Source organism: Vicia villosa, linkage group LG1 (assembly GCF_029867415.1).
Source record: "Vicia villosa cultivar HV-30 ecotype Madison, WI linkage group LG1, Vvil1.0, whole genome shotgun sequence".
Lineage (NCBI taxonomy): Eukaryota > Viridiplantae > Streptophyta > Magnoliopsida > Fabales > Fabaceae > Vicia > Vicia villosa.
In genome coordinates, this window is record NC_081180.1 from 110,732,312 (window position 1) to 110,804,265 (window position 71,954).

The following is a 71,954-nucleotide window of genomic DNA, read 5'->3' on the forward strand; positions in this document are numbered from 1 at the left end:
GGCTAAGGTCATTGTGGATGGGTTGAAGAATAACACTAAGATGAAGTTGAATGAGGTGGTAACAGATGTTAGGCTTAGATATGCCACCGAAATCTCAGGTTGTAGGGAATTCAAGGCAAGGCAGATAGCTAGAAAACTTATGGAAGGTGATTCAAGCAAGCAATTCAGTCTGTTGTAGGAAGATATCCAAATGACCAATACTTACCTATTGCATTTGGTGTTATAGAAAATGAAACAAAAGACACATGGAGATGGTTCATGAATTTGCTGTTGGAAAACATTGGTGATGGAAGATGGTGTTTCATATCTGACTAGCAAAAGGTACACTCTAATTTTGTTTTTTATTTGGCTATTGTTTATATTAAACTAGCTTGTGTTTTGTTACATTAGGGTCTGGTAAATGTGTTTGAAGAGGAGTATCCATCTTTTGAGCACAAATTTTTGTTTAAGGCATGTGTATGCTAACTTCAAAAAAAAGTTTGGTGGAGGAACCTTGTTTAGGGATCTAATGATGGTAGTTGCAAATACAACTTATTATGAGTCATGTGAGGTAAAGATGATCACGATCAAGGAGGCAAGTGTGGATGCTTATGAGTGGTTGGAGGCCATTCCCAAATACAATGGATATAAGCATGCTTTTCCTTTTTATTCAAAATGTGACGTGTTAATGAATAACCTAAGTGAGTCCTTTAATGCTACAATTCTTTTGCAAATAGACAAACCAATTATTACAATATTTAAGTGGATTAGAAACTATCTGATGGGTAGGTTTGAAACACTTAGAGAAAATGTAGATGGATATAAGGGGCAAATCCAGACCAAACCATTGAGGAAACTAGATAGAGAAATTGAGAAACGTGTTAGCTGGACAGTAACATATGCTGGTAGGTTAAATTTTCAAGTAACACATGTTCTTTTTATTGATAGCTTTGTAGTGGACATAGAAAAACATAGCTTTGAGGGTTGGTGTCATACCCCAAAATTTGCCCATGCTATTCAAAATACAAAGCTCCAAAATACAGTCTCCTATACAGAAACTCTAAACTAGGGTTTGACTAATTCAAGGGAAAAACACTGAATCAATGGCTCAAGGCGGTTCAATAAGTTCCCTAATATCCCAAAGTATCTCCATATGAAATTTCAAGTCAAACAGAACAAGTTTGGTCCTTCAAATCATGTTTAGGTCAACAGTCGACCCTCAAGGACAAAACTGTCATTTCAAGTCAAAGATACAGTCAAAGTTCAAGATATTTGGTCAACAACATCCCCATAACCCTAAAATCATCATTTGATCAAGGGTTGATCATGATGATGCAAGGAAAGATCAGAAAAGTCAAAAGTCAAAAGTTACTATTTTTGGCATGAACTGAAAAAGTCAACCAAACTTTGAAAATTCACCAAAAATTCATACTTCATCAGAAAAATTCCCACCAAAGCTCATTTTGAAGGGAATTCACTCCTCTATCCAATGGTACAAGAATCAAAGCTCATAGGTCAATGGTTTAAGAATTATGGCCTCATACATTACAGGTCCTTTTCAAAAGTCAACAAAAAGACATGTTTTTCAAAAGGTCATGAAATGAACATGGAAAAAGATTTTGATATGAGACCAAAGACACTGGTTAGAGGACTCTCTAAGGTTTCCAAAATGTCTTAGAACACTCCTATACCTCAAAAATTGAGGGAGATAGGCCTTGTCAAAGTTGGGTCATTTTGGGAAGGAAAATGTGAAGAAAATTGAAAATTTTTGCAAATGGGCCCAAGAGATTTTGATTCAATCTTGATCCACAAGTCATCCAAAGCCTAGAAGCCAATCCCCACGAATTTATCTGATTTAATTAATTTATTTTTGATTTTTATTCAATTTAAAAAGAGTTAAAATCAATTAAATTGAAACAAAATCAAATATTTGATATAAAAATATGTGGGATACAATTTCAATCTCCATTTAATACATATATTCAATACAAATTCGTGGCCGGCAAGATTGGTGTGATTAAAACAAATTTGGACAACTTTAGAAAGATTGAAAAAATCAAATTTCCAAAGAGTGCAAAAATTGATTCATAAGGATTCTCTTCACAATTAGCAACCCTAATTCTTCTAATATATATACATAACAAGTCCAAATAGCAAGAAGAAAAAAATCGGCAGCCAGAGAGAGCAAAACCCGAGTTCAAAGTTCACAAAAATTTCAAACTACCAATCTGCATTATAAGTCAATTCAAAGTTTCTAATCGATCTCAACACGTTCCCAAGGCATCCAGGAAGCGTTTCCGATCCTAATCACACGTTGAAACGGCCAGAATCATCCTCAAATCCCCCACGGTTTGCATTTTCTTTTTTAGTCTCGATTGCAATGCATCACGCATCATTTGCATAAATTGAATGGATTTGTGTGTTTATTATTATGTTCTGGTTGATTCTGGAGTTGTAATTGAGTTTCTATGCCAACATGAAGGATATACCATGTTAGGGTTTAAACCTCTTAAATTGGGGCTTCCTGATTCATGTAAAATCAGGCAAAATTAATGCCATAATCGTACTCAGGGATCTTAGACGAATCAATTGGTGCAGTCGCGCCAAATTTTTGTGTGGTTTTGCATTCGTTTGGATTTTCGCAGGTGTAGAATGTTTGCCCTTTTACAGCGCTCCTAAAAAAGGGGTGTAAAAGAAGCTGTTGCAGGTTTTTGGGGGAGAAGACGACGACGTGTCGTCGCGTGGGTGGCTGCCGAAAAATTCTGCTGCAAGTAAAAAAAAAAATCGTGAAACAAAATTACAAGAGCAGACATATTCACAGGCCGATTCAAGTCGCTCCAGGCATCAAGACCAATCCCTCGACATTCTCTGAAGCGTGCTGGACCGCCACAAGTCGTCGAACGCTCACTGAACCGCTCCATCGCTAATCACGGTTTGAACAAATGTTTCACTTTCGATTTTTATCATACACACGTTATCGATTGAATTTTCCCACATATTTGCGTTTGGATTGATGTTTGCAAGCTGTTGATAATGTTCAATTGAAGCAAAGGTGTGCATATGAGGGTACGCCATTGTTAGGGATCACGATCTCAAATTGGGGATTTTCTGATTTATGCGAAATTGGATGAAACCGATGTTACCTTTGAATTCAGGGATCAATTTCGAGTTGATTCGTGATTTTGTTTTGAGTTTATTTGCAGTATTTTATGGTTCTGATGTATACAGGGCTATGGTGGTAATACGTTCTACAGCCAGAAACCAAACGACAGAGATGAAGAAGCCTGAGCGCTATTTCTTTTTATTTTTAATTAACGATTGTGTTTGTTATATTATGAATATCGTTACAACATTAACAGCATAACAATGGTGTCCTAGCGGAGGAGCGTTCAAAAATCTCATAAGTGCGAGGAGGCGTGGGTTCGATTCCATCCTCGCACATCATATTTTGGTTATTTTTCTATGGTAAGTCTTCCGTACAGATTGTGCATGCGCAGCCTCATCACGACCATGATACACCCCCCATCATCACGGCCGTCCAATCACTAAGCAATCAGATCCAACGTACGCCATGACGAGGGCTCACCGTGGACCTTCACCAAGGCACCATACCAGATCTAAGCTGAGTCCTTGTATTTGTTTTTACTTACTTTTAATTATAACTTTTATTTATTTATCTCATATTGTTTGATAAGTGCTTTTTATATAATTTCTTTTAAAATGTTCTTTTAAAAACAAAATTTCTTCTTTTTATGTATAAATATGAAGATAAATTTTAATTACTAATTTTATTTGATTTAAGGAATTAATTAATTTAGTCGTTTAACAGTCTAAATTGTGTTATTATCTTTACTAACTAATTATAATATAAATTAGGATTAGGTACTTTAATTGAGATGTTATTTTCACCCATTTAATCAATTAGGTTAAAGACCAATAATTAATTAATTTGATTTTATTTATTCTATTAACCATGATTAACTCGTACCCTAATCAGGGTTTACGAAGACCATGCCCTACACTGAATGTTTTATTTATGCCTTTTCAGGGTTACTCTTCAAATACCTTCCGACTACGCATCCGATCAAGACTCAAAGTTAAGTATTTAATTTATCTTAAAGTTTATTTTATTTCCTTTTGATTTTAGGGTTTGCCCTTATATTTTCTGAACTGTGCATACACTCACTCCTTTCTATGCCTTTTCTATGCCTTGCCTTTTTGCCTTTTCAGGGTTAGTCTCAAGACATCCTCCGTCCGCCAACCATATCAGATCAAATTCGAAGCTAAGTGTCCTTTCTCTATTTTACTTTTAATTTCATTATTTTTTTTTATACTTTTTATGGTTAATGAAGTTCGCCTCCGAACCGATAATGCACTCACCCTATTTCTGTTTGCCATTTTTCCGCCTTTTCAGGTTTGCCAAATGTCAAAGCCTCGCATAGTCGGTAACTCTAAACCCTAATTATTACTTATGTCAGACTTATTTATTTATTATCCCGCTGGTTTCAATTCCCCTTTCCTCCGCTGGTTTCAATTTCCCCCTTCCCTTTATTATTATTATTATCACTCTATAACTGCGTGGTTAGTAATTTAGGGAGTGCAACTTTAAATCGAATTAGCCTCACTAATTATAAGATAATTTAATCGAATTAATCACGTGATTGTTGCACACACGCACACCTTTTGGGTAACCCTCTCTGTTGCCTTGTTGCCTGTTGCCTGTTGCCTGTTGCCTTCATTTTTCTGCAGAATAAGCCATGTCCCTCGAATTCGAGGATACCTCAGCCGTGTTGCCTCGATAAAAAGGTCACGACCCTAATGATGCTGCCTTCGATACACAAATGACCTCGACCCTCGGATGTTGCCTACGAAAAAGGCTGAGGTATCTTCTGGCTGCCTACGAAAAGGCTTATTCTGATCCTTGCCTTAGACTACCTGCCCTTCTATGGCATGGGATAGTCTTATGGTAAAGGATATTTCGATGACCCTTAAACCTCCAAATGAAAGGCTTCCTGCCCTCTTATGGCAAGGATAGATCCTTTTGCTCTGAAAGGCTGAAAGAACAGATTTCTCAAATATAAGGTAAATTGCTCTTAAATTGTTTTGCCTTGCTCTAAACTATTTTTCAAATATTCTTTCTCAAAATTCTTCAATATGGCTACGCTCATTTACGAGCTAAAGTTCATATCTTCTTCTTCTACATTTCTGAAACAAAAAGAGCAAAGCAAATTAAGAGCCCATGGAAAACCATGGATGCAAAGGGTGCCTTACACCTTCCCTTTGCATAATTACCCCCCGAACTCAGTTTTTTCTTTAAAAGGGTTTTTGTCTGTTCTTTTGGCCTTTCCGAATATTATTTGGATAAAATAAAAGTCGGTGGCGACTCTTGCTTACCGTACATTCCGATTATTAAAAAGTCAGTTCACCGTATTACAGAACTGGCGACTCTGCTGGGGAAATTTCGATAAAAGAGGGGTTACCTTAAAAGTTTAGGATTCATTTAAATGTCTTCTATTGTTTGCTTTGCTTGCTTTATTTTTCAGGGCTGTTTTGGGAATTAACTGAAGGACGAATCCTACACCCGGATTCAAGTACATCTAAGATAGGAAGTGGCATAGTCATGGCGACCTCCTTCATGTATGTGGAGGATTGGTCAATATGAGAGTTCACGCTTAAGCTAGGCCTCTATGGGTGTTTGCATGCTTCTCTTGTATGAGGGAGGTTCGTGCGGATGTCCGTGGGTGAGTCGGAGCTTAAGGACCTTTAGTTACCTTTAACCGATCTTGACTTTTAGGAACGTAGTGGGGGGGACTACTCTTGATGTATGTTGAGAGCATAGTCGCTACCCGATACTACAACTCAGATAGGTTCTTTCTCAAAGTATCATTGCATGGTATGTATGTATCATGTTCGAGGGTGCTTTAGGAGGGCTGACAATTCTGGGTAACTCGGTAGAACCCGTTGCTGATATCATCCTTATCCATAGAAATACCCTTGGGAAGGACACCTGATCAAACTCCATGCAAGCCTTAAGCCAAAAATTGTGTGACTTGTGTGACTTGCGTGACTTGTGTGACTTATTTGTGTTTACTACTAACCTCCGTTTCCTCGCAGGTTTTGTTGAAAGGACTTGTTTGTCCTTACTATCTCACACTGTGCCTAATGAACTGCATTCGCATAACATTCATGACATCATGACATCATAGGCATAACATGATTTAACTAACCCTTTCAAGGATCTTAGGTATTTAGGGCGCACAATTTCAGGTGCTCTTATCAAGGACTGAATTCCTATCTAGGGGCAAGAGGATTTATTTTCCTCTGGCCACGTACCTCCCAATTCAGAGACTCTGTACCTATCAAGGGGAAAGAGGATTTATTTTCCTCTAGCCATGTACCTTTGAATTCAGAAGTATCACGAATCAGAGGCGATGACCCACTCGATATGGTGAGCTTGATTCTCAAAGCAGGACGTCCAAAGACGAAAGCCAGAATTCTCTAGACACAACTGTGTTTGATTCAATGTCTAAACGTTGCAAACTAAATTTCCTATAGATCCTTGAAAGCATTGCATTTACATTAATAACATCGCATAACAGGTTTCTTACAATAGGTCTCTCATCCTTCCTCGCTGTTTATTTCAGCATCATGAATCTCGAACAATCAGTTAAGGATCTCCAAGCTCAAAACACCGAGTTCCAAGCCTTGATTCTGAATTTGTCCAAGGGGCAAGATGAGCTGAAATCCCTTCTGACTAAGAAGAAAAAGAAGACCAAGAAACCTAAAGGTGTTCTCAATCTGGGAGGAAGGTTCAAAGGCCCTCTCAAAAAGGTTGAAGAAGCTGAAGCTCCCAAAGAGGGTAAGAAGACTCGAGTGAAAAAGATTAGACCAATCTTGCAACTCAGGGACGCTGAAACCTCTGAAGACAGTGATGAGGATGAGCAAGATGATGATGCTAGTATCAAAACCGATGCAAAAAGTAACCACGATTCTGCCAAAATCTCTGAAGAAGAAGAGGACTATTACCATGAGGACGAACATCCCGATGACAAATACAAGATGTTAGAAGAGCGTCTGAGAAGTGTGGAAATTCAGAAGGTACCTGGGCTGGATTTTGAAGAGCTTGGACTTGTGCCTGGGGTCGTTATTCCTCCAAAATTCAAAACTCCCGCCTTTGCTAAGTATGATGGAGTCTCTTGTCCTAAACTACACTTGAGGTCTTATGTAAGGAAGATTCAGCCTCACACTGCTGATAAGAGGCTCTGGATCCATTTCTTTCAGGAAAGCTTATCTGGAACTCAACTCGAATGGTACTATCAACTGGAAAGTACCAACATCCATACTTGGGAAGATTTAGTTGTTGCCTTCTATAAGCAATACCAATATAATTCTGATCTTGCACCAACTCGCATGCAACTACAAAGCATGTCTATGGGACCCAAGGAAAGTTTCAAGGAATATGCTCAAAAATGGAGAGATCTAGCTGGAAGAGTCAAACCTTCCTTGGCTGACAGAGAGATGGTAGATATGTTCATGAATACACTGACTGGCCCTTTCTATAGTCATTTGCTGGGAAGTTCATCATCTGGATTCACTGAGCTTATACTGACTGGAGAACGTGTTGAAAGTGGTATCCGAAGCGGAAAAATTCAGGTGGCTACTTCTTCTGGTACTATAAAAAAGTCATACAATGGGAGGAATGAATCTGACACTGTTGGGGCAATTTTGGTCTCTAATCAAGCATCGATACAACAACAAAACAACCAACGTAAACAAAGCGCATCCAAAAGACAATTCACAAAGATCAACATGTCTTTGACTCAAGCGCTGCAACACTTGTTGAAAGCAGAGTTACTTATACAGATAGCTCCTCATCCAAATCCCAACACTTCCTCCCCTCGCTATAATCCCAACGCGAGGTGTGCATATCACTCCAATAGTCCTGGACATGACACTGACAACTGCTGGACATTGAAGAATAAGATCCAAGACATGATCGATGCCGGGGAAATCAAGTTCGATCCTCCTGCTACTCCTAACGTGATCACTGCTCTCACGCCTAATCACAACAAGAGTGCTAATACTGTGGATGGCTAGAAGGATGGACTTTAAGATCATTAGTTTTACTTTCAGTTGCAATTTCTTTTTTTTGCTTGTCTAAACATTCAACTTATGATGGACATTATCTGTTTTAATAATCATCATCAGTGCATTGCATATGTTTGTCTTGAGTAATTTATTTCGCTATCACTCATTTTAAATTATGTATTTACTTTGCATATGTTTTGTGTTTATTCAACTCCTGCTAAGTTGTAAGCCTTTTGAGGGAGGATGACGAAAATGATACCGCAACCTCATACAATATGCTTTTGAACGGACTATGCTGACGATGTACAGGCATTGTTTCAATTCCTAAACAGTGGAGATATAAGGATGATAATCCCTCGTCAACCCTTTTGAGCCTAAGAAGTAGAAGTTTCTTTCTTGTACTAATTAAAACCCTTGATCATAACCTGGGGCAGGGTAGTTCTCAGTTAATTTGGCTGTGCATTCTATTTTAAGAGAATCATTCAGTATACCTTTCAACAAAGGTTTCAATTACAAGCGTTCAACCGCACACATCAAAGAAGTGTTGGAGACATCAATCAAAATCCAATGAGGGTTCACCAATCATTAAGCAAGGCAGTCAATATCGTTCAAAAAGAAAAAATGAAAATACATACGTACAAAGAAAAGCCTGCTAAGTCACAAAATCAAAAGATGACTTAGGCAAAAATCAAGGCATCCCGCTGACTGTAAGCTCAAAATAGACAGTTCAGGCAAAAGTTAGGGATATCAAAAGGATGAAAAAAAGAGAACTCAATAAGTTCTTGAACAACTCAAAGGGAAGAAGTGACTTCCATCTCAAAAGTGCTCTTTGCTTGTGAACCATCAAAGGTGCAAATCCAAAAGCCTCTTGGAACCTGAATGCATAAGTTGAATTAACTGAGCTTAGGACTGAAGAACATCACGAAGAGGGGGATGGGTATAAATGAATTTTGAGCCATTATCCTTTGTTTCTTAAACCGTGAACCAAGCCACGTTACAACCCTTGAAAGTCCTAACTGAAGCATGGTTAGTTCGAAAGCATGCTGTCACCAAAAGGGTATCCTGACTCCTTAAGGTTTACCACAAATGCCGAGTTGATATCACGTTTTTACAAACATCACATTGTTACAAATACCATATTTTTACAAATATCACGTTTTTTACATCTTCTGTTTCAATGCTTTCAAAAATAAAGACAAACGTATGCATTGCATCTCATGAATTCATTATTAAACATATTCTGCTACATAATTTCAAATGTTAGCGTCAGAAAGAACTTGCACAGGGTACAACTAATGATTCAAAGTTATCCCGACCAACACATATTACTCCAGGAAGCAATGTCTCCTCCGTATACAAGGGGCATGGCACGCTTTGCCTGGGGCAATCAAGTCAAGATTCGAAGAATCTCTCAAAAGTCCAACAATAAAGGCATGGCTCCCCAACAAAGGTTCATCTCTATTATCTCTGTATCCCCAGTCAGGGTACATCAAGTTACTGATCATCCCCAAGCAAAATCATAAATCCCCAGCTGAGCATCTTCAAGACAAAACCAGATATCCAAATTACAATGAAACAGAGATTTATTTTCTCAATCAAGGCAACATAAATCATATTCACATATCATATATCATAAACATACTCATACATCGCATACATTACCACGTAAAAATTCATACATAACATGCAAAGCGTCTCATTTATTTTGAGAAGCTCATTAGGTAACCCATGCATCATGACATTGCACAGGCTCAACCCTACTTTTTGCAGAATACAGGTACATATAAACGAACGAAAACTCCAACTTTCCAAGATCTAAATCATCTACCACGAACGGTAATGACACGATCATTTCCAAGATCTAATTCGGTCACCACAAACGGTACTGACACGATCATTTCCAAGATCTAATTCATTTACTACGAACGGTAAATGACACGATCATTTCCAAGATCTAATTCAGCTGCCACGAACGGTGCTGACACGATCAAGCCATCGGAGGTCTAATTCTATCATCACGAACGGTGAAGACACGACCGAGAACTTTCCAAGATCTAAATCAGTTACTACGAACAGTACTGACACGGTCAAGGATCCAAGATCTAACTCAGATACTACGAACGGTACTGACACGATCAAATCTCAGAGATCCAACTCCATCATCACGAACGGTGTGGACACGATCAACTGCGTCTACAGTCTAATTCAGTTACTACGAACGGTGCTGACACGACAAGAGAATCTAATTCTATCATCACGAACGATGTAGACACGATTATCTCTCCAAAGATCTAATTCATTTACTACGAACGGTAATGACACGATCAACAAAACTACCGGATGGCATCTTTAAAGCCCATCTCCGACAAAAGTCCCTACTTCAACTAGGGCAAATTTCTTGGTATTCTTATGTTCAATCATCTTCTACCTTCAGATACCGACTGGCATGCAGACCACTCTACATCTTCAGGTTTAAGATAATTGAACAGGGGCAGCTGTCATACCCCAAAATTTGCCCATGCTATTCAAAATACAAAGCTCCAAAATACAGTCTCCTATACAGAAACTCTAAACTAGGGTTTGACTAATTCAAGGGAAAAACACTGAATCAATGGCTCAAGGCGGTTCAATAAGTTCCCTAATATCCCAAAGTATCTCCATATGAAATTTCAAGTCAAACAGAACAAGTTTGGTCCTTCAAATCATGTTTAGGTCAACAGTCGACCCTCAAGGACAAAACTGTCATTTCAAGTCAAAGATACAGTCAAAGTTCAAGATATTTGGTCAACAACATCCCCATAACCCTAAAATCATCATTTGATCAAGGGTTGATCATGATGATGCAAGGAAAGATCAGAAAAGTCAAAAGTCAAAAGTTACTATTTTTGGCATGAACTGAAAAAGTCAACCAAACTTTGAAAATTCACCAAAAATTCATACTTCATCAGAAAAATTCCCACCAAAGCTCATTTTGAAGGGAATTCACTCCTCTATCCAATGGTACAAGAATCAAAGCTCATAGGTCAATGGTTTAAGAATTATGGCCTCATACATTACAGGTCCTTTTCAAAAGTCAACAAAAAGACATGTTTTTCAAAAGGTCATGAAATGAACATGGAAAAAGATTTTGATATGAGACCAAAGACACTGGTTAGAGGACTCTCTAAGGTTTCCAAAATGTCTTAGAACACTCCTATACCTCAAAAATTGAGGGAGATAGGCCTTGTCAAAGTTGGGTCATTTTGGGAAGGAAAATGTGAAGAAAATTGAAAATTTTTGCAAATGGGCCCAAGAGATTTTGATTCAATCTTGATCCACAAGTCATCCAAAGCCTAGAAGCCAATCCCCACGAATTTATCTGATTTAATTAATTTATTTTTGATTTTTATTCAATTTAAAAAGAGTTAAAATCAATTAAATTGAAACAAAATCAAATATTTGATATAAAAATATGTGGGATACAATTTCAATCTCCATTTAATACATATATTCAATACAAATTCGTGGCCGGCAAGATTGGTGTGATTAAAACAAATTTGGACAACTTTAGAAAGATTGAAAAAAATCAAATTTCCAAAGAGTGCAAAAATTGATTCATAAGGATTCTCTTCACAATTAGCAACCCTAATTCTTCTAATATATATACATAACAAGTCCAAATAGCAAGAAGAAAAAAATCGGCAGCCAGAGAGAGCAAAACCCGAGTTCAAAGTTCACAAAAATTTCAAACTACCAATCTGCATTATAAGTCAATTCAAAGTTTCTAATCGATCTCAACACGTTCCCAAGGCATCCAGGAAGCGTTTCCGATCCTAATCACACGTTGAAACGGCCAGAATCATCCTCAAATCCCCCACGGTTTGCATTTTCTTTTTTAGTCTCGATTGCAATGCATCACGCATCATTTGCATAAATTGAATGGATTTGTGTGTTTATTATTATGTTCTGGTTGATTCTGGAGTTGTAATTGAGTTTCTATGCCAACATGAAGGATATACCATGTTAGGGTTTAAACCTCTTAAATTGGGGCTTCCTGATTCATGTAAAATCAGGCAAAATTAATGCCATAATCGTACTCAGGGATCTTAGACGAATCAATTGGTGCAGTCGCGCCAAATTTTTGTGTGGTTTTGCATTCGTTTGGATTTTCGCAGGTGTAGAATGTTTGCCCTTTTACAGCGCTCCTAAAAAAGGGGTGTAAAAGAAGCTGTTGCAGGTTTTTGGGGGAGAAGACGACGACGTGTCGTCGCGTGGGTGGCTGCCGAAAAATTCTGCTGCAAGTAAAAAAAAAAATCGTGAAACAAAATTACAAGAGCAGACATATTCACAGGCCGATTCAAGTCGCTCCAGGCATCAAGACCAATCCCTCGACATTCTCTGAAGCGTGCTGGACCGCCACAAGTCGTCGAACGCTCACTGAACCGCTCCATCGCTAATCACGGTTTGAACAAATGTTTCACTTTCGATTTTTATCATACACACGTTATCGATTGAATTTTCCCACATATTTGCGTTTGGATTGATGTTTGCAAGCTGTTGATAATGTTCAATTGAAGCAAAGGTGTGCATATGAGGGTACGCCATTGTTAGGGATCACGATCTCAAATTGGGGATTTTCTGATTTATGCGAAATTGGATGAAACCGATGTTACCTTTGAATTCAGGGATCAATTTCGAGTTGATTCGTGATTTTGTTTTGAGTTTATTTGCAGTATTTTATGGTTCTGATGTATACAGGGCTATGGTGGTAATACGTTCTACAGCCAGAAACCAAACGACAGAGATGAAGAAGCCTGAGCGCTATTTCTTTTTATTTTTAATTAACGATTGTGTTTGTTATATTATGAATATCGTTACAACATTAACAGCATAACAATGGTGTCCTAGCGGAGGAGCGTTCAAAAATCTCATAAGTGCGAGGAGGCGTGGGTTCGATTCCATCCTCGCACATCATATTTTGGTTATTTTTCTATGGTAAGTCTTCCGTACAGATTGTGCATGCGCAGCCTCATCACGACCATGATACACCCTCCATCATCACGGCCGTCCAATCACTAAGCAATCAGATCCAACGTACGCCATGACGAGGGCTCACCGTGGACCTTCACCAAGGCACCATACCAGATCTAAGCTGAGTCCTTGTATTTGTTTTTACTTACTTTTAATTATAACTTTTATTTATTTATCTCATATTGTTTGATAAGTGCTTTTTATATAATTTCTTTTAAAATGTTCTTTTAAAAACAAAATTTCTTCTTTTTATGTATAAATATGAAGATAAATTTTAATTACTAATTTTATTTGATTTAAGGAATTAATTAATTTAGTCGTTTAACAGTCTAAATTGTGTTATTATCTTTACTAACTAATTATAATATAAATTAGGATTAGGTACTTTAATTGAGATGTTATTTTCACCCATTTAATCAATTAGGTTAAAGACCAATAATTAATTAATTTGATTTTATTTATTCTATTAACCATGATTAACTCGTACCCTAATCAGGGTTTACGAAGACCATGCCCTACACTGAATGTTTTATTTATGCCTTTTCAGGGTTACTCTTCAAATACCTTCCGACTACGCATCCGATCAAGACTCAAAGTTAAGTATTTAATTTATCTTAAAGTTTATTTTATTTCCTTTTGATTTTAGGGTTTGCCCTTATATTTTCTGAACTGTGCATACACTCACTCCTTTCTATGCCTTTTCTATGCCTTGCCTTTTTGCCTTTTCAGGGTTAGTCTCAAGACATCCTCCGTCCGCCAACCATATCAGATCAAATTCGAAGCTAAGTGTCCTTTCTCTATTTTACTTTTAATTTCATTATTTTTTTTTATACTTTTTATGGTTAATGAAGTTCGCCTCCGAACCGATAATGCACTCACCCTATTTCTGTTTGCCATTTTTCCGCCTTTTCAGGTTTGCCAAATGTCAAAGCCTCGCATAGTCGGTAACTCTAAACCCTAATTATTACTTATGTCAGACTTATTTATTTATTATCCCGCTGGTTTCAATTCCCCTTTCCTCCGCTGGTTTCAATTTCCCCCTTCCCTTTATTATTATTATTATCACTCTATAACTGCGTGGTTAGTAATTTAGGGAGTGCAACTTTAAATCGAATTAGCCTCACTAATTATAAGATAATTTAATCGAATTAATCACGTGATTGTTGCACACACGCACACCTTTTGGGTAACCCTCTCTGTTGCCTTGTTGCCTGTTGCCTGTTGCCTGTTGCCTTCATTTTTCTGCAGAATAAGCCATGTCCCTCGAATTCGAGGATACCTCAGCCGTGTTGCCTCGATAAAAAGGTCACGACCCTAATGATGCTGCCTTCGATACACAAATGACCTCGACCCTCGGATGTTGCCTACGAAAAAGGCTGAGGTATCTTCTGGCTGCCTACGAAAAGGCTTATTCTGATCCTTGCCTTAGACTACCTGCCCTTCTATGGCATGGGATAGTCTTATGGTAAAGGATATTTCGATGACCCTTAAACCTCCAAATGAAAGGCTTCCTGCCCTCTTATGGCAAGGATAGATCCTTTTGCTCTGAAAGGCTGAAAGAACAGATTTCTCAAATATAAGGTAAATTGCTCTTAAATTGTTTTGCCTTGCTCTAAACTATTTTTCAAATATTCTTTCTCAAAATTCTTCAATATGGCTACGCTCATTTACGAGCTAAAGTTCATATCTTCTTCTTCTACATTTCTGAAACAAAAAGAGCAAAGCAAATTAAGAGCCCATGGAAAACCATGGATGCAAAGGGTGCCTTACACCTTCCCTTTGCATAATTACCCCCCGAACTCAGTTTTTTCTTTAAAAGGGTTTTTGTCTGTTCTTTTGGCCTTTCCGAATATTATTTGGATAAAATAAAAGTCGGTGGCGACTCTTGCTTACCGTACATTCCGATTATTAAAAAGTCAGTTCACCGTATTACAGTTGGCATATCACCTGCGAAAAGAACTGTGAGGACTTTTATTGGTAAAGCTCCAAAGGTTTACAACAAGACACCTTCCAAAGACCATAATTTAACTTCAACCAGGCCAACTTCTTCAGAACCTGTGACTGTGAGCATTAAATTACCCTAAAAATATGTTTCCTAACTCTTTTTTCATTTATCTTAACTCTTATTGTTTTTGCATAGGTCAACATTTCAAAAGAGAAGCCTCAGCACAAGAAGACTGATGTTATGGGTGTTCCAAAACGGCAAAGTGATAGGCTTATGACCCTTAAAGCAAAGGAAGTTGATGTCCCTAGAAGGAAGTCTGATGCCCCTTTGGTCACTGATGTAAGGGATAACACATCAGACCATACTAGTGGTGGAAAAAAGTCAAAACATTGGGAGGCCATTCGCAAAGGGATGACTGAATGATGAAGACATATTGACCATGCTGTTTATTATGAACTATTTTGTGTGTTTTCTGAACAAATATGAAATGTAATGTTACTGTGGCTAGTTCCACTAACTATTTTGATGTATTGACCAACTATTTTGTGAGTTTGCTGAACAAAGATGTAAAGTTATATGTAAGGATAAGAAAAAGTGTAACTACACTATGCTATGTAGTAGAGTCCTAACATCAATAACATTTAGGATAAAAACCTTGTATTTTAAGCACAAGTGTGGAAGACAATTCTTCAATAAAAGTGCTAAAGCTGGGTGGGTGGCTAAGGTCATTATGGATAGGTTGAAGAATAACACTAAGATGAAGTTGAATGAGGTGGTAACAGATGTTAGGCTTAGATATGCCACCGAAATCTCAGGTTGTAGGGAATTCAAGGCAAGGCAGATAGCTAGAAAACTTATGGAAGGTGATTCAAGCAAGCAATTCAGTTTGTTGTAGGAAGATATCCAAATGACCAATACTTACCTATTGCATTTGGTGTTATAGAAAATGAAACAAAAGACACATGGAGATGGTTCATGAATTTGCTGTTGGAAAACATTGGTGATGGAAGATGGTGTTTCATATCTGACTAGCAAAAGGTACACTCTAATTTTGTTTTTTATTTGGCTATTGTTTATATTAAACTAGCTTGTGTTTTGTTACATTAGGGTCTGGTAAATGTGTTTGAAGAGGAGTATCCATCTTTTGAGCACAAATTTTTGTTTAAGGCATGTGTATGCTAACTTCAAAAAAAAGTTTGGTGGAGGAACCTTGTTTAGGGATCTAATGATGGTAGTTGCAAATACAACTTATTATGAGTCATATGAGGTAAAGATGATCACGATCAAGGAGGCAAGTGTGGATGCTTATGAGTGGTTGGAGGCCATTCCCAAATACAATGGATATAAGCATGTTTTTCCTTTTTATTCAAAATGTGACGTGTTAATGAATAACCTAAGTGAGTCCTTTAATGCTACAATTCTTTTGCAAATAGACAAACCAATTATTACAATATTTAAGTGGATTTGAAACTATCTGATGGGTAGGTTTGAAACACTTAGAGAAAATGTAGATGGATATAAGGGGCAAATCCAGACCAAACCATTGAGGAAACTAGATAGAGAAATTGAGAAACGTGTTAGCTGGACAGTAACATATGCTGGTAGGTTAAATTTTCAAGTAACACATGTTCTTTTTATTGATAGCTTTGTAGTGGACATAGAAAAACATAGCTTTGAGGGTTGGCATATCACCTGCGAAAAGAACTGTGAGGACACCTTTCAAAGACCATAATTTAACTTCAACCAGACACCTTCCAAAGACCATAATTTAACTTCAACCAGGCCAACTTCTTCAGAACCTGTGACTGTGAGCATTAAATTACCCTAAAAATATGTTTCCTAACTCTTTTTTCATTTATCTTAACTCTTATTGTTTTTGCATAGGTCAACATTTCAAAAGAGAAGCCTCAGCACAAGAAGACTGATGTTATGGGTGTTCCAAAACGGCAAAGTGATAGGCTTATGACCCTTAAAGCAAAGGATGTTGATGTCCCTAGAAGGAAGTCTGATGCCCCTTTGGTCACCGATGTAAGGGATAACACATCAGACCATACTAGTGGTGGAAAAAAGTCAAAACATTGGGAGGCCATTCGCAAAGGGATGACTCAATGATGAAGACATATTGACCATGCTATTTATTATGAACTATTTTGTGTGTTTTATGAACAAATATGAAATGTAATGTTACTGTGGCTAGTTCCACTAACTATTTTGATGTATTGACCAACTATTTTGTGTGTTTGCTGAACAAAGATGCAATCTAATATCCTGATCAAGGTTTTAAAAAACGGTCCGCGACCGCGAAAATGGCTGCGACAAAACAGTTTTGGCAGATGCTGATACCGTTATCACTGTTTTCTATATTAAAGAACAAATTATGGTTAATTCACACTACGACAACCGCAATTAGTGTCGCGAAATCCTATACCGACCGAAATCGCGAAAGCCTTTACGCGACCATTATCGTTTTTTAAAACCCTGGACCTGATGAATGAATGACGTTTTGGAGTTTATTCACATTGTATGCAAATTATAGGCTAATTGATGCCAATTTTATAGGTCATACCAACTGATGTTAAAATTATGTCCAAATTATAGTTCATGATTTATAGGCCACTTTAAGTGCAATTTCTAAGTCATTTTATGTGCAATTTATAGGTCAAATGTATGTCATACTTTATAGGCCACCTTTGTATGCAAATTACAAGTCACGATAATACCTGCTGAATGAACATTATCCAACTCATATTATCTCAATTTTAAACACAACCAGGATGAATTTTAACAAAATACCATTGCATTTCATAATTCACTTACATAATCGAACAACTCTAAATAAAACCAACAACATTATAGCCAGAACATAAATTCATACACTAGTTCAATAGTTACATTTCCTTAGAAAATACAGGTTAACCGTTACAAATACAACAATACACCATGACTTCAACTTTCCATACATAGCATCTGACTTCATCTTCAACTGTAATTTCTTGTTCTTCTTCGATGAAATTTCATACAAATCCCTCATAGTTTCAACAGCATGGACCTCCCTAACCCTGCTCTCATTTTTAGTCCATTCTTCATCTAACCTTTCATAAACATCAGTTCCTTGTGCAATATCATCATCTCATATAAACAAGTTACAAGTTTCTTCACTAGGGATTCTTGTCGCCCTATGATGTAGTGATATATTGGACCTTTATTGAAGGATCCTTGTCGTCTTACGGCATAATCACGTGTTAGAACTTCAATGAAGGATCCTCCTTGTCGTTCACGAGAGTAATCATATGTTGAACCTTCGTTAAAGGTTCCTTGCCACTCTACGGGGTAATCATATGTTGGACTTTCACTAAAGGATCTTGTCGTCCTATGAGGTAATTATACGTTGGACTTTCATTGAAGGATCCTTGTCGCGCTGCGGGGTGATTAGACTTTGAACTTTCACTGAAGGGTCCTTGCCGCCATATGAGGCAATTCATTGAAGGATAAGCGGCAAGGAAACTTTACGCTTGAAGGACTCTCTTGAAGGAAACACCTTGTGCAACTAAGGTAGCATAAAACTTCAAGATTAATGGGCACACTGCGACAAATTCGATCAATGTGAAATTGATATGAGTATCAACATCTAAAAAAATACGAAGAACATGATCGTTGTGGGTTTACACGACCGAGAATACGAAAAGGAAAATTGGATATGCGTCCTAAGCAATGCTTGAGGGACTCACGCTCTAAGTATTCTCTGCGGAACTCTCCCTTAACTTTGCTTGAGGGAATCATCCTGAGTACAAGGAAACCTAGAGAATCTTTAAGACGACAATATGTTCAAGTTAAATCACTTTGCTCTTTTTAAAGCCTCGTGCTTGAGGGACAATGGACACAAATAGTTTACTTATTCTAAAGGGATTGATCTGATGGAACTAAAGGGGTGAGCATCTGAATGAAGCTTGGCCGTCCAAAACACTTAAAGTTGGGTGAACACCTTAAAAACATTGCATGCTGCCCAGTTGGGCTTAAGCCCAAAACCAATCGTCTGTCTCGAGTGATAGATGTGGTTTCTTTGGTGTCTTGGGAGAAACGATTGAGGAATGTTAATGGAGGGGGAAAATTGTTTCTCCCCTACCTAGATGTCCGGGAATGGAATGAGGAAACCGTTTTTTAACTTTCTAGCTCTGGCCCAGAAGATCTTCTATAAAATTCTTGATCCCAAATTGGCAAAAGGGTTCGCCAATTTTCCTCAAAAACGCATAAAAAATCCCTCATATAAACCCTACGTAAGCAAACTTCCTACAATTCCATTTACTCTTAGCACACTAGAATCTTTCAATATCAGTGTTGCCACCCTTATGCCACCCTTATTATATTTTCAGTAAATACAAAATAGAACAAGATTACCATCCTTATTGCACTTTTAGCAAGTGTAATCTTAAATCAAAATATACACTTTCTTTCTATATTATGCAAAACATATTGGAGATAATTATAATCTTCTCTCTTGAAAGATAATTGAATTACACACCCCTCCCCCCTTGTGTTGTAAACTTAACTTCAATCACTTGTTAAAATCTACCTTTACATAAACTCAATTATAAGAAGAAAGGTTTAGAGTTAAATTCAATTATGATTTAGACTAACCAAAAAACATCATATACCTTGATTTTGAATCCACTCCTTCAATTTTTCACTCCATTCCTTTCCTTGTCTCTCTAGCTCTCTCTTAATCTCACTCGCTTCATTATAAAATCAATTCTCACTTCTCAACAAAATCAATTTTAACAAAATCAAGTTCAAGCACAATAAAGTTTGCAATTACAACATTTCTCCTTTCTCTCTACCTTCTTTTTGCAGTGAACTCCATTTGCATTTGAAAAACTGGGAACCACGTCAGCACTGTAACTTTAACTTACAATGTGACGAGGAAGGGGGAGGAGACAGACATGAAAAAAAGAACTTTCAGTTGCCCCACAATTCCTCACTCATAACTGTCCCTATTCAGACGCATCATAGTTCCCATATCTAGGTCTCCCATTTTATAGATATTATGGAAGTGGGTCAAATATTATCATATAAAATTGCCTATAATAAAACATCAGTTTCAAATATGCAGAGTCCTAAACAATAAGCTATTCAACAAATCAAAATATTCCCTACCACCATGCACTGTAGAATCAGGGAAGTAGGTCACATCATCAGGCTTTTTGGATTTCCATTTCATTCTTCTCTACAATTGACAACACAGTCAAAACTTAATAGGAAACTGACTCAATTATCTCTACGCATCTTCACATTAATTGGAGCCTCCTTGTAGGAAACAACCTTCAGAGCTGATCGACGCGAAGGCCGGCCAATAGATGATCTTCTTTCATGAGGATCAAGTGGACAGTTTTCTGAAGTGCGGCTTGATACTGTAGGAAGACTTTCAGACAAGTTATCACATAAATTGGAGACTTCAAATTTTGGATCGTCTATATCAAAGAAGTCTTCAGCTGCTTCTGGATTCACATGTTTGAACAGAGCAGATTGCCTTCTCGAACTATGCCTGTACATATTGAGGGAAGACATGTAACTGACTTCTAATTTAGTCACATATTCCAATTTCAGTAATTCAAATCCAGTCAGAATGTGGATGTTTAGAATAACATACCTCTTATTTTCAGTATTCCTTTTGGCAAGAACTTGTTGAGTGTTAGTAGGTCCCAAGGCTGCAAGCAAACAATATATTTAAGGACAGGTCACAAAAGAAAAAGAAGAAGAAAAAATAAGAAAAATAGCAACAATTACATTCAGTATCTTGTCTCACTACATCATTGGATCCTAATGATGTTGATTCATTCTCGTTTGCCAGATTTTCTAGTGGTTGCGAGGCATCATATTTTATTTCATGTAAGTCTTCTGTTGATCCTAATTTTCCAGCTTTCAACCCTGCAGATTTCCGCCTTGCAGAATCCCTGTTTGCATATTTGAGGGAGACACGTAAGTTGCCTTGTTCCTAAGTATCCCAGAGTCCAACATTGGATTTCAGACATTAGTCGTGCATAGAAGGTAAACTTAAACCCATACCTCTGAGTATCAACCTTTTCTATTGATTTGACTTGTTTAACAACATCAGGTGCAGAAGCTGCATGAGAAAAATACCTACTTAAAAGATATCTACATGAAATTTTATATACACAGAATGGGTTCGGTATACTAATTACATTGACATCTGGATACTCTCTTCCTTTTCGCTTTCCCCTTGTTATCTTCTTGAAACTTTAGATCTGACTGCTTACTCAAAGAAAAGGACAAATTGATAAAGTGCCAGTGAGCTGGAAACTGGAAAGAAAGATAACAAGCACAAGAAGCCAATGAAGGAAAATATATATATAAGTACCTCATCTGCATCGATGTCAATATTCAGTTTTGCTTTGTGATCATTTTCCTACGAAAAGAAAGATGCAAGAGTCAAAAACTAAAGTAGGGCTCTCTGAATCGCTCATTTACAATTCATCAGATAAGAGATGAGTTAAACTGACCATCAATTTTAATCTCAATGTATCGAGCGTAACATTTTTCATTACTAATTCCTGTTGAAGTTCTCTCACCTGGAAGACAGCAAATTAAATGTAACTAAACAAAGCAAAAGAATAAGAAACGAAAGCAGCAGGTGTCAATGCACCAAAGGTGTTCAAGACTCACCATCTGTCTACTTGAATTAATCTCCTGCATTGCATATAGATAGATTAAATCAATACAAAACAGCAATTGTAAATTCGAATATCAACAATCAATCAATAATATCAAACAAATCAAAATAACAATAGTCAATACCCGCGTCATTTGAGTATTTGCAAGTGCAAATTCTGAATTTTGCCTCCGAAGTTTCTGAAAATTGGTTTGATACTTTTGATACTCTACTTTATATGATTCTATTAGCTTACTGTCCATAATAGTTAAACAAACCAGAGTAAACAAAAACTATCACCACGGTAATTACATTGATTACAGAGAAAAATACAGAAAAGTAAACACCAAATTAACATAAGAGATTACTTTCTCTGAAGTAGGAGCTTCCTCATCGTCGCGTTTTCCTGGGAAGCAAATTCAAAATATACATGAATGTAGTGATAATCATCAATCAATAACAATAATAATACTGTAACATTGTATATTACCTTGAGAATCAGGTCAATAGAGACATCAGTTGTAGGTTGGTGCTTTGGCTGTAGTTGTTGGTCCATGTTGGTTATGTCAGCCAGAATTTTCTTCGGAGCAGCTCCGACACCGACAGAAACAGAATCTCCCTTAAAAAATAATCCTCTTTTCGTTTTCTGACCTGAAAGCAAATACAACCCATAACCCATTTTTCATATACCACCCCGAACCACAAAAATAACCTAAAAACTTTTGCATATAGAATATGATTTGGATTTTGGAACCTCAGTTAGATCTAAAACTACGCAATCACTTATTTGAAGTTAAACTATCAACTGTCTACCCTCAAACAGTGCTTGATTCATAATTCGCAAATGAAATGGAAAACCCTAATTGTAGTGACAGAAGAGGGGTGAGAAAATTCTAGGGTTTATGGACGAAAATGGAGTGAAAGAAGAATGAAGAAAGAAAGATTGGTACCTCCAGTTTCAGAAATGGCGCCGGGAGGGTGTAAATCGGAGTCGGGGTAGACGGCGGTACTTTCCATTGGGTGTCTGTCGCGATTCAACGGAGGGAGGGAAACTCGAAAGGATCTCGTCAATTTGAATTATGTGCTACTAACGGTGTTCCGAACCTATTTCCGAACCTCTTTTTGAATTCTTATCAATCGTTCGGTCACATTATTTATTTATTTATTTATTATTATTAGAGTTTAATTTTGATAGTTTCAAAAAAAAAAAAAAAATCTTATCCATAACTTGAAACTAATTATACATACCAGAAGATACTAATTTCAATGGATTTTTGTTTGATGAAGGTTTTATGTTGTTAAACAATATAAAATTAGATTTCTTTTTTATGATTTTAGATCTAGGTCTCTGACTAGGATCGATGGTGACAGTTCATAAGAGATAATCGAGGGCGATCACTCAGAAGATTACTAAGCATCTATAGTTATGAGTAGACAAGGTAACTACAAAGACATTAACCGCCATCTATCACCCCTACAATAAAGGTATGCGGACGGGATCCCTTAAGAGACAGCCGCAACTGAAGAGATTCTGAAAAAGAGGAGCGCGCCCGCAACGTCAAGGACATATGTCTCTATAAAGCAAAGTCGGTCGATAGACGCTTCCACTATAACAATCCCCAATTACGGAGCCAGTCGAAGAGTGAGTAAAAGATAAGTAGAATATGCTTATGTGGCTACTTTATCAGCAAGATAAGTATTTTGTAAAGTTTTGTGCAAATTTTATAATTAATTTGCTAACTATGAGTAACATTGCAAACACAAAGGTTCTTGTAATCCTATGCGGGATGGTGTAAGATGTTCTTCCAAGACAGATTCCACCCTTGGTGAACATGCTTCAAGCGTAGTTGGCATAACCCCTATTAGGAACTAGTCACTCCAAGAGCGTAGACGGTGGAGCATGAAGACATCCTCCTCGAAATAGGACAAAATTAGGGGCAAGGATATGAACCTTAACTTTGATCATGGATGGTTCCCAGTGACGCTAGAGGGCGACACTAACTCTTCCCGATTAGAGCTAGTAACGATGAAACTTTTGTGTCTTTATGTCGCCTAGTCGAGACCACATAGTTTGATAGACATTCCAAATGGTAATGGCACATACAAGATGAACAAATTCAAAGGTCCAGAGGCGATGATCAAGTCTTGGAGCAACAAGAACAGGACCTGCCAATCGATTCAAAGCCTAAAGGTCTACAACCCATACAGTAGACTGAAGGACCACAAAGAAGGAATAAAGCATACTATTCACCAGATGGGAAGGTAAAAATATAAATATTGTCATCTTTGAAAAGGCATAATGCCCTGTTAACATTATAGATAATAAAAAAGAAGAAGAAGAAAAAGAGAGAAAAATAAGAAAGTTAAGCCTCTTCGTTCTGAGATGTTGTGCCTTAGTTGACCGCCCAAACCCCATCCCGAACAACTTTGAATGGATTCAATTCCGTTTGGAGAATGAAGACGTTTGTCGAAGCTCTTTCTCCTGGTCGAAAGTCCTGTACATATTTGTCAGAGTTTGCTGAAGGGACTATAGACTCTCTCCTTTAGCTCATTTACCTTGCCATCATGAGCCATCTGATCTTGAGCACGAGACTCCTTCTCTTGTTGAAGGACATTTCAAGCCTCTTCAGCACATCAGTTTACCTCTTCAGCAACATCGGCTGTTTCTTGGCGATACTTATTCTCTTCCTCGAAGGAAGACTCAAGCTCATTGATTAGAATAGCTAAAGTAGAAGGAGAACCATGAATCTTCACATCTTCATAGAGAGCCTTGATACAATGAACCTTTTCCTAGAGAGCTAACGTCTTCTCCTGAAACTTGAAGCACTTCCGCTCCATAGCTTCACACTCCACTCCTTGATACATCTCTCCTTGGATGGATTACCCATGGTCAGTCGTCGTCCAACCAGCAACCGCAAGTGAAAACAAAGAAGGCGCTTGGTAAGCATAGAACGTAGCCTATAAAAAAGAACTTTCATTGCATTCAATTTATTTAATCTAGAGTTCTAGTTAATATTTTTATATTTTAAAAATTTAAATAATTTTACTATAATTAATTAATTAATTATTATTTTGTATTTAATATTAAATTCCTTATTTATTTTTTTAACTGTACTTTATTTTTTTAATTTTTATATTTTTGAGATAAAACCAATAATTTTAGCTTGAGATCAAAATTCTAGCTTGAGACATAGGATCTAATAATTTTAACTTTAAGATTAATTTATCATATATTTTTCATGTAGGAGATTTTTTTGACACTCGAAAATGAATGATTATTGATCGTTCACCATTTCTATTAAGTTATCTCTTTCATCCAGCACAAATTCATCATCTCGGTAACACATTCGGTTGTTTTATTGCTTTTTAAGTTAAGTTTATCATATTTATTAATTTATAGTATTGTATTGCATTTGGTTTAAAGTTTATGTCAAAAGATCTTCTTTATGCTTCGATTTTGTAGTGTTAGTGTTGCAGGTTGATGCATAGGTTCAAAAGGACTAAAAGCTGAATGTTGGACGCTCCGGAAAGCCAAAAGTTGAAAAATCAGGATCAACACGGGCGCCCGTGTTAATCAACACTGCCCGTGTTGATGGGCCTGCATCAAAGAAAAAGCTACGTCAAATAGTAAATCAACACGGGCGCCCGTGTTAATCAACACTGCCCGTGTTGATGGGCCTGCAGCAAAGAAAAAAGTCACGTGAAACAGTAAATCAACACGGGCACCCGTGTTAATAAACACGGCCCGTTTAGATGGATGCGGACAGTAGCTTCACTTTTTGATCTGTTTTACTCTATCTTGTATTAAGGGTACTTTAGACTTTTTGTGGGCACTAAGACTGATGCTAATACTATTTAAACAAGGTTTGTGTAAGGAGAGCCAGACTTTTAGACAGATTGGAGAAAAGAATACAAGAGAAGACTGGAGAATGCAAGGGTTCGGGAGAGAAGAAGATCTTCATGAGCGGAAGCAATTGAAGATTCAATCTCCTCCAATTTCTTGTAATGTCTTTATTCATTATTGTGTTTTCTTTGAATACTATGAGTAGCTAAACCCCCCAATGCTAGGGGGTGGCTCTGATTTCACTTTGTAATGACTCTGAGTTTGCAATTGCAATAACAAACATGTTTTTCATTGTTGATTTATTCTCTTGATGTTTCTAATGCTTTTCCTTTCGGACAAATCAGAATTGATGCATGATTATCGTTTAGGTTGGACAACCATTGATAATGCTTTCATGAGAATATGCTATAATTGATATTACCTAGGACTAGGATTACCTTATAGTAACCGGATATTCTTGATAACTTAATTGCTTGATTTCATTGTAAATCTCTAAGGACTTAGGGTTTAGGATGAATGATCAAAGGTTTTTTCACTAAGGACTTAGGATCAAACAACCTTAAGAACCGGTAATTGATTGTTGAACATAAGTTATTGCAATAGAAATTTCAGAGTTGTTACATTGTCAATCATCCACTATCCCTAGCATGTTACTCATATTTGTTAAAAAGTCAATTTCATTTACTGCTTATTTTACTTTCCGCTAAGTGATAATCACCAAACAAAACCCAATTGAAGTTTTTGTTTAATTGAACTTTGAATTGAACTCATTATTCCTACGTAGTCCCTGAGATCGATATTCGGGGAATTTTCCCTATTATTACAAGAGGCAAAATAGTACACTTGCTATTTTACCGATCAAGTTTTTGGCGTCGTTGCCGGGGACTGCCATAATATTGAGTTTAAGTTGAGTTCAGTTAGAATTTTGTTACTCTGCGACTAAAATTTTATTTTCTGCACTTTTTTATTTTTTTTCTAATTTCAACTAATCTGCTCTAATCTTTGTATACGAGGAAAGTCCTCAGCTGATTTATCTTTTGACGCAGAAATTGAAAGAACCTTGCACGCAAGGTGTAGACAAGCTCGTCAAGAGAAACTAGAATCCGAAGAAGAAGTTGTGACAGTTCATTCAGATTCTGAAAGTGAAGAGGAAGTTATGGACGAGAATCCACCTCCACCAGAGAGACTTCTCGGAGACTATGGTGCTACGAACACACCGGGTGGTAGACTAACAATTGTCAACCAACCGGTAAATGCGGCCAATTTTCAATTGCATCCGAGCACAATAAATCAGCTGGAAAGAAAACCTTTCACCGGGAAGGTTAATGAAGATGCAAACAAGCACCTACAGAGGTTTCTGACCATGAGTACGACTTTAAATATTGAAGGGCATACAGAAGAGGCGAAGAAGTTGAGAATGTTCTCGTTCACCTTGGCCGAAGAAGCAGAAGAGTGGTTCTATTCTCTCCCAGCGGGCAGTATCACATCGTGGGAAGAGATGGAGAATGCCTTCCTGAATGAGTATTTTCCAGCGTCAGTCTTTCTACGAAAAAGGTATGAAATTCTGAACTTTAAGCAGAAGGAGGGTGAACTTTTGGGAGATGCCTACAAAAGATTCAAGAGGATCCTCGTAGCATGCCCAACTCATAACATGGATCATACTGAATAGATGCAAGTGTTTGTTAATGGGCTCAAAATAAAGACAAAGTAGTTGATCGTACTGCAGCCGGTGGCTCAACTAATTTCTCAACAGCCACTGGTATTAAGAAGATCATTGAAGCGATAGCCGCAAATGAGCATCTATAGTTGTATGACAGGTGTACTAACAAACCTGAGGGAATAATTGATCTGAAGTTGGAGACTTCTAAAATTCGGGTTGAAGATGCGATAGCCGCAGAAGTTGAAAAGAAATTGAAGGCTATGAATATAGGTACACAACAGGTGGCTCAAGTTCAACAAGCTCAACCTGTCAGCTGTGAAATCTGTAATGGCCCTCACCAAACTGTATACTGTGTGGCTACTCCCAAGCAGATTGAAGAAATCAAATTCCTGAGGCAAAACAATCCGTATTCTAACACCTATAATCCAGGGTGGAAGAATCATCCAAATTTTGCTTGGAAAGATCAACAACAACAAGGCACCCAGAAGGTAGAGTGAGAAGTGGCAATTGAAAGATTGGCTGGGCAGTGCTCTCAGTTCCAAAAAGAAACAAGAAACAACCACAAAAACACCACCGCCTCAATTAAAAATCTGGAAGTTCAAGTGGGTCAGATAGCACAACATCTCACTCTACAGGCACAAGGTACCTTTCCGAGCTCAACTGTGAAAAATCCAAAAGACCAAGAGAAGATTAATGTTGTTACTACAAGGAGTAAGAAAGTGGCAGAATCGGAAAAATAAAAAGAGGAAATAGATGATCCCATGGTCATCAAGGTAGATTTGGAGATAAGAGAGAATGTGAAAGAGCCCGAAATTGTGATACCACTGGTTAAGCCATGTGAAGAGAAAAATAAGAAAGATGCTAAACCAGAAATCAAACTACCTTTTCCTTCTAGAGTGACAAAGAAGAATTCAACATAAAAGGATTTTGAGAAGTTTGCAGCCTTGTTTAAAAAATTAGAGGTTAATCTACCTTTCTTTGAAGCACTTGAGCACATGCCTTTATACAAGAAGTTCATGAAGGAGGTTATCGGTAAAAAGAGACCATTAGGGGGAGAACCAGAAATTGCAACAGAAAAGTGTAGTATAGTCTCTCCAGCAAAGAAGTTCCCCATCAAGAAGAAAGACCCTGGAGCGGTAGCGATACCATGCACCATCAAGAACATAATGTTTAAAAAGGTACTCATTGATTTTGGTTCTAGTGTGAGTTTAATGCCACTATCTATCTTTAAAAAGCTTGAATTAGGAAAGATAAGTGAAAGTGAGACAAAGTTGAAGTTCGCTGATCACACCATCAAGAAATCATATGGGGTAGCTGAAGACGTACTAGTGGAGGTTGATAAGTTTGTATTCCCTGTTGACTTCCACATCATGGACATTCCTGAAGACGAAGAAACTCCTATCCTTCTTGGGAGACCATTTTTATAGATAGGCCGCTGCAACTTCGACATTGAAAAAGGGACACTAACGCTGAAATCATTTGAGGAAGAAGTAACCTTGAAGATGTTAGGAGTTAAGAAACATAGGGCGGTTGTAAATGATCAAACTTCTGGTGGTATGATAGAAAGTGAGGAAAAATACAAAAAGCCTCAACAGCTCCAAGAAAAAGTGTCAAGCATAGCCTCTCGGGTGGAACCAACTCCTATAGCCACCAAATGTTCTAAGAAAAAGGAAGGTGAAAAGATGAATGAGGAAAGTGAACTGAAGAGAAAAGTTGTCCATACTTTTCATCATCATGAGTTTTTGGTTGCAGAGGTGAAAAGCAACCAAGTGTGGAAGAGAAAATACCCTCCATAATAAAGAGTAATGGACCGTCGAGCCATGCGACATTAAACGAAGCGCTTTGTGGGAGGAAACCCACACTTTTAATAATTAATTTGTCTTTTTGTTTTGTTTTATGTCAGGTAATAAAGAGGGGATTTCTCTGGTGAAAGCTTGAAAGCGGCAGCTGGAGTTGATGTACCCTATGTGAGTCCTTTCCGTAGTGGGCTAAAACATTGAGGTCAATGTTTAGTTCAAGTGTGGGGGGGGTTTCTTGCATTTCTTTTGTTTCTGTTTTTATTTTGTTTTTAGCATTTCTATTCGTCTTTGGTATACCATTGTGTTACAGAGTGAGAGATAGTTGTTGGATGAACCCGAGATTGATAACTAGTGGATGAAAGATACTCCCCATACTTGATCTCCCGAGGCACCCCGGAAGTTGATGCAGCCATGAAATGATAAAATTAAAGGTTGGACGCGATTTGGTAACACCAGACCGAAATGGTTGTATGGTATACCCGAGTCGGAAAAGAAACCACATGACACGAGGAGGCTTCAGAGCTTGTAAGCATAACCAACATGGTGAGAGTACAAAGGCCAAACACTAAAATATCATCATGAGAGTTCAGTCAGGTATGACCTTATCACTCTGATTTTGCGTATGTTCTTTTTACACAGCACAACATGAGGACACACACTGAGGCATGTTGTTTGTTTAACCCTTAGCCTTTCTATCCATCCTTTACTTTATGTTTATCCTTTGTGAACCCCGTTGAGCCTTAGCCTTTTTGTTTGAATTAAACCCCTGTTCATCGGCATGATTGTTGTAAATTATAAAGTGTGCAAAAAGCTAAGTTTGGGGTGACAATTCGTAGAAAAAGAGCAAGTGCGTAAAAAGAAATAAAAAAAATTAAATAAATAAAGAAAGAAGATAAAAGCACTTGCCGTTACTAAAGACTCAAACATGCTCATAGAAAAATTGAGTGAAGAATCAAAGTTGAATAAACCCCAGGTCACTATTGAGGCACAAAAATGAGAAAAATAACATGAATGCCGAACCCAAAACCCTTTGTTATCCATTCATTTGTCTATCCTACCATACCTGAGCCCCGTTACAACCAAAAAGACCTCATAAAGTGTGTGGGATCTGTTTGTGTAGTGAAGATAGAGTAAATTCAAAATTAAGAGTTGATATTGCATACTTTGGTACTGTAAGTGCAAACACTTTAACCCCGAGAGATCTGGTGAGAGTGTGAAAAGTTTGCAGGTAAAGAAGTCCTCTGATGTGAAAGTGTGGTAGATAGTTCGATTCAGGAAATCAGAAGCTTGATCGGGAAGGAAAAGCCAAGTTACGAAAAACACAGGCTGTGTTGTGGAGAGAGAAATTCGTAGGTGACCTCTGTTTAGTCTCAATACACTACTTGAGGACAAGCAATGAGATAAGTTTGGGGTTGTGATCGGTCACCATTTCTATTAAGTTATGTCTTTCATCCAGCACAAATTCATCATCTCGGTAACACATTCAGTTGTTTTATTGCTTTTTAAGTTAAGTTTATCATATTTATTCATTTATAGTATTGCATTGCATTTGGTTTAAAGTTTATGTCAAAAGATCTTCTTTATGCTTCGATTTTGTAGTGTTAGTGTTGCAGGTTGATGCATAGGTTCAAAAGGACTAAAAGCTGAACGTTGGACGCTCCGGAAAGCCAAAAGTTGAAAAATCAGGATCAACACGCGCGCCCGTGTTAATCAACACTGCCCGTGTTGATGGGCCTGCATCAATGAAAAAACTACGTCAAACAGTAAATCAACACGGGCGCCCGTGTTAATCAACACTGCCCGTGTTGATGGGCATGCAGCAAAGAAAAAAGTCACGTGAAACAGTAAATCAACACGGGCACCCGTGTTAATCAACACAGCCCGTTTAGATGGATGCGGACAGAAACTTCACTTTTTGATCTGTTTTACTCTATCTTGTATTAAGGGTACTTTGGACTTTTTGTGGACACTAAGACTGATGCTAATACTATTTAAACAAGGTTTGTGTAAGGAGAGCCAGACTTTTTGACAGATTGGAGAAAAGAATACAAGAGAAGACTGGAGAAAGCAAGGGTTTGGGAGAGAAGAAGATCTTCATGAACGAAAGCAATTGAAGATTCAATCTCCTCCAATTTTTTGTAATGTCTTTATTCATTATTGTGTTTTCTTTGAATACTATGAGTAGCTAAACCCCCAAATGCTAGGGGGTGGCTTTGATTTCACTTTGTAATGACTCTGAGTTTGCAATTGCAATAACAAACATGTTTTTCATTGTTGATTTATTCTCTTGATGTTTCTAATGCTTTTCCTTTCGGACAAATCAGGATTGATGTATGATTATCGTTTAGGTTGGACAACCATTGATAATGCTTTCATGAGAATATGCTATAATTGATATTACCTAGGACTAGGATTACCTTATAGTAACCGGGTATTCTTGATAACTTAATTGCTTGATTTCATTGTAAATCTCTAAGGACTTAGGGTTTAGGATGAATGATCAAAGGTTTTTTCACTAAGGACTTAGGATCAAACAACCTTAAGAACCGGTAATTGATTGTTGAACATAAGTTGTTGCAATAGAAATTTAAGAGTTGTTACATTGTCAATCATCCACTATCCCTAGCATGTTACTCATATTTGTTTAAAAGTCAATTTCATTTACTGCTTATTTTACTTTTCGCTAAGTGATAATCACCAAACAAAACCCAATTGAAGTTTTTGTTTAATTGAACTTTGAATTGAATTCATTATTCCTGCGTAGTCCCTGAGATCGATATTCGGGGAATTTTCCTTATTATTACAAGAGGCAAAATAGTACACTTGCTATTTTACCGATCAAGTTTTTAACGCCGTTGCCGGGGACTGCCATAATATTGAGTTTAAGTTGAGTTCAGTTAGAATTTTGTTGCTCTGCGACTAAAAGTTTATTCATAGTTTCACATTATTATTCTTTTAGCCATAGAGTCATGTCATGTCAAAATCACTTGTTCAAGTGACCACATTCTATTGTTGATGGAGAAATATTTTAGACAGGAATATTAGTACTAATAGATTGGAACATAGCTAACTAGACTGGTCTCCATGTGACCTTGACTTGACTGTAGGCTCTAAGCTGGACTGTCTCCACCCATGTGAGAAATTCAAATCAGCAATACATTATAGAAGGTGACAAATATTTAAGCGCAATTAGAAATTGTGTTGCTAGCACTAAAAATCAAATTAAATTAACGACTTCCCTAGGAATTTTCAAATATTTTCAACTTAAATTTACATTTACAAATATTTTCCTCAAAATTGGAATGATAAATCTAGGAAAACTCATCTTCAGATCATCATAACTATAATCCCCTCTCCCAAAGAAAAGAACCATCAACGTTGGTTGCTATCAACATCAATTAATAAGGTCTAAATTTCCTGGCAGCTCTCAGCTGTTGCAGACGTTTTTTATCCTCCTCGAATTTGAGCTGCAACTCCATTAGTTCTGCAAGCAAAACATGAATGGTTTATCTCAGTTTGATCATCAATCAAAATCAATTGTGAATGTTACCAACTAGCACTCTAAAGTTTCCCTAACATCATCTATAAGATACTTTCAATTCCAGGTTGATGCAGATTTTTATGGTAAAACATTAGGAAATTTTTTTGATGACATAAAAAGTGGTTAAACATTATTTAGGATAAGGTAAAAAATTACAAAAAATAAATCATACCATTTCTCATAGCTTCTCTTTTTTGAAAGCGGTAGAAATCTAGACCAACTTCTTGAGGTTTCTTTTTGGCCAATTTATTCTCCACAGCAGCTTGAGCAACTGAACCCACAACAATCCCACTTTCAGAATCAGTTGTTTTCTTCCTACCCTTGTGGTGTTGAACCACTGTCCATCCTCCTTCTGCAACAAGGGCTTCTTTTGCTTTTCGTTCCTGTATTGACCAAAAAATAAAGAAACAAAAAATAATAAGTAACAAATTGTGTGATCACTCGTAAGTTGCAACTGAATATTGAATGTGGATGATTAAACACCCGCGGATCACAAAGTGAATAAGTCAATTAGTTAGTTAGTTAGTTAGGGGTGTGAGACGAGAGACTATAAATAACAGAAAGGAGAGACTAAAGGGCACTGTTGAGGACAGTACAAGGCCTCTCAAATACATAGTGTACAACTGTTTTCCATCAATAAACACCATTTTTCTACCATCTGATGCAGTTCCTATCAACTGGTATCAAAGCTCCAATTTTGAGCAGTGGATGATGAGGAATTCAAGAGTTGTTCAATATTTGATAGGGGGAAAGAAACTCTCAAGGAAAAGAATCATCAAAGTTTTCGTGGGAAGTAATTTGATATTTGCATTCCAATTTATCTATGAATTCACTCTTCCCCTTGCTGAAACATATGTCCCAGTTGCTGCAGCTATGGCGAAGAGAAAAGGACAGACAATTTATAGAATTCTTATGGAAACATGAATGGCAGAATAAATGCCACAGCTATAAGTATTAAGCTAGCTATTGTTGTGATGTGAGCATTGAAAGTCTGCAGAGCCCAGAGCTTATTATTGGCTCCCATCTGTATCTTGGCAATCATGTATCAGAGAATGGTACCATGGCGGAATTATGTTTTCAGCAAACGCAAGGTAAATGTTTTCAGGGAGTATTGTTAGGTGACCATGAGAACTGTTGGTCATATAGTTTCTTAATAAGTATAGTTATTGAGCTGAGATTGTTAGAAGAAACAAGGCATGTTGCCTATAAATAAAAGGAGAGTAGAGGATGATTTCTAGTCATTTTAGAGGATATAATGGCCATTGGGCAAAGAAGTTGCAGGCCCTTGTGGTTCTGCATTATTGTTCTATAATCAAGGGAGATATTTCCTATCCTTTCTCATAAAATACCACATTTCTATCAATTACATCCTTTCTTTCCAGATGAGTTGTATTATGCTCATGAAAAGCACACACGATGTCTAGAGAAAATCACTTTTTATGCTGACTATGCATGCAAGAACATCTAAACAAAAACAAACTTCTAATCTGTGTCTACAACTTCACATCTGTGAGATATATATCAATTCATTCTATGAATAAAAACTACATTCATTGACATCCTAAAGCCATATTTAAAATCAACAATCATATCCCAGAAACAGAAAAGCTCTCTGTCTTTGGATTTATGCGTTAAAGCCCTCTCTACTTATCAATGAAAATACCTTTTACTAGTAAATTTCAAAGCCATAGAACTAGAAAGTGTACAAAAGAGAACTCTAAATAGAAGATTTTTCGATCCGACATCAATTTAAATTCAATATATAACAAAATTCTTGCCAACTTGATTACTATCCCAACTGGGAAAAAGGCTATCTAATCTGCATGAAGTAGTAAAATTTGAAGATTTAAAAAGATTTACCTCTTCCAATTTTTCCTCGTAATCAGTTACAAAGTCGTCGATTTGATTTTGCAATACCTCCAACCCTGGTTTACTTTGATGGTATTCCTTGATCCATTCTGTAGTTTGAGTATTCCCCAATCAGAAACTATACCATGCATGATGATAAATAAACAATACCATGCAAATATGCAAACAGTAGAAAGATGCACCACAATCCAAAAGCCAACCCGTTGAAAGAATAATGTTAAACAATATGTTTACATCCCCGCTCTTATGACATGAAAGTAAATATAAAGAATGTTGAAAGGTCTATCATATTTATATGAGTATGCATCACAAGATTCACAACCACATTGTGCAATGTGTACCTCATTATGTAATCATGCTGGCATTACAAAAATATAAGTCAGAACATTGAATATGTACATAATATTTATAGTTTATAAGCAAATTCAAATTTGAATCTTCCTAAAAAAAGCAATTCATACTTTTCATTCCATTTGAGCAATCATCATCTCCGCAAGAAATGACAGGACATTCATCCCAATGATCTTGTTTCGTCTTTTCCGGTGATTCTAGAACCTCCTTTCTTCTTTTTCTCTTATCTTCTTTTGATCTACCTACAAAACAAGGATAAATTCCATGAGGAATATGAACATAAAGTCATGGTATTTCATAATACAAGAATGGAATCAACCAAAAAACAAAATGTTTTATTTATATTACAACGCCTCAAAGCTGCTTTAATACTAGAATCTCTATTCCTCTTGAAGCCTTTGATCTGCACTACCTTCAAATCAGAATGTTGAACTAATCTATCTGTATCATGGATAGTTCAAAACAATTTAGTAAAAATACATAAATAAATGTATCTATACAATAATATAAAAACTAAAATACATTTAATAAATCACCAAAAGAAGAAAAAAAAAACTTGAATTTCTATACCATCACTGTTCATGGTTTCAACATCAGCAATATGAAGCTTGTTTATTTTTTCCTTGTTTTCCCTAATTGGTCTCTTATTTAGTTTCATTATTGCAAAAATTCAATCTGTGAGTCAGAGTTTTAGTGTCTTTATGGTCAATCACGATGCTTTATGAAAGAGTGGAGTTCGTCGGAGACTCTATTTTGTGGAGAGGATAGCGTTTTCCGGTCAGTTTTTGCTCTTTACGGCGAGGCGATGGTGTTGATTTTAGAGTTCGATGCAGCTCTCAGGTTTAATTTTCCTTGAAAGAAAGGTTTTAGAAGTTTAAATGTGTTTTTTTATAGATGATAATGGGCCTCTTCAAAATTAAGTGGATTGGGCTTTCGATTAGAATATTTTGGAAAATCTTCCTTGCACCCACTTATTATATATCATTGACACCCCTAAGATCATGAATTGTGTGACACAAGTAAAAACAATTTTTCATTTTTTTACGCCTAACTCAAAATTTGAATTTGCTGGAACATACATACGTTAAAAATATATTTATTTTGAGTCAAACTTTGAATTTAGTGCCATAACAACATTTCGAAAAATATAATTTTTATTTATTTTAGAAAGGAAAAAAAGATATGTGTTATCAACCATTGATTATAATGTATTCGGTCAAGACTGAAAATTTCAAATAACTTGTATGATATGGTAAAATGTAGAGGTGTTTGCGGTTTTTACGTTAAAAATCATCGAAACCGCAAAAGAATTCCATTATATATCGGCCAGCTTTTAGAAAAAAACCAAACCAAATTAAACTTATGTGGTTTGCTTTGGTTCGGTTGGTTCAATTTTTTACAAATATTTTATTGAGTTATACATACACATATAAATGACAATATAAATTTGTATTTAATCATTCATATACTACCAAATAACACCAAAGCTCATCATATTTTGACAACAACTTCCCATTTAATATGTAAAAGTTAGATTGGGCAAAAGTGGAATAATAAACATAAAATAATAACATTAAAAAAACATAAGAGAGAAGATATTAGTGAAGATGAAAAAGAAAGAATATAAGAGATGAGAGATTAGAGAAGAAGATGTATGATAAGAATAAAATTCAAAGAGGAAACATTTACATAAAAATGAGAAGGTGAAAAGAAAGAATATAAGAGAGTAGCGATTAAAGAAGAAGATGCAAGATGTATATGGTGAAGAAGGCGCAAAAATGCTAAGAGATATTTGAAAAGACTGAAACTAAAATCATAAGTGAAAGGATGAGAAAATTGTCCGTAATCATAAGGCTAAGGTATAATAGGTTTATGTTTGTGTTGGACGTGAGTTAAGTAAAATTTAGATTGTAACATAATGCAGTTTGAATTGATTCGTTTAGTTCGGTTTTCAAAATACAAACCACAAACTAAACCGAACTGTGCGGTTTTGTTAAAAGATGACCCAAACACATACGAACCAAATGCGGTTTTTACAGTTTGGATTTAATTTGGTTCAGTTTGCAATTTTCTATTGAATTGGTTCGGTTTTAAACACCCCTAGCAAAACGACACATCGATGTAAATTTTTTTTACACTCGTCTCTTGACGCTAGTCGTTCATTGCACGAGGCCTTGCCAGGTTCTTAAGAGCAAAACCTTCCAAAAGACTCTGCTTGTATTATTTTGCAGAGCTAGATAAACTCTTTTCATTTTAAACTTTTCCCCATTCTGCACCAACCGTTGAACCAGGAGAGCAAACCCTTGGGACCCGAGCTCCCTTCCGCTGGACCAACCCTCTCAGGTTATATATTCATATTCATGATGTTATCATTTTTGAGATAATATGCGTGTATCCACTTAATCCAGAGATTATAACACCTAATATTTTATTTACATAATTTGATCAGTTTATTTTAACTTTAAAAAATGAACATTTAAAAAAAAATGATTTTTATAAAAATATTTTCTAAAATATTAAAAGTTTTTAAATTATTTTTTATAAACAAAAAGATTAATATTAATATATTATAACATAAATATACATTATTAAAGAATAAAACAATTATGGTATAATGATGGAATGCTTAAAATACCATTTTAATGTTGAGATCTCCTTCTTCAATATCAAAATCATTTGTAACAAAATCAACTGCATCTACAACCATTTTTTTATTTTTTTATTTTATTTTTTATTTAAATTTTTAATTAAAATAGTCAAAATGACATTGTTTTAATTTTTTAAAATTAAAAAAAATTAAAAAAATTAAAAAATGCATTTAAACCACCGGTTTTCTCGATTTTAACGGTTTACACCAGTTTTGACCAGTTCACACCGGTTCAATGACATTCTTGATCCAGCTATTAAATCAGTCTGGTTGCCTGACCGATTCCCGGTTCGACCAGTCCAACCGGCCAGTCTGATTTTTAAAACAATGCCAAAAACACTTCACAGATGAGATGATTTATCAATAAAAGTAAAATAGTAGATGAGATGATTTATCAACAAAAAGTAATAGATGAGATGATGATGGAGAAGAGACAAAAGTAATTATGAGAGATATGCTAAACCTAGTCCAATTGTTGTTACACTTAATTTGTTATGTAATATATTACGAAACATCTAAATTATTCATCAATGATAAAAATAAAACTCACCACAACAGAAATTTCATCGCACAAACTTGGGAATAACTCAAATAATTAGATAAAATTAATATTAAAAAAAAAAAAAAAATTAAATTTAAACAATAAAACTATAATATACATTAAAGTGTTGAAGTACATATATACTTACAGAAAATAATTAAATAATACTTATTGTTATTATTTTTATCTACTCTTCCACATTCAATGAGAAGAAAAAAGAACAGGAAACGCTGAATTAATTTAAGAATTTATAAAGAGTTATATTTATAAAAACTATATTACTTTAATTATGCATAAAAAATTTATTCCATGTTAAGATCTTCCTTCTTCATCTCTTACATTATGTCATCTTATTTCCAAAAATATGTCAGACAACAGAAAACCATGATTTAGACTCATTAAAATGCTGAAGAAAGCCAACTTTTCACAACTGAATGTAACAATATATTTATTTTAAAAATAAAAAAAACAAAATAATTTTTCACACAATCTTTTTTATTTGTTAGTTTGTGATTCATTCATTATTCCATCAATCATTCAAAAGCAATATTATTATTATTATTATTCCTTCTTCTCCTCAAAAAAAGATAAAAAGCTAAAGCCTATAAACCTCTCTCACACCACTACTGTAGTTCCATGTCTATTCAACCAGACAGACAGTCCTCTACTTCTTTTTCTTATTTGTTTTAATTTCCTCAATAACCCTTTTTCTCTTTTTCTCTCTTCTTCATGTTTTTAAGTTTAGCTTATTCTTAACAAAAGTCATTTATTCCATTCATAATGTTTAAAGCTATACCTATAGTCACTATATACTTACTTTTTCTATTTATATATTTTTTATACTTCTCTCGTTATCATGTAACAGAAGCTTTTGTTAATCCACATAACTTTGCATGTACAATAAAGAAAGAGAAAGTTTCATATCTCATAACCAAAATCACTTTCATATAAAAAGCCAAAATTTACCTCCCTGACAAGAAAGGCACAATATTCATACATTATATCTATATCTTCCACTTCTTCCTCTTATTCTATCAAACCAACTATAACCTTTCTTTTCTCTCTCTCTCTCTTTCTCATTCTCTCTCTATCTAACCAATATCATCATGAGAGGAGGAATTTGCAGTATTCAACTTCAAGCACTTACACAAGAAGCTGCTACTGTTGTTAAACAAGCAGTGAACCTAGCAACAAGAAGAGGCCATGCACAAGTCACACCTCTTCATGTTGCTAGTGCCATGCTTGCAACTTCAACTGGATTATTAAGAAAAGCTTGTCTTCAATGTCATTCTCACCCTCTTCAATGCAAAGCTCTTGAGCTTTGTTTCAATGTTGCACTTAACCGCTTACCAGCTTCAACACAAAGTCCACTTTTAGGTCCTCAGTATTCAACTTCTCCTTCACTTTCTAATGCTTTGGTTGCAGCTTTCAAACGTGCTCAGGCTCACCAACGGCGCGGGACGATCGAGAATCAGCAGCAGCAGCAGCATATTCTGGCCTTGAAGATTGAAGTTGAGCAGCTGATAATCTCTATACTTGATGATCCAAGTGTTAGTAGAGTTATGAGAGAAGCTGGTTTCTCTAGTACTCTTGTGAAAGCAAGAGTTGAAGTGGAACAAGCTCTTCCAATGGAAGTTTCTTCACAGAAAGAAATTAGCATTAACATTAAGCCTCCTCAAACTCTTAGCCTCGGCGGTTCGAATTCATTCACCAACACCAACACCAAGCCTATAGAATATGTTAACAATGATGATGTAACAAGTGTGTTGAATGAGCTAGTGAAGAGGAGAAGAAACACTGTGATTGTAGGAGAGAGTGTTTCGAATGCCGAGGGAGTAGCTAAGGGAGTGATGGAGAGATTTGAGGTAGGTAATGTTCCTAATGAGTTAAGATATGTGCAAATTGTGAGTCTTCCTTTGATGTGCTTTAGGAGTATAAGCAAAGAGGAAGTTGAAAAGAAGTTTGTGGAAGTTAGAAGCCTAGTGAAAAGCTATATGGGAAGAGGGGTGATTCTATATTTAGGTGATTTGAAATGGTTGTTTGAGTTTTGGTCAAGTTACTGTGAGCAAAAAAGGAGCTACTATTGTTCTGTTGAGCATATGGTTATGGAGGTTAAAAAGTTGGTGAGTGGAAGTGGTGAGAGTACTAGATTATGGCTTATGGGGATTTCGAATTTCAAAACATACATGAAGTGTAAAACATGTTACCATTCTCTAGAATCTATTTGGGAGCTTCATCCTTTCACAGTTCCTGTTGGAAGCCTAAGCCTAAGTTTGAATTTTGACAGGTAATTTTAAGATTCTTTTGAAACTCTTGTTCTTTTTTTATTAAGTGTTTTTTGTGATGAATTAACATCTTTTATGTTTTACATTATTTATAGTGATTATCAAGCTAAGGAGAGAAGCATGGTGTTATTCAAGGACTTGGCTTTTGAAGATAAAGTAGGAGTTGGAAAGTATCTAACTTGTTGCAAGGATTGTTCAATGAAATTTGAAAATGAAGCTCAGAGTTTGAGTTACAATTCAAGCAAGAAAGCATGCAGTTCTAGCTTGCCATCATGGCTTCAAAGTTGTAAACAAGAAAGAAGCTACATGATGGAAGATCAGGTATGTTTCTTAATGGAAGATCATTTTTAAGATCTAACAGTTACGATTGATTGACAGTGTAGAACTTTTTATACGAACGGTGTATTTTGATTAAATTTTTCATTAAGTTTTGTCCTTTTTCTATTTTCTTATTGTTTTTTTTCCTCTATGAAACAGGAGAATGCAAGGCTTAAGGATCTGTGCAAGAAATGGAACTCAATATGCAAATCAGTACACAGAAAACCTTCGATTCTCGATAAACAAGATTTGTTTGTTTTATCATCAACCCCTTCATCACCGACTTCATTTTCCTCGCTCGAAAAAAAGTCTACTTTCCAACAAAATCATCTAAATTGGCCTATGATTTCTGAACAAGAAAAATCACCAAAAGAATGTGAGCTATTGTACACTGAAAATGCTGGTGGTGATGATGATGATGATTGTTATGATGGTAACTTGATAATGTTCATGCCACATCGAAATGTTCCGAAACCAGAACTTTTGTCAAATCCAAACTCAAGTCCAAACTCAGCCTCTTCAAGTGAAGCAGTGGAAGGTTTAGAGAGCAGTGAAATGTTCAATGAACATAATGAAGAGAATCTCAAGATTCTCTGTGATGCCTTGGAGAACAAGTTTCCACAATATAAAGAAGCCATTCAAGAGATTGCAAGTACTGTCCTTTTTTGTAGATCAGGTATGAGAAAAAGAGATAAGCAAGAAACTTGGATGTTATTTCTCGGCGATGATTCTCAATCCAAAGAGAATATCTCAAAGGAGCTAGCAAAAGTTGTTTTTGGATCTTACACCAACTTTATGACAATTGGCATAAGCACTTTTTCTTCCTTAGGGGAAGATCAGGATTCTTCAAGCGACGAAAAATCCAAAAAGAAGAGACCAAGAGATGAGTTTGGAAGCACTTATTTGCAAAGATTTGGTGAAGCAATGAATGAGAATCCTCATAGAGTGTTCTTCATGGAAGATTTTGAACAAGTTGATCACTTCACTCAAAAGGGTATCAAGAAAGCTATTCAAAGTGGAAGTTTAACAGTTCCTGATGGTGAATCAATTCCTCTCAAGGATGCAATTATCATTTTCACCTCTGAAAATTTCCCTTCTTCAATGTCAAAGTCACAACCATCATCATCATGTGGTGAAAACAAAGGGAAAGAGACCATGATAGAGGATCATGAAAATTCTCTAAACCTCTCTTTGGATCTGAATATTTCCATTGAAGATCATGATAACACAGACACTACTAGTATTCTTGAGTTAGTTGATAAGAAAATTAGTTTTAACATCTAAGATTTGTGATTGTGATAGAGAAGAAAAAAAAATGTTGAATTAATATATGTTAAATTTGAGTGGAACTTTTTTTTCTTCAAATTGTATTGTTTTTTTCAGTTATAGTTTGTTCAACTTGTATATATGTTTAACTAAATGAGATTTGGTTTCTGTTCTAACTAATGTGTTATTGATGAAACTGAAATGTTTGGCAGACAGTTGAATATTTGATACAATTATTTGTGAGGACAGTGCAGTACTATAATGTTTCAACTTTATTTATCAATCTTGTGTTATAAAATTGGCTGTATTCTCTACTAGTTTTTGAAAAAAGAAGAGTGAATAGATTTATTGTACAAGTGAAATGTGTCAATTGTACTGTTGGAAAAAAAACATGAAAAGTGCAATGTAGGGTCAAGAGGAACTAAAAAGAATAATATCTCACAGAATATATTGTCACATCACTTTATATGGATTATCTAACATATTGTTAAGGATTTAGATTGTTTGAGCAAAGAATGTGGAATTTATATTATGGCATGTTGTTAAGGATGCATTATTCAAATGCATTTCATTAGGAGTTGAAGGACAGAGGTTTGAAAAGGTTTGGAAGAATTATTCATAGCTTAAGCATTATGCAAAGAAAGAAAAACAATGTGTACCAAAGGTATTTGTTTGAAATAATGAGTTGTAGATGTTCAAAAGCAACTATAGTTGAATTAAGTACTTGAATATCATTAGGAAGCACTATGGTAGGGTGTTTTGAATGGCTTAACTCATTTGAGTTAAGGATTGAAAGAGATGAATGAGTTAAAGAGTTCATACTAATAGGACGGTTAATTACCAACACTTGTTCTATTAAAAGAAATATGTGGTAGTTGGAATATAAAGATACTCCTATTTCTGTCCTTAAATGTGTGGTTCTATTAAAAAAAGTCTTTATGCTTTATTAATTTTTTTAAAACTTTTTTTAGTATAGCCAACTGAGATTTCTATTGAATTTTCAACTTTGTGAATTATTTGTTTATCAATATAACTAATTATCTTACATAATTAGGCAATCAATAATAGATATTATTTTAAGAACAATTCTCTTTCTTGTTTAAGTAGGAATCTTATATTTAAATTTAACTTTAAAAATACAGCAGTTGTAATATTTTACACATCATATCCATTATCTTTTATGTTTGTTTCTCTTTATTCTTTTATATTGGTTGTTGTTCTAATAATTGATATCAGGCGGCAGTTAATTCTGATGCGAAATTCAAAGAAACAAGGTTTGGTAGAACAAATTATTTCGAAAGAAGAGGTTTGAATCCAAGAATCAGAAAATAACTGAGTGTTATAGTTGCAAAAAGATTAGGCATTGGAATGCAGACATGTGAATTCTTGACTCTGATTGTTCTTATCACGTGACATCACGCCAGAAATAATTCACTACATTCAGATATGGTAACTTTCGATTTGTTTACTAGAGTTGGACAATTTAAAATTGCGAAGGATGTTGACGGCGTGCGAGCATTGAAAGATGTCAGATATATTCCATAATTTAGTAAGAACTTGGTTTTCCAATGTACTCTACAAGAAAATGGTTTCTCCTACATGTATGATGGAGAGAGGGACATTATGAAAGTTAGGAATGGTGCATTGATAGTGATGAGAGCAAGGGTGATTACAAGTAACATCTATATACTGTTAGGAAACACTATTGTAGGTGAAGTTGTATTAGTTGAGTTTGCTAATGATTAAACCAAACTCTGACATATGCTTTTGAGTCGTCTTAATGAGTGTCGAATGATTGAACTCTATAAGAGAACTCTATTGAATGGTGTTCATAGTTGCAAGATGAATTTGTGCAAGTATTGTGTACTTCAGAAACAATGTCGTGTTCAGTTCAAGGCTGAAAAAGCATAACACATATCTGATGTTTCAGGTGGAGTACGTGATTATATTCTTGTATGTGACATAGTGCATTGTTCAACCAAGCCACTAGAAAAATATATGGGTATGAAGACTTAGCAGCCTTTCTTACTAATTCTAGTGATCCTTTCATCTTTAGAGAGGCTATAGCTATCCAGAAGAAAGATAATTGGACAGATGCAATGGTGAAGGAAGGGAGTCCTTGAAGAAAAATCAAACATGCGAACTTGTTCAACTTCCTAATAAAGAGAAAAGAGTCATAGGCTGTTAGTGGGTGTTCAAGAAAAAAATCATCGGTAACATAAAAAGAATGGGAAAAGTACAAGGTTTGTTTTGTAGCAAAGGAGTACTCACAGTCGAAGGGGATTAACTATGATAAAATTTTCTCTTCGGTCATCATACATACTTTCATCATGATCTTGTTAACCTTGGTAGTCAGTCAAAACATGCATTTAGAGCAGATGGATGTGAAATAACACTTTTTCACAATAATTTAGATGAGAAAATTTATATGGAACAACCAAAGTGGTTTGGGTGACACTGGACATGGCATACTAGTTTGTAAATTGAAGAGATCTTTGTATGGTTTAAAGCAATCTCCAATGCAATGGTACAAGCACTTTGATACATACATGCTTCATATTGACTACAGAAAGTGTGAGTATGACTGTTGTGTTTATGTTAGGAGCCTTGATGATGACTTATTTATTTTCTTGTTAATGTATTTTGATAATATGATGATTGATGCTGATCGTTTATATGATGTAAATGAATTGAAATTTATGTTGGAAAATGAGTTTGACATGAAAAACATAGGTGTTGCAAAGAATATTTTTGGTAAGGAAATTCACAGGGATAAGAGTGCTAGAAAATTATGGCTCTCTCAGAAAAATTATGTTTAAAAGGTGCTAGAAAAGCTTGACATCAGTAATCAAAGGTTATGGGTAGTCCATTGGAAACTCACTTTAAACTCTCATTGAATTAGTGTTCAAATACAAATGTAGAAGCCGAGTAAATGTCAAAGTTCCTTATGCTAATGGCATTGCTTGTTTAATGTATACTATGATATGTATTAGATTTGATTTGGTACAAGTTATAAGTCAAGTTTGTAAGTTTATGTCCAAACCATGCAAGCTTCATTGGAAAGCAGTCAAATAAGTTTTTAGATACTTGAAGGGTACAATGAATCATCTTATCATGTTTAGCAGTGAAGAGGGTGATACTTCGGGATTCAAACTATGCTTGTGATATGGATATAATAAGAGGTCTATAACATAGTACATGTCAATATATGAAGCTACCAAAGAATCCTTTTGGCTTATAGAATTGCTAACAGTCTAGTGTATCATGCCAAGACCAAACATATTGATGTGAGGTTTAAAAACATCGGAGAGTTACTTGCATCTGGACATATATTACTTAAAGATGTTCATACTTCAGAGAATGCAACTGATATGTTGATCAAATCAGTTATCAGTGACAAGTTCAAACATTGCTTAGACTTGATACATGTTTTTCAGTGTTAAGTTGGAGATGTACACTTCCCATTGCTAGAATTTGAGGATCTTGTAGAAAATCTTCACTTAGGTTTGAGATTTGTGAAAATTATTGAGTATGACTCATTTGAATTTTATACATACTATATTATCGTAGAGGTATGATTATTGACGAACTATCTTAACAAAGATCGATCTTATTCATTAACGTTTGTTTCTCTTTATTCGTCTATCTTCTATATTTTTTTTTGTGTAAGCAAGATGGTATTAATAGGAGAACTAAGGGTTCTCAAACCTGTTACACAAACGGCGGAAAAAAACAAAAACCCACCGGAAAGAGATTACAAACCAAAATACAGTTAAGAGAGAAACAACAAAGGATCCTTTGTAAACTCATAGAAACTATGTATTGGATGCGTAATTTCTCCGCAAAACGACCACTTCCATAACAAAGATTTAATATTCCAAACCGTATTATCCACAACCCAACCTTCATTCCGGAAACAAAAACCATTCCTAGTCAACCAAAATATCCACAAAATAGCCAACCAAATCACACCACATTTTCCTTCTTTAACTTTCTTTTTTTTACAAAAGAGGTACCAATCCATAAAGCTAGCTAAGCATTCTTCTTCCGCACCGTTCTCCGGTTTCCCAATCCACACCGCAATTTCTCTCCAAACCAATTTCGCCTTGTCACACTTGAAAAAAGAATGGTCACAACTTTCCGGAATAACCCCACAAAACGCACAAAAAGAGTTATCTATAGACAAATTAACACCCCTATATGCCAATAAATCCTTAGTTGGAAGCCTATTGATTAAAAGCCTCCAACCAAACGCCTTAATTTTGAAAGGCACTTGAATCTTCCAAATTAAATCCTTTGCTCCCTCAAATCTATTGAGAGGACCACGCGGGTAAGAAAAACCGGCAATAAAATCATAACAAGAAGCCACGGAAAACACACCGTCACCCGTCCCACTCCACTTGATCTTGTCTCTACCTTCCTTCGGGCCCTCACGGCCTAACAACAAAGAACTAAGCAAGTCCATCTCGGACCCCACCTCCGGAACGGCTTCCTCACCCGTACTAACCCCGAAATTCCCCCACTTCCAAATACCGTCTACCCAACCACCCATACAAGCCACCGCCACCCTCTTCAAAGAAGAAACCGAAAAAAGCCTAGGAAAACGAACCTTAAGGGTAAGGTCGTCTATCCAACACGATTCCCAAAACGGAGTGGTACACCCGTTCCCAATCGCTATTCTACTATTCACCACTAACGGATCCTCCACCGAAATGTTACCGATTGAGATAAGATCTTTCCACCACACCGAAGAAGAAGAAGAAGATAGGATAGAAGAAGAGTTAATAGAAGAAGACATACCTCCACAAAAGGAATTCATAACCAAGTCACCGTACCGAGCTTTTAAAACATTGTACCAAGGCGCTTCTTCACCAACTAAAATCCTCCACCTCCATTTGTTAAGAAGAGCAAGGTTAAAAATGCCAACATCTTTTATGTCGAGACCTCCTAACGGAGTCGGAAGACACACATTCTTCCAACTAACCCAATGAATCTTTCTTCTCTCTCCCGTGCCACCGCCCCACAAGAAATTATTTTGAATCCTCCCCACTTCCTTAATCACCGAAGAAGGCATCTTATAAAAAGACATAGTGAAAATCGAAAGAGAGCTAAGGATTGATTTCACCAAAGTGATTCTACCTCCCAAGCTAAGAAATCGGTTCTTCCAACCCGCTAATCTCCTTCTTATTTTTGAAACAAGAGGGTCCCACGATTCTTTCTTCCTCGGATTGCATCCTACCCTTATTCCAAGGAAAGTGAACACGCTCCCTTCCACCTTACAAGACAAAACATAGGAAGCCGCCTCCAAAAAGTAAGCGCTAGCATTGATTCCGATCAACTTACTTTTGTGATAATTTATTCCAAGACCCGACACCAACTCGAAGGCCCGAAGCGCCGCCTTAATCGCCCACACTTGTCTCCAAGAGCTTTCCCCCACTAAAAGGGTGTCATCCGCAAATTGAAGAATGTCTATGGTACAACCCCCACGAAAATCCAAACCCTTGAATTCGCCTACTTCACTCGATTTCTTTATAAGACCCGCTAAACCCTCCGCCACCAACACAAAGAGAAAGGGGGATAAAGGGTCTCCTTGCCTCAATCCCTTCTCCACCATAAACTCCTTTGTCGGACTACCATTCACCAAAACGGACATGAAACTACGAAAAATCAACATCTCCATCCATCTTTGCCACTTTCCTCCGAACCCCATCCTCACCAACATATTTCTAAGGAAATTCCAAGAAACCCTATCGTATGCCTTTTCAAAATCAACCTTGAATAACAAGCAACCTCGACCTTCTTGTTTCGCAAAATCAACAACCTCATTTGCCACCAAAACCCCATCTAGAAGATGTCTTCCCGGAACGAACGCACTTTGGCACGGAGATATAATAGAGTTCAACACTTTCTTCAATCTCCCCGCTAAGAGTTTTGAAATAGCCTTATACAAACAACCTACCAAACAAATGGGCCTATAATCATCCAATCCCATTGGATTTGGAGATTTCGGAACCAAAGTCAAGAAAGAAGATGAGATAGCCTTCGATAAAGTTCCGCCCCCATGAAAATGATTGAAAAAGTGCACAAAATCCTCCTTCGTCTATCTTCTATATATATATATATATATATATATATATATATATATATATATATATATATATATATATATATATATATATATATATATATATATATATATATATATATATATATATATATATATATATATATATATATATATTAGAAATTAAGCTTGACAAGTTAAAATAAATAAGTTTTTTAAATAATTGAGTATGACAATTTTTATTAAATAAATCAAACCGGACTCTAGAATTATGTCGGAGATTCTGACTAAATTCTTTTTTTAGTTGAAATTCTCACCTACTCTAATCAACTACCACAAACAAGTTGAAAATCATTGTTTTAATTTTAACCAATATTTAATAAATGTTAATTTCAAATATCTACACCGCTATATGTGTTTATCTTGCTTAAGGTGTAAACTAGCACACTTGTTTTCTACCAAAAAAATTCAAAGTAAATTTTCAAACTCTACAATCTTCTAAGAAATCATCAAAATTCAAATGAATTTTCTTTTTAAAAAAAACACAACTACCCACCGTATAACAGAACAAACATGTCCTTTTCTCAAACTCTCTTTTAAACATTATTAGCATCCTTTAAGCAATTAATAACCATAGCATAAAATTAAAGAATTATTCTCTTTTCTTTTTCTTTTTTATTTTCCTTTTCCTTGAAAGTATGTAAAACAAAAGTTAACCAAACTCAAGTGATCAACCAAATATTGCTAGCAAAGTGTCAAAAGCTTAATGATATGTACAAGTTGATTCTTCATGCTCTAAAAGATGCAAAGAAGAGACAAAAATTAAATTGACCTTTCTTTAGAAAAGAAAAAACAAAAGAAACTATGAATTAATCTAAATTTATGTGTTTTCCCTAACTTACAAGAAACCTACCGCCTTTTGAAAAGATTGTGTGACTTTTCTTTTCAATGTTTTCAAGTTCATCAATCTTAACCGACTCTTAATAGTAAAATAACATTAATTAACAAATTGAAACTATTTACTTCATAGTTACATCCAAAATATTTGTTATTTTTTCAAATAGGTTCCAATACTCTCACTTTAATGAGTTTTATGCATATCTTTAAAATAATAATTAGTTATGTTGATTTTAATTATAAATTAAATTTTAGTTAATAAAATATTTTTATTAATAGTAGTTAATTGAATTAAAATATTTTTATTAAAAGTAAAATAATAATATTTATTGTGTTGATATTTTAAAGATGTTTTGTAAACGAAGGAAAATATTTAAATTATAAATATCTTACCATGTCAATAAAATTAGGAAAATTCTTTGCCCACCTCCCAACCTTCTAGGTCACCTCTGGTGAAAAACCACATATACCCTTGACTTCGGAAATGCATTTCCGAAATGTAAGAAAAAGGTGTTTTCGGAGATGCATCTCCGAAAGTGCCTTTTTTTTTTTCTTTCAAAATTTGACTTATTTCGGAAATGCATCTTCGAAAACACCATTTCGGAAGTTCATTTCTGAAATATTGCGCGTTTTGCAGATTAAGCAAAACAGCCTCCTCCCCCATTCATTTACCCTAATTCAACATCAAACACAACCCCAGAGAAATTTTCTGCAAACACTTCCAAGGCTACATCAAAGGCTCCAATAACCTTGCTATACTACATTCAAAAGCCCTCCAATCTCTTCAATCGGTAAGCATTTCGAGTTTTAGATCTATGATTAAAATTCATATTAGGGTGTTTACAAATAGCAAAAAATGTATTAGGTTAGGTTGGTACTGATATTTAGGTTGTTTAGAATGATTAAACATAGTTTTGAAGTTTGTTTTTGGGGTCTGCCATGGAAGTTGCAGAAAACTTCCTCGCAGGGGTGTTTCAGAAGTTCATTTCCGAAAACACCTTCATTCCCAGTTTCGGAAATGAACTTCCGAATTGTATCAGAAGTGCAATTTTTTTTAGTTATTTATGTTGTCTCGCATATTAATCAATTTCAATTGTTTTCAGGAACATGTCAGACAACCAAACACACATCAGACAGGGTAGAGAGACCCAGACTGCGTCGGCTAGACGCGAGCGGGCGGCGGCGCAGCTGGCGTCGACACAGGGACGGGGGCAGGGCCGGGGACGACGTGTGCGAGTTCCCATGGAGATGGACGAGGGTACCTCTACATCTGGATCGAGGAGTCGTCTGGCTCGGGTATCTTCTTCCTGCCAGCGAGAGGAGGAGGAGGAGGAGGTGGCAGTGCCATACCACGAGGCGGAGGAGGTACCGGATGTTGACCCTCCACTCGGGGAGGAGGATGAGCAGGAGGAGGGCTACCCGGAAGGGCCCAATGACACTTCCGTGCTGCTTACCTACCGCGAGCACGTCGCTCGGCGTATCTGGGAGGGAGAGGTATTTTTTATAATTTGCCCGACTACATTATTTAACTGTTTATAATTTAGACGTTTATTCAATATTTTCTTAACGGTCTATTTAACATACTTTTTTATTTGTTTTTTTTGTAACAGGAGAGAGAGCCGTTGAAAATGGTGAACCACGCCCGGAAGGTTTTCAGTCTGTTTAAACCGACTTCCGAGTGGTTTAACGACGCGGTGAGAGCTTCAGGGCTTAGTGGGCTCTACATGACAGGGTATTCCACCATCAGCCACGGCATGCAGGGGGCCTTTGTGGAGCGGTGGCACAAGGAGACGTCTTCTTTCCACTTACCGGTTGGGGAGATGACGATCAACTTGCATGATGTGCAGTGTCTTCTCCACCTGCCGATCGGGGACGCTGTTGCACCACTCCCGGATCCAGAGGATCGAAGCCAGTGAATGGATGGCGCTCTATTTGGGTATGGAGCCCGAAGTTGCTGACTTTGAGTGCATCACGAACTGTGGGCCTCATATCCGGTTCACCACACTGAGCTCTTATTTCGAGCAACACCTAGTGGCGGCGGCCGAATTCGAGGATGCGGGTGACGACCTATTTACACAGTATCACCGTGGCTGCGCTCTCCGGTGCTGGTACATGCATGTGGTAGGCGCTGCGATCTTTGTGGACAAGAGTGCGAGGTACGTTGACGTGACCTACCTCCGCTACTTCATGGACTTGACCACCGGTCACCAGTGGAACTGGGGGGCAGCTACTCTGGCATACCTATACCAGAAGCTGAATGAGGCCTCCAACTAGAGGACGAGGCGGTTGACCGGATCCTGCACACTAATTACGGTACGTTTCATTTTAATTGTTTCGTATTTATTTATGTTTCGTATTTATTTTTAATACATTATTGTGTTAGTGTTTCAGAGCTGGATCATCTCTTACTTCTCCCGCATCCACGGCTTCCACATTGATCCTGAGTACGATGATGCCATGCCCAGGGCCGCCATATACGTTTTCCAGAGCGGGATCAATGCAGTGGGACCATATCGTGGGTACCTGGACCGCACGATGCATGATGACGTCACTTGGAGGCCATTCAACGACTACACTCATATTGTCCCCTTTGACGGCATATCTTTATATTCTGGCTGGTTGGCATGCGGGACCAGCACCATGGTTCGGTATCTCCCTGAGCGGTGCATGCGGCAGTTCGGATTTGTGCAGATGATACCCAGGTCACCTTTTGAGGCTGCTCCCGACACAGTGACCCGAGTGCAGCTCACTGCCATATTTGAGGATTGGGAGCATCATGTGGTACCGGAGGAGTATCGTCGCATTCGGTTCACCCAGGACTGGCACAGTGTGGAGGGATACGTCACATGGTTCTATCGGGTGTCACATCCTCTGCTGACACCCGACGCTCCCGGCGCTCCTAGGCCAGCACACAAGGAGATCTTGGAGAACCAGCAGGCCGAGGATGACCACGCCATTGATCTCCTGCCGATCTGCCAGCGGATAGAGATGCTTGGGCGGGACGCGTTGGATTGAGGTGTCGCTCATCAGGGCGGTCCAGAGGCAGTCGCCGTGATGGAGATGATCGTCACTGATGCGGGCCGTGCGCCGGCATACAGGCGGCAGAGGAGGTCCCAGGGAGAGAGGGTTAGGCATACCCAGTAGTGGTCGGGTTTATTTTTTTGTTTTCGGATTGTATCTTTCGCACACTATTATTATTTGGATTTGGATCGGCTTGTATATATTACTATTTTTATCATATTAGTATTTTCTGTTTATATGTCGCTTATTTTATTTGCCGTCTTCCTTTAATTAAAAATACGAGACTGTTTCCAAAAACATAAAAAAAAACACAGTTTCTGCATAATTCAGAAGTTCATTTCCGAAACCCCCCAAAATCTGAAAAAAGGTGTTTTCGGAAGTGCATCTCCGAAAACACCCCCCATTTGGTGTTTTCGGAGATGCACTTCCGAAGTCTGAAATTTTTTTTTGAAAAAAAATACTTCGGAAATCCATTTCCGAAGCAGGGGTAAAGTGGGGTTTTCGCTGGGGGTGACCCCCATAGAGAGGTGGGTAAAGAAATTTTCTAAAATTATGACTGTATTTTGACACTAAAAAGTGAAAGTTATACCATATTTTACTATTCAACAATACGGTAAATAATAAAATACTATAATAATATATCATTTTTAAGAAAATATAAAAATTATTATTATTATTATTATTATTGATTTTTTATATTAAATTATATTATATAAAATTGTGTAATTAACCATCTTCATGATTTTATTAATTAATATTTTATATTTTATTAATCAACTTTATTTTACTACTAAACATTATTCTTAATATATGGACGCTTATTAACAAACTTCATATATTCATTAACCAAACTAATATTTTATTTTTTTATTAACCATCTTTTTTTACTACTAAAAATTAATTTTACTATCTGAACATTTATAAACCAACTTCATTATTTTATTAACTAATATTTTATTTTTCATCAATCAATTTTATTTTATTATTAAATTATTTTTTTAATATATAGACGTTTTTTAACCAATTTTATTACTTAATTAACTAATTTTTTATATTTCATTAACCAACTTTAATTTATCACTAAAAATTATTGTGCATATACTATTTACGGTATTGTTCATAAATATATTTTTTATCAAAAAATTATTGTTCATCGTATAAATACAGTAAACGTAAACAATGTGCATGTGTAAGAATTTATGTCATTTGTTGTTGTCAACATAGCGCATATATGAAAATTCAAAGATTCAATTTTTAAAAATAAAATAAAATATACAAATTAAAATATATATTTATTTAAATTACAAATAGTATAAAAAATCACAAATAACATAATAAATAGTTATTCTTGTAATTAATTAATCATATTAAAATACAACTTCAAGCAAAAAGAAATTATCAAATTAAAAAACAAGAAGAAATTCTAAATTAATAAAAAGGAATAATCAATGAAAAATGACAAATATGATGAGAGGAGTAGCTCAACTGATATATAAATTAGATAAATAAATGTAAACTTTTAGTTTAGAATACAATCACTAACAACAATATTTATTTATATTTATGTATTAATGTAAATAATTATTAATGTTTATAAAAAGAGAAAAAGTGCAATGCACTGACAGTGTAAAATAATTTTACATTGTCAACCAATTACGATCATGAATTCTGCCAAATCAAACTGTAATTTTTAAAGTATTTACATGACATGACAAAACGATATCTTTCTATTGGATGACAGTGTAAGTTTTTTTTTAATAGGCAAGAAATCTATTAAAGGGAGCAAAAGGGTTACTCCAACACTCTTAGAAAAAAATAAAGAAGGTTAAAACAGGTATTGATAAATCCAATACTATAATGTTTTAGGAATTTAATATATACTACAATTAGGATATTTATCGGTGAATTAAAAAGGGTTTAAAAACAATAATTTATACTTTTATAATAATAATAATATAATTGAAAATAATTGATACTCTAATGTGTTTGTAATTTTGTATAAAACAATTTTCAATCATGTACAAAAAAAAAAGAGAGAAGAATCATCTTTTGACAGAGCAATAATCACTTATGTCGAAGTCAACAAGGTTAACCATTTAAACCTCAAGTCTAAATGATCATATACATCTAGATAGAGATGTGATCATCTGCTCCCAGACAAAAGAATGCTCATATGTACGAAAGTCAACGAGGTTTGTCATCTATACCTCAAGACAAACATGATCATATGTATCCTGAAGGACATGATCATCTGCACTTAGCGCAAAGTGAACACGTGTGATCAAATGAAGAATTGATCACCTATGCTTAGATGAATAATTGATCACATCTGCATACATGCAGAAAAACCTATTATGCTAAATCATAACATAAAATATTCTCTCAACACTCACATAATGACAGTTTCATCAGTAAAAAAATGAAAAGTCAATGTTTTATACAAATAATGCAACTCTGAAGACTTTATTTCTAACAGACAAATAATTAGAAAATCAAATATCAAATATATATATATATATATATATATATATATATATATATATATATATATATATATATATATATATATAATCAAGTCTTGAAGGTGACCAAACCAAACACCTAGACATAAGTCCTCTTTGAATCATATGGAGATATAGAAACTCATAATTTCTTTGAAGAGTCACGAGCTTAAGTTAGATGCAGATGAACCTCATAAGAAGGTAAAATATTTTGGTATAAAGTAAGTTGGTAAAGTAGGTAAAACAAAGGAACTTCAATATGAGAGAGTGGAGTCAGATGATGAAACCTCGGATGATCAAGATGTTGAAAGGCTAGATGGTGAAGTACTGATGTTTTTCAATAAGAGGATCCAACATTTGTACATAAGGAGAAGGTTCAAAGGGAGTTTTCATCCCTACAGAGGATCCACATTCATACCCAGCAATGAAAACCAAAAGGTCTGTTATGGTTGTGTCAAACAATGACACTTCAAGAATGAATGTCAATAGCTTCAAAAAGAGAAATCGAAAGTTGGGACTTCAAAGGAAGCATGAAGTAGGGTCTTACGGAAAACATGTAATGGCTATGAAAAATAATAGGATGATGAAAAATCAAAAGTAACAATGATGTCTATAAGCTATGACAATGAGAAATACACATATGTTAGAGCAGGAGGTGAGGTCTTTCTAACTTGTATGAATTAGAACTTATAGATGCTAATCAAAATTCAATGAGGGACAAACCCTAAATGCGTAGGGTTGTTTGAGATTTTATGGTTTATGATGTATTAAGAGCTCGCCCACGTGAGGATGGTGGAGAACTTAGGTATATGTTTGTGAAGGAATTTCTTGGTCCCTTTCCCCTTATATAGACGAGTATATATATAAGAAATCGATTAGTCCTGAATCAGAGACTAATATGAGTGATTTCCCTTTATTTCGGTCGAAGGTACGATAGTGGGAAGAATGAACTACTTTTGTAATCATCGGAAAATAGCTATTCATATTCCCTTGATTGATTATGTGTGTGCCATATACCCCATCAGTTAAATAAGTAGGAAACATGGTTTAGTTAGTGAGGCTAGGCGCATGCCAAACATGGAGAGAATCTTTGGGCACCCCAAGTGCCTATTCGATTTGGGTGACTTATGGCGCACTATTGGGCACTTGCCCAATATTGATGCAATTACCTTGACTTGTGTCCTTTGAACTATTCCTTCCAGTGCCCGGCAAAATTATTCCAATCCGCATTTCCTCGAGATTGAAATTTTTAGAAATTCTAATGGGAAGCATCTTGGAATTTGTTTCCTTCAAAATTGGAAGTGGTAATGCTTTTGTGGCTGAACTTACTGGTGCAATGATGGCAACAAAGATATGTTCTTCCAAAAATTGGTCCAAACTTTGAATATATCATACTCCAAATTAGTCACCATAGTCCTGTGTGAGTAATTCTTCAATAGTTCCTTAAAATCTAAGAAACAGATGGCTCAACTGTTTACATCTCATTGATTAATAAATTTCATTGCAACTCATATCATTCGAAAAAGTAAGCAATGTGCAAATACCCTAATCAATCTTAACTTTCGAACAACTCAATTTACTTGGTGGAATTGTGTCTGCATAAAAGTTTGCGAACAATTCTTGAAAAATAACTGAATTTTCTAGTTTTAGATTTGTAAGCTAGAGGAATTTTTTTTTTTTTTTTATCTCCTTGTAAATATAGCCATTTAGGATGCTCTTTGCATTCTTTCCCCAAAAGAAAAACCACTCACATATAAATTTTAAACAAAATAATAGAGTAGTAGATTGCCTAAATAATGTAACTATTATTAGGATCCTTTAAAAAAAAGTGCAAGTTACTTTGCAAAACTATGGTGATCACCACTCCCTAACCACACTCCATTAAGAAAAGACAAGTTCTCGAGCACTGTACCCATCAAATCAAGATTACAATTTATAATTTTCTTTATCAAATAACAAATCTCACGTTTGTAGTTTTTAAACATGCAAAAATCGTTTTCATACACCTTTAGTTTTTGTCCATATCTACAATATTAATTTTGTATATCAAACAAACGATAGGTGAGAGTCTAGATGATTTTCTAATTCACATTAGTGGTTCTATTTTTAAATTTAACTAACTACTAATATAGATATTTAACTCCCATGTTAAGGAATTGCTTTGATCAGGAGGGACAAAGGACTGAATTAATCTCCATAAGCCGACATAAAAAAGAAACTTTTGTAGACTAAATCTTTATAGGATCAACCAAGTGAAAATTAAATAAAATATATCTTTATCAAATGTTGTTTTTATGAAGCATGTAGTCCACTATATAGAACAAGGAATTTTCATGAAACAAAACCTATAACAGTGCTTATTATTAATTATTTAGTTTATCTATTTAGAAAGATTAATTATTTCCTATCATAATGGGTGTGGCTGGACAAGTTTAATTATTGGTTAGGAATTAGGATATATTAAGGATAAACCAAATTATGGGGGGAGATTATTTAAATAGTAAGAGTAGGTTTCAGTAAAATAATTGAAATTTGTAACAAAAATTAATGTTGTAGCCAATTTAGATGGATCAATTCAATTTATTTTTATTTGAAAAATTCAATTCTTTATTCTTAAAATTTTAATTTTTATTAAAGTAAAGTATATCTAATGAAAAGTGATTAAATTGAGGGCTTTAAATATTTTGATCAAATTTTTGAAATTTTAAAAAATTGAAAAAATAATTTTAAAATACAAAAAATATCAAAACTAAATCTAAAATTTATAGGAAAAAACATGCAATTTTTGAAAATTTATAGGAACCAATTTCCTTTCTTAAATTTGAGTGATATTATGAGATTTAATTTAGAGTTTTGAAAGAGTAGTATGGATATTAAAAAAGTATAATTGAATTATTTAAATAATTGAAAAATTTAAAATAAAATAATATAAAATTTAATTGATAAGTATTAATAATGTAAAGATATTTACACTGTTAATGAAATACACCGTTAATTTATTTAAAATATTTAATTATTATTTTAATTTAAATAATTATAATATATTGATTTTTTTTATTGATAGTGCATAACAATTTAACTCTAATATATTTTATGTTATATTTAGTGAAGTTTATTTATACTATTAAAAGAATATAAGTGTTTTAATGTGTAAATTTTAAAAAGATATAAGAACCAATTTATATAATTTGAAAGCTTATCCTTCATAGATAATATAATATATATGGGTGTTCATTGGTTCGGACAAATTCAAACTAAACTTAAATTTAAAATAAATCATGCTATTTAGATTGGATATTTTTTTTAATTCTAACAAAAACCGAACAAACCCAATAAGACTTGATGTTAATTGGTTTGGAGTGCGAATTTCTAAAATTTTATTTGTGAATCCGTCTACTCGAATCAACCATAATTAATTTATATAATTTACATTATTATTATCATGAATACTAGTATAAGTTATTTAACTTCAAAAAAAAATGAAACATCATTTTTTACATTTTACAATCTATATGGAGACACACAAAAAATTAGAGATTTTATATTATTATTAAAATTTAATTGATGTAAATTAGATTTTTTTTTTTTATAAAAAAATATGTATATTTGTTTCTAATGTATTTGATCAATCAAATTCAAACCTCCATTATTTTTCTATTTAGATTTTATCATAAAAATTAAAAATTCAATAAAACTAATACATATGTTTTTTATTGATCCGGGTAACAGATTTTTTTGAAATCGAACTAAACCGGCCCACGAACACCCCTAATAATATATTTTATAAATTTATTTACAATAAAACAATTTATAAAATATGCTTATTTTAAACTTTTTTAAATTTATCATTTAAATAATAAATTTTACATAGAAAAATTTGACCTTACCTCTAAAATTACATTAATTTAAAAATCTCTCATTAAAATACATCGTTAATATTATTAAGGAGTTAATTTATATTTTAAAGAGTGTGAATTCAACTCTTATTATTTGTGGAGAAATTATATGTTTCTTATTATTTTTTAGAAATGATGTGTTTATAATTAATTTGATGTTTATTCTGTACATCCATACGATAATGTATATTTTTATTTATTTATTATTTTTATGGAAATTGAAATTTGTGTCAAGGCAAAATGAAGTTTATTCATCAAAATTTTATGACATTAGGTATATAAGTCATCTCATTTATAAAGTGATCAATTATATTTTTTCAAACGGTTTTATCAGATTCTCTTCTTTCAATGAGATGTTACGAATTCGAACTTGTATCTTTAAAATTAAATATTTATATATAGCTATCAGTTGAGTTGATTTAACGGAAGTAATAGTAAAAAATGACACAAATTTTAAATCTAATAATGCTTAATTTTGTACCTTTAATTCATCTATTTTTTAAGCTGGTGGTTGATGGAAAACATTATATATCATAGTCATATTTGATAATAACCTTTTAAAATCATAAAATAACTTACATTGATATCGACAATATTATCCTTGAAAACCATTAAACACTTTTAAAATTCAACACCAATTATTTGAATTTTAGGCCAACTCCACCATACTCCAATTATATATTTATTTCATTTTGTACATTGTACTACACATTCACATCCCAACGGCTAAAAGGTTCTTTAAAAACCAAGATATTGGCACCAGTGATTGTGGACACTTAAACATGATCTATAAATCATTACAATCTCAAAAAGGTAAAGATAAAGAGAGAATTTGTGATCAAAAGCATCATGACCCCACTAATTGTATTCTTTTTAGGGTTCATATTAACCCTCTAAAGCATTCAAAGTCTCTTTTCTTTGAAATATTGATCATGTTCTTTTTCTAACCCTAGTTACAAGATATATGGCCCATAACACCTCAAACTTTTAGTGGCATATGAGATTGGCATGGAGACAAAGTTTCCACACAATGAAGCTTTTGCAGTCTTTAGAAAACTAAAAATAAAAATAAAGCAAAGCTTGAATGGCTTTTTAACTTTGTGTGTAGAAGGCTATTTCCTTTTTTCAGTTTCACTCTTGTTTTCTATTACAAGTGAATTTTTTTTTGCATGAAAGTAAGGGATTTTCTTGGATCTAGAACTCTTAATAATCAGTGTATAATTTTGGACATAGTAGAACATTAGTTAGTGACCTCGGATCCTTCAACATAGTGGGAGGGAATGGTCTTGTTTTAAAGGCTGAGACATTAGAGATGACCAGTCAAAAAGGAATTTCTCATGGAAGTTAACAAGAATGGGTGGAAATTAAAGTTATCATACACATTTATGGTCCTTTCTTTTTTTGGCCTTCTATGTATATGACAAAAATAGTATAATTTTTCTAAAAATTTATAGGTAACTAATTCTATTTACCCTCCTCATTCTTCATATTAATTTTAATTTCCTTAATGTACTTGCACTGAGGGTGGAACAAGAAGTATGTAATGCTGCAGAAATTAGTTATTCTGATGCGGCGGCAAGAATTTTTAGTGCGGTCGAATGGATAGGTCTTATATGATTAGCACTTCAATTTTTAAGCAAGTGAAGACAAAGATATGTAATTTGAGAGTGAGATAATATCTAAAAAGACGTGTTGTTAAGTTTATTATATGATGGGCGGTTGAAACTGCCCCAACTAATCAGAAGTGTGATTTCGAGAGTCGGTTAATCGCATCTAACGATTGACGATATTTGAGTGATTAAAATCAAATGCTTAGCTTTTTAACAAAATTTCACCTTATTATCCACCTTACTTGGTGGAGTTATAAATTGGACCTATGGTCCGCTCTAAACATACCTAATGATATTAGCATGTCAAGTAACATAATCAACCTAATTACACTAAGATTAAAAGTATCAATAAGTAACAACCTTTTCAAAAAAATATCAATAATTTATTTATATTAATACATTTAAAAATATATATTCTTAGTAAAAATTGAATCTTAAACCAACAACTTACATACTTATAGTACAATTAACACTTACAAATTGAATTATTTCACCCACTTCTTTTTCATGTCTTATTAATCACTTGCATTATTTTATTAACCAACAAATCTAAACAAAGATAACAAAATCCTTAACGCATAACTTTAAAATTTAGGGGCATTGTTTAAAAAATACATTAAAATACATATAAGAATGAATATATGACATTTAGTTGGCCAAAATTATTGTTTTGTTCGGTTAAAATTGCACCTAACAATCCATGAAGTGGCAGATGTTAAGAGGTATAATTAAAATTCTATCTCATTTATAATTATTTTTTATTTTCCAATAATAATATAAATAATTAATTTATTAAAAAAATAAGTTATTCATTCAATCCAACCACTATGACATTTCTATTGAGAAAAACAAGTGTGAGTTGGAAGTGTTGAGAAAAAAGTGTGAGGTGGAAGTTTCAAATTGATTAGGAAAGGGGAGATTGAATACTTTATAAGTGAGAGAGACACCACATATTCACCTAAAACCTTAAGGTGATAGATTTATGGGTTCTCTCATTTAGTGTAATAATATTCTTCGCGGAAAGTATATGCAGAGACAGAATGGGAAAATTACTAAAGCTATGGCTTATGATTCATCCCTTTGGAAGGACATTACTAGAGTCATGTCGGTGTTATACCAGACAGGTGTTTAGTGTATTGGAGATGGAAAAGATATTAATGTTTGGGAGGATATTGGTTGGGGGAAATTATTGTTTGACTCAGTGGGACGTGACAATTTCAAATTATTTGTGCGGAGCTAAAGTGTGCGATTTGGTTGACGGGAATGGGGAATGGAAGTTTGATATGTTACAAGATTGGTTGCTCATGCAATGGTTAAACAAATTGCGTTCTTGCATACCACCGCGGGAAAGAAGTTTTAGTGTTGTTTTTTGTTTTGCAGGCACAAGCAATGGGGAGTTCTCTTTTAAAGATGTTTTTAACGAAGTTTCAGGCTTTGCTGAACACGGGGAAGATGAAGTTTGGTCTTCTATCTGGAGATTACAAGTTCCTGAGAGGTGTCGAAGCTTCATTTGGTTACTCCGTCATGATAGGCTGCTTACAAATCATAGTAGAAGCGGAAAAGGTCTCGGAAGTGCGACTTGCAATTTGTGCGAAAATGTTTGCGAGACAACCTTGCATGCATTACGCGATTGCACCAAATGTGTTCCAATATGGATGAGCATTGTTCCAAGTAACTTGATGGGAGATTTCTTCAATACAGATTTAACTTCATGCTTTCAATTGAATATTCGCGATCATGGGGTATCAACAAGGAATGTGGTAGTTTGTGGGTTATCATTTTTCATGCCTTGTGGACTTGGAGAAATAAAGAAGAGCACATATAAGGATATGGGAGACCGCCAGATCCTATTGTTAATCTATTGAAAAGAAAGTAAGATTATGTTGAAGCATGATTAATGTATAGGAAGACTTTGGGGATTGACAGTGGTAAATGGTCCAAATGGAAGAAAATATGAGAAGATCCATAAGACAAAGAGGCATGTCTGTGAGACTGCAAGATTATGAGTTGTTCCCAGCTATTAAGTCAATGATAATGGTGATCTTGTCTATTTTGCGTTCATGATTGAATCTAAACTGGTGAAAATAAATGAGGCCTTGAGTGCAATGAAGGAGTTAGAGTCAATTGTGAAAAATAAAACAAGGAAACTAGTTGACTTACATATGGAAAAAAAATCCAATTGGTGTAATATGGGTTTACAAAGTGAAGGCAAATCCCAAAGGTGAAGTGATCAAGCACAAGGCTAGATTAATGGCAAAGGAATTTTTGCAAGGATAATGCATAAACTTTGAAGTAGTATTTTTCCTAGTTGCTAGGATTGAAACCATTAGGTCAGTTGTTAGAATTGAAAATAACAACAATTTGTTTATCTACCAAATGGATGTCAAATCTGCATTTTTGAATAGCCAATTAGAAGAAGAAATGTATGTGGCATAACCACCTGATTTTTTGTGAAAAATTAGGAATTCAAGTTATGTAGATTGAGGAAGGCATTGTATGTCTTGAAGCAAACACCAAGAGCTTGGAACAAAAGAATTGACGGGTTTCTAAAAGAGATGGGATTTGATAAATCTGTATCCGAACATGGAGTGTATGTGAAGAAGGATACAAGTGAATGAGTGATCATCATATGTATTTGCGTCGATGATTTACTGATTACGGGCAACAATGAATGTTACATTACTGAATTCAGGACTAATTTAATAAAGGAGTTTGAGTTGATTGACCTTGGTCTCATGACATATTTCCTTGGCATTGAGTTTCACAAGTCTAGAAAAGCAGGTATGCACTTGAGATATTGAAGAAGTTTGAATGGAACACTGTAATGTGGTCATTACCCCTATACAACCAAGGATGTAGCTGTCAAAGAATTAAGATGAGCAGGATATTAATCCAACGCAGTAGAAGAGATTGATTGGATCAATGTGGTACTTATGCAATACAAAATCATATTTGACATATAGCATAAGTATAGTGAGCAAATTTGTAGGGAAGCCAAAGGCGTCACACTTGGTAGCAGTCAAGAGAATTTTGAGATACGTCAAAGGTTTAATTGACCCTAAAATTCTATTTCCGCAACTAACAAAGATAGAAACAACAAATTACTTGGTTATACCGACTCAAATTGGTGTGGAGATAAAGATGACAAAAAATCCACTGCTGGATACATATTTATGTATGGAGAAACACCAATCTCTTGGTGTTTTAAGAAGGAACCAGTTGTGGCACTCTCTTCTTGCAAGGCTGAGTATATTGCAGCATCTTTGTGTGCGTGTCAAGTTGTATGGTTAATGAATTTGATGAAGGAATTATGCAACAAAGAGACTGAAGTCGTGACATTAATGATAAACAATGTTTTCGCTATAAAACTTTCCTAGAATCTCATTGCACGTGGGAGAAGCAAGCATATAGAGATGAAATTTCACTACTTGAGAGAGCTTGTGAGTGAAGGAAATTTGAAGTTAGGGTATTGTAAAAGTAAAGATGAAGTGGTTGATTTGCTAACTAAAGGAGTGTCAATTTAAGTGCTCAAGAGGTTGAAGAAGCACATGAGTATGGAAGACTTGGAAGACTTGAATTAAGATTGTGTGTTAAGAAAGTGTAATTCAAGTGGACGTAACCAGTTACAACGGGGATGTAACCGATTACCATATTAAACAGAATGCTCTCATAATCGGCTACCACTTTTATGCAACGGGTTACAACCTAAGTCAATAGCTTCTCGTAACCGGTTACAAGTCTGTAGCAACTAGTTACCACATGTTATTTTTGTTTTATTTATTGAATTGGTTAGTTGTAATGATGTATATGTATCTAATTGGGTTGATCAATGAGTATAACCACCATTTTCACCATATTGTCTATAATTCTCCCACCCTTTTCACATTTGCACACTAGTGCTATCTTGAGATTGTTTTGCCCCAACAGTGATATCAGAGTCGATGGCTCGAGTGAAGGACCGACTCCTTTGTATCAAAAGTCCTCACCACATAGTGATGGTTATGAAGCATGTTCCGTTGAAAAAGTGTCAACGCTGGTACAAGAATATGTGGATAAAAAGAGCTTCCACTCAAAAGAAGCATTGTGGATAGACTCGCATTTGAGAGGGGGCGCTGAGAAAAACAAGTGTGAGTTAGAAGTGTTGAGAAACAAGTGTAAGGTAGAAGTCTCATATTGATTAGAAAAGTGGGGATTGAGCACTTTATAAATTAGACAACTCATATATTTATCACCTTAAAGTTTTGGGTGAATATGTGGTGTGTCTCTCACTTGATATGTTGTTCTTAAATAAAGACTCCGATGTAGATGCTCCCTCATGATGACCCCCTGAAAAATTAATGACCCAACAGATTCTTCCACAAACACTATCTCCCTCAAGATCAGGCGTTCAATCCTCTGAGTCACTTCTATTATCGTCCTGGAAAAAAAAACACTAGTGACACCCTCATCGCACCACTCCTCGTTAATCACAACTAACCTGATGGAGAAAATATATGCGTCATGCATTATCCTCTAAGAATAAGATGCAATTTATCAATGTCATGCATTATCCTCCAAGAATAAGATGCAAAATTCTCTGGAACAAACTAGAAGTTCTTTGCCTAACCCCTTAGTGTTCGTGTGCAATTATTGTTCTCGCAACCTCAACATACTCGTTCACAATTACACACACCATGAATACGTCTCTTCTTAAAAAACTTGAACAATTCCTATACCAATGTTCGCACCTAAATCCTGATCATCTATCCACTCCCAAGTATAAGTCGTTTATACACTTTGGCAGTTCAGCAAGATGTCAAAATCCCAAACCCTGACCTCTTAAACTTTCATATTATGTATTATAACAACTCTAACATGAAACCCTCCTTCAAACTACACAACAATTCTATAGGTCGAAGAATAGATAGAGGCCATCTCATTCGTCGAAGATGTGCACTCGTCGAAGATGTGCACTCGTTGCAACAAAAGTAAATACACTATTGAAAACGCATACTTAAAACATTGATTTCTTCATTGATTTCTTTCATAACAACAAAACAATTCTACATCAGAGAAAAATGTGTCTACTTCAACATTGCAAGAGGCTCAGAGAAATGACACAAATAAGAATTATTCTATTGGTCTATCCAACTTAGTCTCAAGTACCAATCATTCAGTTAATGCTCAATAAATTATCCATTTAGATACTTGATTCATGTGTAATAGATCATGTATGCCATTATATTGCTTGCTTTAGTAGCATTAAACACATCACCCCTATTAGATCCATGTGATTAATTACACAGCTAAGATCAAGGAGACCAAATAACCTAATACCAACAAGTTTGTTAAATGTTTCAGAAAACAATTGCACAATTAAGAGACTGGTTTGCTAGTATATGAAGTAACAACAGTAAAATTAGCAAGATACATAGACATAGTGTATTTCATGAAATGAATAACTTCTAAGGAAACTCATTAAACAAATACTCCATACAATCTAAAAACAACCATTTTAAAAAAACTTTACCCTATATTAATTTCCCATCTTCTCAACTGCTCAATCAAGGTTTTCCTCGAGATGACAATGTACACTATGCTTGTTTGAATAAGTGCAAATCACTTTGTAGTTGCCTTGGTTAAAAATGAATGTGGACAAGTTAAAGGAATGACGTACACCAATCCCTATATCACCAAAGTAAAAGTAAAATGAAAGTGACTTTTCACACTTTTAACATGCAATATGACGATGGAAATCCATTTTCACACCCATCATCACTATTTTTTTCCCCATTATATCAACCTTCAAAACTTTAAAGTGGGTTAAAAAGGATGAAGAAGCAAATTATCAAACTAGTATTGTCAAAAGCTATAGAATAACATACAAGAAAGAAATAGAAAAAAAAATTGCCCATAACAAAAAAAAAAAACACCATATACACAGTATGGCATGAATATGTTTTGAATAATAAATAACATATAGGAGATAACTATATGTATACTTATTTGGGATTTGAAACTTCTAAGTTTCACAGAAAAGTTCAACATTCATCAACACTACGAGAACGAATATACTATACACAACTTTGCCAGCAACACCAAGTATCTTGTTTCATGTACAGACCCGTGTATAATGAAGCTTAAGATATTTGTGATGAATTCTAATTATTCACACGTTTTTGGGTCTTTCCCAAACCTCATAAACAAATGAGTTGCCAGCATTGATCCCCTGCGAGTCATTTCTGCAGCTCGGCCAAGCAATGGCAGCTTTACCGTTTCTCGATTTGAAATTGGTTTTTTGTTCCACCTATTTAGTGTAAAATATAAAATTTAGTCACCTGTGAGAATTATTATTGCTTACTTTTTTTGTTTAAAACGTTGATAAAATATTTACTTCTTTCACTCATATACGAAATATTTACCTTTAGCCATAAGGAAATATAGTTCACAATTCAGAGGAAAAAGAAAATACATTCACTTTAGCTTTTAGTGCCCACCATCTCAAATGATGTATAATTCATAGATCATGGGAATAATTCATATTAGATTTAAGAGACTCTATTCCATGTCTTTCTGACTGTTCCCTTACATTTGCTAAAGAAGAACAGCAGATTCAAGAGATTGATACATACCAGTCCTCATGGCGAACAACTTTACCCTCGTCAACAGACAACTTGATTAGCGATACCATCTCAATATCCTTCCCCAAAAATTTGTAGTGTTGCTTATTGTCAATTAATATCTGCATAACACCGATAAATTAGGATTGTCCAAGATCATGCAAGTGCTTGACCTTTGAGCAAAACAAAAGACAGAGGAGCTACACACTGAATTAAATGACAGCAGATTTACTAACCTCTCCTTTTCCTGGTGAAACCATATTTTCTTTAATACTGTATTCCACAATCTTTGACTCACTAAATACCTAAGATATAAGGAGGTAAAATGAAGTTGGGAATATACTAAACATTTGAAAGAAAAGGATGAGAGCAGATACAAGATAATTTTACCGAATAATGAATAAGTCATTATAGAAATGAATAATATGCTAATTAACATCAACCAAAGATTTCTAACATAAAAAACTAATTTGATTTAAAGAAAATAAAAATATATATTTCTTCCTGATTACTACTATCTATCAACCACACACACTTGAAGTACATGATACATGTTCAAGGTTCATCACTGCGGCTTCAAATTTCGTGACTGAACACATTTTAGGAACACTACACCCTTGCAATCAGGAAATATCATATTTTGCAACAATTTAAAATGCTTGCTTTTGCTTATATTTTCAAGGAACACACAAGATTGATTGGACTCTCATTCCTGATAACGGGCACAAATACATCATGCATTGCAATCAACTACCTAGAGAACAGTTTTATCTTGAAAAAAAGTTGTGTATCTTGGGAAAGTTATTCACGAGAAATACACATCAACTTTCTGATTTAAGGTAGTTACTAATGTCTTGTTATACCTATTTGCATCTCAAGACTTTTACTATTCCATGAGGAAGGATTCTATTTAGATGCAGAATAAAATCCAATAAGTTTGAAGCAAAATGAAGATCAACATAAAGAAAGAGACAAAATAGTGATCAGCATAAAGAAAGAGACAAAATAGTGATCAACATGAGGTTAAAAAAAAACCTTGGGAAGAGAATAGAATGCGGATTTGATCTGCTTCACCCTGCAGTTTCATTATTTTAAATTTTGTAAGTCAATTTATCCTTCTACTTTAGCAATTTTCATTGCTTCCTAGAATAGGTGAACTCCGGAAATTTAAAAAAAAAACAGGAAGCTAAACAGTTAATCCATAAATAAAATAGAATTTGAATAATCTCAGTAGTAGCAACCATGTTTGAAAGAGTAGTACAGAATAGCTAACTGCTATTGCAAGTTAATAGGAAGGCCACAAGTATGCCAGTATATTGGATAAAATGTACCAGTGTAGCATAGGCTGCATATTGCCACAAGAGCTTAGGCTCATTGCTTCTAGCATAACCATGAAACTTAAAAGTAGTTCCATATAGAAACCATAACTGAGCAATGTAAAAATAAGCCTTGCTAGGTTCTACACTGTAACTTGTTACAATCACATAAAAGGGGAAAGAGGCATGTGCAAAATATTAGTTAATTGTACGAAATAGCCCCCAGTACTCTATATCATCATTCTGTAGTGCCATTTATATGTACAATGGGACACACAATTTTGGATTACTACACATTGTACGAAATATCTCCTAGAATTGAATAAGAGCCGCGTCCTTATCGTGGCAAATTAGATTGCAACATTAATACCATAACAAGGTTAACACTGTTACAGAAAACCCCACTTGTTCTGCAGTATTTGTTCTGCAATTTCAGAATCAAGAACCATGGATACAAAAAAAAATCTCTTTTCCTGATTGAGATTCCATGAAAATTTTTAGTACAGAGCAGTTATCACAAAATAAGATGTTAGTGATAAAGCAATTTGAAAAACCAATTTTATTTTTTAGAACAAGCATAATCTTTCCGATTGTTTAATATCACACCAAATGAATAACATCATGTAACAATATTCATGAAATTCAGGGAAATTGAAGAGAACAATGGCAAAAAGTATACCCGTGTGCACGCATAAGAGGATCCTCAAAGGAAGCGTCCGGAGCATATATTTCAAAATCACGAGCAGTGGCAGTTGATCCATATCTGAAAACGTCCACACAATAAGAATACAACAGTAGTTGAAAAGAAAGGCTATAACGATTAGTAAGAACAATACAAGAGTCTCGAAAACCTAGCATAATCTAAACCAGAGCACAGTAGGAACGTGATCCTGTATAGCTATAAACCTCTATAGCACCGACACTTCTGAAAAAAATGTGTGTCAGTGTCTAAAACCGACACCGATATTAGTGATCACGTTAAATTTGTTCATTTTTTAAAATTATTTTCGGTGTGAGCATATAAGTGTTTCCGGTGTCTGTGTTTCATAGTTGTACTGTAAATATTATATAAATTGCGGTAACTAGAATGAGTATATTGTAATGATTTTATGGAGTGAGAGGAAGAAGACTTACAAACGGAGAATATGAGGGATTAGGCCTTCAGCAAAAGTACTTTTGGCACTGGAATCAAATGTTTCTTTGTATCTGATCTCTTTACCTTCAAATGAAATCGAACAAAACAGAAATTATCAGAATCATCAATCATAATGAAGATTATAAAAATAAAATCGAACAAAATAGAAATTGTGAGAATAATAATCGTAATGAAGAAGATTATAAAAATGAAATTAGGAAGAGGAAAGCGTTACCAGCATCCATTGCGAATTTTCTGGAAATGTAAAGAGGGAAGTTGAGAAAGTGATGTGGTGTGTGTCTAAAACGTGCGATGTTCATTTATTTTAGGGAAATTTCCATGATTAATATTCAAAATTTTAATTTAAGAAGAAGCACCTGTGAGTAATAAGAATGTGTGAGTGGTAGCTTGGCCCTCAACGTGGCTATGCCTCCATCTCTCTTAACTTTCAAATTAGACGGCACGACTCAGCAACGACATTCAAAGGATGATTGCGCTTGGATCATCAACTCTAGTTTTGACTAGTACTAGGATGCAAATATATTGACTTTTATGAATAAAGAGGGATATATTTTTTCCGAAATGAAGTGTAGGAAGACTTACTCTAAAATCCAACGGTTTTAATTGATTATTTAATCTAATTATTTTTGGAAATATTTTTTTATATAAAATATTAATTAAAAACGTTAGATTGATGATAATCAATGGTTAAGATTTAGAGTATGTCTTCAACACTTAATCTTGGAGTAAATATATTCCTCCTCTTTATAAATATTTAAATTTCCTTTATTTTTAGTACACATTTTTCAACACTAAATTTCTATCTTTTTATTTTAATTTTGGATATATCTATATAAAACATCTAATAATTAACATGGAGATGCATGTTTTTTTTACTCATGATGTAATTATATTTAAAAAGTCAAAGGAGAATTTAAGCGAGAGATTAGAGATGAGTCTTAAAAATGTATGGTTTTTACCTAAGTAGAAGTAAAATGAAGTATATAAATGTATTTTCAACAATAAAAGTATTTCTAACTTAGAGGTGAAGTTAGGGATTATATCATCTCACATATGCGGTTTAAATATCTTGAATATGGTAATACAAAACGATTGAGATTTATTTTATAAACTCAAAATTCATTAAAACAAAAAAGAAAATACAAGAGATTTGAAGGATATAGTCTGACCCAATAAAAAAACAAAATATTAAAGCAATCTGAATTAGAGACAAACATCCATACATCACGAGTACAGTCTAGCGAACCACTTACGGCGCGAAACCAAATTGCAAAAAAATATTATATATGAATTGATAATCACTAAAATCAGATAAAGAGAATGATGAATGAACTTGACGCCAAAACAATAACAAATTCATTAACCAACAACTTACACACAAACTGCGATAAGTAATCACGATCATTTTTTGCCAAATAATTTGAAATCAATCACAAACGACTGAAGTTGATTTTAAAACCGCATGTGTAACAAACTCAAACCCAAGCAAAAGTCCACAAACCACCGCTAGTATAAACAACCTAAAATTTTGTGACGTAGTGGAGACAAACAACATCTTGAAACCTACAAATCTCAATAGATCTAAAACCAAACAGAGATTCAAGAAATAGAAAAATAAACATTCACGCATCAAAGAAGATGAGGCTTAGATGCAGCAAAAACCAGCGTCGGACTGCAAGATTGAAAGACCCACCAGAGAAGGGGATGATGCAACTGCAACCGAATTGCATCACCCAACCACCACCGGTGAACTCTTCCTCCAGCCACAAACAGAAATTCGATGAGGGCTCAATAGAAAAAAGAATACATATCAGAATGTGTAGAAAACAACAGACGATCAACCTGAGGAGAGCAACAACCGACCAGACTAACCGACGTCGAACACCATTGGAGAAACCACCCTGCAACATCCATCTGAAAACCATTGTCGACAAGGAAATGGAAGGACATCCCCAAGGGTAAAATAGTGGTGCGGAGGAAAGACCTCGTCGCACCATCCAAATAAAAACCCTTATTTGTATCTAGTTGAATTCAAATTTCAATTTTATGAAAGTTCGCTAAGATAGGATTGATTTTGTATAGTCCATATTGATAGTATGTCTCATGTGTTACTAAAACACATCATAATGGAAAAATATTAGTTTATAACATTTGTATTTCAGCAGCATGAGGCTCCATCTTCAATTTAGGGTCACAAAGGACACTGCTCTTGTGGATCTGAAATTCAAAATGAAAAATCTCTTACAATACCCAAATAATCAAATAATGGTGAAGATCGAGTATCATTCACCCTTTATTGATAACAAAGAGAACACGAATTTATGCAATTTTGAGCTGAAGATGGATGAAGACTTAAGAGCTATGTGAAATACATTTCAGTGTTACGCAACAAAGGGTTTAATCAAGGTGGATGCGACAATTACGAGATTGACCAACGATATTCTAAAGATGTTGAAACGTCCTCGACAATCTTTAGATGATGAAATATCAGGTTAGATTTAAGATAACAAAGATTTATATCTTTATGTAATGTTGTATATTTTGTGTATGTGATGTGATAATAAATATTTATAGGGTTAAGTATATTTGTTATCCTTTTAAATATCTCATATTTTCCTTTTAGTCCTTCAAAACATTTCCTTTAAAGAATGGTCCTCATGAAATTTTTCATCCACACTTTTGGTCCCTCCTGCTAAAACAACCGCTACAATTGTCACTAATTAAGACGCTAATTAGTAAACAATTGCTTAAAACATTGATAATTATGTTGCTAAGCTGGAAGGACCAAAAGTGTGGATAAAATTTTTAGGAGAATCATTCTTTGAATGAAATCGTTTGAGAGACTAAAAGAGAATTAAGACATATTTAGGAGGACCACAAACGTATTTAACCCATATTTATATTAAATTATGTTTTTTTTCATTCTCTGTCAAACATTTGTCCTACTTTGGACCGTAATCCTATTTAAAAGGTTCTCTTATCTCTAGAGCTGTCAAATGGGTCAGGCTGGCCCAGCTTGCTTTGATCTGGGGGTTAAAACATATAAAGGGGCTAAAGTGGTCGACCCGATTATTTCATGGGCTGTCA

At 35.0% G+C, this 71,954-nt stretch overlaps 4 protein-coding genes across 5 annotated transcripts; 1 reads left to right on the forward strand and 3 right to left on the reverse strand.

Moving 5' to 3' along the window:
* Nucleotides 1-19,594: 19,594 nt before the first annotated feature.
* LOC131614293 (shugoshin-1-like) lies at nt 19,595-22,789 on the reverse strand. Of its 2 annotated transcripts, none has more exons than XM_058885904.1 (12): nt 22,637-22,789; nt 22,177-22,337; nt 22,055-22,092; nt 21,833-21,941; nt 21,701-21,724; nt 21,538-21,606; nt 21,396-21,443; nt 21,220-21,289; nt 21,083-21,140; nt 20,804-20,970; nt 20,667-20,724; nt 19,595-20,561 (listed from the first exon to the last, which is right to left on the reverse strand). In XM_058885904.1, exons 1-12 carry the CDS (start codon nt 22,701-22,703, stop codon nt 20,285-20,287), a joined length of 1,146 nt encoding a protein of 381 aa, XP_058741887.1. In that variant the 5' UTR covers nt 22,704-22,789; the 3' UTR covers nt 19,595-20,284. The 2 variants fall into 2 exon arrangements, with proteins under 2 accessions (XP_058741887.1, XP_058741891.1); XM_058885908.1 differs by having other exon boundaries at nt 19,597-20,561; nt 21,220-21,286.
* A 9,302-nt stretch (nt 22,790-32,091) lies between these two features.
* Nucleotides 32,092-35,585, reverse strand: LOC131614304 (uncharacterized). Its single transcript, XM_058885911.1, has 6 exons — nt 35,321-35,585; nt 35,099-35,191; nt 34,861-34,992; nt 34,391-34,488; nt 32,703-32,913; nt 32,092-32,473 (listed from the first exon to the last, which is right to left on the reverse strand). Exons 1-6 carry the CDS (start codon nt 35,406-35,408, stop codon nt 32,388-32,390), a joined length of 708 nt encoding a protein of 235 aa, XP_058741894.1. The 5' UTR covers nt 35,409-35,585; the 3' UTR covers nt 32,092-32,387.
* A 3,360-nt stretch (nt 35,586-38,945) lies between these two features.
* LOC131614310 (protein SMAX1-LIKE 3-like) lies at nt 38,946-41,954 on the forward strand. The gene is made up of 3 exons (XM_058885916.1): nt 38,946-40,225; nt 40,319-40,544; nt 40,701-41,954. Exons 1-3 carry the CDS (start codon nt 39,045-39,047, stop codon nt 41,823-41,825), a joined length of 2,532 nt encoding a protein of 843 aa, XP_058741899.1. The 5' UTR covers nt 38,946-39,044; the 3' UTR covers nt 41,826-41,954.
* Nucleotides 41,955-65,670: 23,716 nt separating this feature from the next.
* Nucleotides 65,671-69,246, reverse strand: LOC131643838 (uncharacterized). Its single transcript, XM_058914167.1, has 7 exons — nt 69,082-69,246; nt 68,846-68,930; nt 68,391-68,474; nt 67,431-67,470; nt 66,632-66,700; nt 66,408-66,517; nt 65,671-66,082 (listed from the first exon to the last, which is right to left on the reverse strand). Exons 1-7 carry the CDS (start codon nt 69,164-69,166, stop codon nt 65,941-65,943), a joined length of 615 nt encoding a protein of 204 aa, XP_058770150.1. The 5' UTR covers nt 69,167-69,246; the 3' UTR covers nt 65,671-65,940.
* Between the last annotated feature and the right edge of the window lie 2,708 nt (nt 69,247-71,954).

Coding starts and splice junctions, on each gene's coding strand:
- LOC131614310 (XM_058885916.1), top strand. CDS start 39,045: ATGAGAGGAGGAATTTGCAGTATTCAACTTCAAGCACTTACACAAGAA. Junction 40,226..40,318: donor CTAAGTTTGAATTTTGACAG/GTAATTTTAAGA, acceptor CATTATTTATAG/TGATTATCAAGCTAAGGAGA. Junction 40,545..40,700: donor GCTACATGATGGAAGATCAG/GTATGTTTCTTA, acceptor TCTATGAAACAG/GAGAATGCAAGGCTTAAGGA.
- LOC131614304 (XM_058885911.1), bottom strand. CDS start 35,408: ATGAAACTAAATAAGAGACCAATTAGGGAAAACAAGGAAAAAATAAAC. Junction 34,489..34,860: donor TTGCTCAAATGGAATGAAAA/GTATGAATTGCT, acceptor CTCAAACTACAG/AATGGATCAAGGAATACCAT. Junction 32,914..34,390: donor ACGAGGAAAAATTGGAAGAG/GTAAATCTTTTT, acceptor TGGTCAATACAG/GAACGAAAAGCAAAAGAAGC.
- LOC131643838 (XM_058914167.1), bottom strand. CDS start 69,166: ATGAACATCGCACGTTTTAGACACACACCACATCACTTTCTCAACTTC. Junction 68,931..69,081: donor AAAATTCGCAATGGATGCTG/GTAACGCTTTCC, acceptor TTTCATTTGAAG/GTAAAGAGATCAGATACAAA. Junction 66,518..66,631: donor TTTCACCAGGAAAAGGAGAG/GTTAGTAAATCT, acceptor GGTGTTATGCAG/ATATTAATTGACAATAAGCA.
- LOC131614293 (XM_058885904.1), bottom strand. CDS start 22,703: ATGGAAAGTACCGCCGTCTACCCCGACTCCGATTTACACCCTCCCGGC. Junction 21,290..21,395: donor TTGACATCGATGCAGATGAG/GTACTTATATAT, acceptor TCTTTGAGTAAG/CAGTCAGATCTAAAGTTTCA. Junction 21,141..21,219: donor GAGAGTATCCAGATGTCAAT/GTAATTAGTATA, acceptor TTTCTCATGCAG/CTTCTGCACCTGATGTTGTT.